At 46.9% G+C, this 71,211-nt stretch overlaps 1 protein-coding gene across 2 annotated transcripts; it reads right to left on the bottom strand.

The window, feature by feature from the left end:
* Window positions 1-41,251: 41,251 nt before the first annotated feature.
* Window positions 41,252-50,861, bottom strand: Pkdcc (protein kinase domain containing, cytoplasmic). Of its 2 annotated transcripts, XM_027934582.2 has the most exons (7): window positions 50,200-50,861; window positions 46,123-46,245; window positions 45,336-45,607; window positions 44,604-44,683; window positions 44,256-44,363; window positions 42,579-42,752; window positions 41,252-42,155 (listed from the first exon to the last, which is right to left on the bottom strand). In XM_027934582.2, the coding sequence occupies exons 1-7, from the start codon at window positions 50,821-50,823 to the stop codon at window positions 42,070-42,072; spliced, it is 1,467 nt and encodes a 488-aa protein (XP_027790383.1). In that variant the 5' UTR covers window positions 50,824-50,861; the 3' UTR covers window positions 41,252-42,069. The 2 variants fall into 2 exon arrangements, with proteins under 2 accessions (XP_027790383.1, XP_071457332.1); XM_071601231.1 differs by lacking the exon at window positions 44,256-44,363.
* Between the last annotated feature and the right edge of the window lie 20,350 nt (window positions 50,862-71,211).

Below are 71,211 nucleotides of genomic sequence, written 5' to 3'. Positions count from 1 at the left end.
CTCAGACAGGCCTGGTGGATGCCATGGAACTGGGAAGGGTCAGGGTAGGATGTGTCATTTCCAGGGTGGCCCTTAGACACTCACCCATGAGGAGCAGGCCCTGTTGGCCTTGACAGACCTTTCATACTGATGTAGCCAGCCTGAAGTAACAGTAGTGATTCTGGGAATTTTGAATGTCAAAACTTCTACATTTTTTTTCATGAGAAAAAGGAACAGATTTTGGCATCTTTGCTCCAGAAACAGGAACTGACCAAGACAGTGACCTCCAATAATCACTCCCTCACCCAGTGTTCATAAGGGGGAAGTTTCCCTCAGCCTTTTTATATTTTTTCCCCAGGGATCTGTGGGCAGGAGCCAAGGTTTATGGGATGACAGGGGAAAGAAAGGAAGGAAAAGGGAGAAAGGGAGGAAAAGATGAGAGAGATTTTCTGAGTGGTCAGTCCTTAAGGACTGAGGAGGCCAGGAAACTGAGGAGGTAGATTTGAGGCCAAGAGGCATCTGGCACCTAAGCGGGTCTCAGTGTTTTCATCTTGTAATAGAAAGAGCATCAGTCTTTTGTACTCCTCAGGGATCACAGTTCTTTGTACCCGTGTCTCATAGCATTGAAGGACAGCCACACATACAGCAAACTTTGATATACTCCCTCCTCTGCATTTTTTGAGCATCTGCTACATATCAAACAGGTTGCTGGATACTAGATGAATAAGAAACAGATTTTTTTCCCTTGCAGGGCTTAGAGTTGAGTAGAAGGGATTGATGTTCAGATAATAAAGCATTAAGATAGTAAGCTAAGGATAACAATGCCAAGAGAGGACAGCGAGGCCACGTCAGATCGGGGTGGAGCACCAAAGGCCTTAGGAAAAGATGGGAATTAAAGTGGGCCTTGAAAAGCAGATGGTCATTTGCCAGGTGGAAATGGGGAGAGAGAACATTCCAGGGAGGAGTGGCCTTAGCTAAGTGCAGGAGGAGGGAAGTTGAGTACATCCAGGGAGCTGAGAGTGGGGGTCTAAGTGGGTAAGGAGGAGTGATGGGAGAAACAGCTGGAGCAGAGTCTGCTTTGCAGAGGGCCCTGAGTGCCCAGCTGAGGTATGTGGAATTCCTCAGAGGGCCCTGAGGGGGCCTTGACCAGCGAGGCATAATAGATCCCAGCTCTGCATGCTGCTGGCAGCTCAAAGGAATAAGGAGATGGGGAGGACGGGGGGACAAGGGGAAGCAGCCAGACCCATCCATTGTGACAACTGGACTGGATCATGAATGTGTCTTCTATTTCCAGTTCCTCCTAGCGTGCAGACGACCTGAGGCTGGTCCCTTTTATTAGGTTTTTGTTGGTCCAAGTTTTTTGCTGCAAAACTAACTGAGATTCAGTTTCCCCATGGGAGCAAAGGGAGTATTGAAGGTGACATCTATGTTCTTGTGAGCAGTAGTCACTGTGGGCAATCAGAGGCCTACTTCTTCTTGGAGAGGCTAATGAAGAGTCTTGCATTGGGGTGAGGAAGGTGGAGGGGAGGGATCCCAGGCTTGGACTCTGAATATCTGGAGACATTGGGGTAGATCAGCAGGGCTGATGGCAGAGAGAGACCTAAGTTGACCAGGGTAAGAGGGGTTGGGAAAGAAGTGCCAGAAGTCAGAGGTCCTCTGGGTCAGAAGGTCTTTGGGCAGACCCAGCTGGAATTTCCTCTGGCTCTGAGTCCAGGGGCACTTAAATACTGAACCACATCCCCAGCTCATTTTATTTTATTTTTTTATTTTGAGATGGTCTTGCTAAGTTGCTTAGGGCCTCTCTAAGTTGCTGAGTCTAGCTTTGAACTTGCGGGTCCTCCTGCCTCAGCCTCCTGAGTTGCTGGGATTATAGGTGTGCACCACCATGCCTGGATATCCAGATTTGTTCTTGCTGCAGCACTTAGTCTGAGGGGTAAGAAGGGGCACCCTCAGCCATGGGCAGAGAGCTGTCTCAGCTGTCATTTTAAAATAAGTTTTATTTCTCTACACAGGTTGTAAGCACCCAAACTGAAGAGATAGCATTTTCTGTAGGCCCTAGTACTGTCTAGGCACTAACTAAAGTTCAGTTGAAGAAAAGGGTCAGGGTCAGAGGCCCCCTATACAAGAGGGAAACCTTAGGGGTGACAGCAAAGACCAAGTTTATTGTTTTATCTCACCTTCCTCTTGACCCCTCTGTGACTTCTATGAGTGTGACTATGAAATCCACTTCCTGTGGGGTCTTTGCTGATGGGCAGCCTTCTCTACGCTTCTTTCTTCCTTTGGCTCTCTCTAGCTCCATTTCTCTCACTGGACCTTTTAGCATTTCATCAAATCTTCAATTTGTTAGATATTTTACTGAACATGGGAAGACAATGGTGAATAAGGCTTATGATTGAAGTAGATAAACACCCCCTACAAGGGCCTGGTTATCTAAGGCCTAATAGGATTTGAGATGCTACTTGACTGGAAGAAGGTAGAATTTTCCTTGCTAGTTATGATTTTGTGGTGCCATCTGCTGGCCACATGTAAATTATACATGTGGAATTTTGCATGAATGTATAAAAAGGCCAATTATTAAAACACAGGGAGATAACAGCTAAGTACACATAGTGAAACATATACATGTTCAGAAACAGACACACATATAAGAAACACGAACACACAATCACATGTAGATGTTCAGGATCTTGCCCTTTGTAATAGTACAATAAATATTTCCTAGTCTATCAAATAAAATCCAATTATTATTATTATTATTATTGGGTAATGGGAATTGAACCCAGGGGCATTTGACCACTGAACCACATCTCCAGCCCTACTTTGTATTTTATTTAGAGACAGGGTTTCACTGAGTTGCTTAGTGTCTTGCTTTTGCTGAGGCTGGCTTTGAACTCGGGATCCTCTTGCCTCAGCCTCCCCAGCTTCTGAGATTACAGGTTTGTGCCACTGCACCTGGCCTATTGATTCTTTAAAACCAAGCTCAAATGCCACCTTTTCCAGAAAGCTACCCCTCTATCTCTCTGGATAAGGTAAAACTTCCTCTGAACTTTCATGACTTGATGACACTTATTTTACTAATTTGCAATTTCAGGATGTGGGGACAGGTGTTTCCTCCCTCTTGGGTCTGTATGTTCCTTGAGGGTATGATCTGTGCTGGACTCAAGTTTGCATTATCCTGTAGGGCATGGCACGTCCTTGCACAAAGTGGGGGCTCAGTAAGTGTTTGTTGAGTTAGTGAATGGAGGCTGTAGTCAAGGACACAGAGGAGAAAGAAAACATGACATGCAAGCTACTTATGTATACGTCTCTGTCTTTGCAAAACAAATGATATATATTGACAAGAAAAAGCACAGAAACACATCTCTTCACCTGTAGCTGTGAGTAGACATGTCCCTTAAATTAAGTCCTTTATTATTTCTTCAGTCTTCATTTCAATTCAGTTTTCCTTTCACCGGCTGCAGCAGTATCCTTTTTACTGATCTCCATTTTTAGTTTTACTTTTTCCATTGACTCCAGGTTACACCTTCCTAAGACACCTTTTTGAGGATGTTATTCCCTAGTTCAAGAACTATAGCACTTCTTGCTGTCTTGCATGATGAAGTCTGGCTAAAGCTAAGCCCTTTCTTTTCTACTTTTTCTTTAGGGCAAGTAGTTACAGTTATAGCCAGTAAAAAGTAAGTGGCAGTAGTTTCTGCTGGTGTTTATCATTGCCTGACAAAAGATGCAATCGTGGCTGGTATCACCAGTTCTCCTTCTTTACTGCCTTGAGTATGATTGCAAAAGGAGCTCAGCAACCATTTTGCAATTATGAGGGAATGACCAAGATATTGCTCCTGATCTCACTGAGCAGCTTAACAAATGATATTACTTCTAGATTCCTTGTTTAAGTGAGAAAAATAAACCTCTTTGTTTAAGCCCCTACAAGTTACGTTTTTGTTACATGCATCTAACTGTTCTCCTAACTCATAATCTCAAATACTCCTCTGCTTGCTCTCTCTCTCTTTCTCTCTCTGTCTCTCTCTCTCTTTGGTGCTAGGGATCATACCCAGGGCCTTGTGCATGTAAGGCATTCACTCTACCAACTGAACTATAGCCGCAGCCCTGCCCCTCTGTTCTCAGTACTCAAAGGATAAAGTCAAATTTCCTTAACCTGGTGTTTGTATATCTGGCCCCACTCTACTCATCCAATTTTGTTTTCCAGTGTTCTCTTCTCACAGTCACGCCCTAGTCCATGCCTCCACTGTCTCTTGCCTACATAATCTTAGTAATTTCCCAACTCATTTCCTTGTTCCCAACACTGACCTTTAATCTATGCTTTTCACTGCAGCCAGAGAGGTCCTTTTAAAAATAAGCCATACTTAAATCTCTTTTGTGACTCTTTATTACCCTTTAACTCAAATCTAAACTCCTCAATGAAATCCACACTCTTACAAGGATCTACAAGGTCCATCTACAAGTGGTTCTCAATTTTGGCTGCACATTAGAGTCATCCAGAAATATTTTTAAAAAAATGATCAGAGGTTGAGCTTCACCCTAAGCATTCTGATTTAATTGGTCTGGGATGGGTCTGGGCACTGATAATTTAAACAAGTTCCTGGAGTAGATTCTAAAAGAGCCAGATTTGAGAAGCTTTGATTCACACCTTGCCTATTATTCCATTCTCACCAAGCACTAACCTGCCTATGACTCACTGCTTCAACAATGCTGATCTTCTTTCAGTTCTTCAAATGTGCCAATCTCTCTGCTGCCTCAGTACCTTTGAAGATGCTGTTCCTATTACTTGGAAGGTGCTTCCTTTTTCTGGTGCCTCATTTTTCAGGTTCAGTTTAAATGTGTCCTGTTCACACAGGCTTCCCTTAACCTTTCAATTTATAATTACCCCCTTGTCATTCTCTAATTCTTGTATTTTTTCTTGATATTGTTGACATTAAAATTGTGTTTGTCTTTTAAAATCTTTGTTTCTCATGCCAGACTGTAGACTTCAGAAGGACATGATGTGTGTGTGTGTACACACACACATACATATATGTAGGGTGTGTGTGTTGGGGAGTTCAAATCTTATGACCAGAGCCTAGAACATAATAGATTGCCAATCTTGAAGGAGTCTGTGAGTTTACCCTACTTGCAAGCTAACAAATCAGCTTGCTACTATTTCATGGATGTTGGCAGAAGACAAAAGATTCCTAGCTCAGAGACAAAGACTTTATTACACACAGCAATAGCAGTGGCCAGAGTATAAGCGTCTGTACTCATTACTTAATTTCCATTTCCCACTGGGGGAATGTGAAAAGGTCCAAATGACATGTGGACATGGAGTGAGCTGCATTATGGACAAGGAACCATGAACTTAGAGAATGAGAATTATTCACCATGGGCAGTTAGCCCATTTGACCTTCATCCTGGAAGCATTATCTTTAGAACTCTGGACAGTACACAAACCTGCCCTTTGTTCCACTGGGAGACACTATCTCTATCTTTCAAGGCTGTTTGTTATGTAAACGTCCTTGAAAAGATAGTCAGGAACAAACCAGTGCCTTGGCCTCTATGAGACTTGCAGAAATGGGAGCGATTCATGGAGAACCCTTTGCTCACCTGGGCTTTCTGCCTGGAGTCGCCTTACGGAACAATCAAAGGGAAGCAGGAACCCAGCACACTTGGAATCCTCACGTAGTGGAAGTGTTAGAGTTTGGAGGTGGCTGCAATTTGTGCACAGAACACTGGAGAAAAGGAAGTGAGGCAGAAAAGGAGCTCTTAGAAGCTTTCATGGGGTTCCCTTGATTTTGGCCAAATAGTGAAATGTGCATGTGTTGGGTAAGACTCCACTAAGGAGAAGGACAACTACTGGAAAAACAATTACCAGGAAACCGGAAGCCAGACAGCTTCCAGAGCTCACATTAATTTGAAGGATGTTCAAGTTCCAACGGGCCAGAGAGGAATGGAGAGACACAGTTGAATATGTAGAAATCTTAGTATTAGGATACCTTGGTCAGGGCAGGTGGCTACAACAAAGTATCAGGACTGGGTGGCTTATAAACAATCAAAATTCACTTGTCATGGTTCTAGAGGCTGAAGGTCTGAGATCAGGGTGCCAGCATGGCTGTGGTCTGTTAGGACCTTCTTCTGGGTTGCAACCTGCATTCTTCTTGTATAGTCACTGGGCAGAAAGAGGGCTGGAGAACTCTCCAGGGTCTATTTATAAGGGCACTGATCCCACTCACAAGGGCCCTACCCTCATGACCTTGTTACTTTCCAAATTCCCCACATTCTAGTACCATTGCATTGGGAGGTAGGATTTCAACACATGAATATTTTTGGGTCACAAACATTCAGTTCACTGCACTGGGTAAAACTGGTCTTACGAAAAGGTCCTCTACATCAGGGTTTCTCCACCTTGACACTGTTAGTATTAGTGTGGTGCGCATGTGTAGGTATTTGATGTGGAGGGCTGTTCTGGGCATTGAAGCAGCAACCTTGAACTCACCCATTAGATGCTAGTAGCACCTTCCTGGCTTGACAAACCAAAAATATCTCCAAACATTGCCAATATCCTTAGGGTGGGGGGAATGGGGCCAAAATCACTCCTGACTTAGAACCACTGCTCTAGATCCACCCTAAAAAGCATGGAAACAGCCTTGGAAGAAGCATTTAGCTTCTCTGAAGTAACTCAACTATCTGACCCTCTACCCTCAATATCAGCATTCTTCAAGAAAGACAAAATTCAGACATGTAATGATTTAACACTCCACCTGTATTTGGTGAGAAATTACTAAGCATGTTAAGAAGCAGGAAAACAACCTGTACCAGTAGAATATCAATTACAACAACCAGGTCTATAAATGTCTACTCCTGAATTAGTATAAACCTTTTTTAAAGAGCTATTATAAAGATGTTCAGGACTTAAGGGAGAACACAAACATAATGAGAAATATAGAATCTAAAAAAGAAAGTGTTATATTTTTTCTAGAACTAAAGTATACAATATCCAAAGTGAAATATTTATCAAATGGGCTCAATAGTACATTGATTGATGTTGCAGAAGAAAATATCTATAAACATGCACGCAAAAGATCCTATCCAAACTGAAACTCCCAACTCACTGACCTGTGGGATAATATTAGCAGTCTAACAAATGTGTAGAGTTCCAGAAAGAAACGAGAGTGAATGTGGCAGAAACATATCAGAAAAAAAAATCTTAAAAAATTTCAAATTTGACAGAAGCTATAAACTCAAATATCCAAGAAATCCCAAGCTATATAAACACAAAAAATACCACACCAAGGCATTATATAAAATTGCTAAAACCTAATGAAAAAGAGAAAAATAGTAAGAACAGGCAGAAAAAACAACTCCATTACTTATATAAAAAACAAAAACAAAGATAAAACACTAATGCTGGGCATAGTGGTACATGCTTGTAATCCCAGCAACTTGGGAGGCTGAGGCAGGGGAATTGAAAGTTCAAGGCCAGCCTCAACAATTTAGCAAGATTCTATCTCAAAATAAAAAATAAAAATGGCTGGCGATGTGGTTCAGTGGTAATGCACCCCTGGGTACAAAAAAAAAATTACATTTAAGACCTCCTATAAAGGAAGTCCAGGTCTTCCTAGTAAAATTTATCAATTTATCACACATCTAAAGAAGAAACAGTGCCAATGTGTCACAACCTTTTGCTGGACATAGAGGAAGAAACACTTCTAACTCTCATTTTATAAGGTTAAGGTTGGGTTGGCTGGGGCTGGGGTTGTGGCTCAGTGGTAGAGCGCTTGCCTAGCATTTGTGAGGCACTGGGTTCGATTCTCAGCATCACATATAAATAAATAAAGGTCCATCAACAACTAATAAAATATTTAAAAAAAAAAAGCTGGGTTGACAAATATTTCAGGCTTAAGCTGCTCCTTCTTCACCTTTATAAGCCTCACAATTGCAAATGCTCTTTTGGCTTGCAGGCCAAACACAAAGTGACCAAGGGCCAAATTTGTCCATGGTCATAGTTTGCCAGTCCCTGGAATAAAGCATTAGTAAGGTATATATGGATTTTGCTAAGGATCTTTGTAAGATAGCAGAGAAGGGGGTTATATCTCATATAGCAACAATGATCTAATAAATATTCCCATAAGTCATTTAATTTGCAAATATTTGGGGGATTGTCCAGGTATCTTTTTTGTTATCAATTTCTAGTTTAACTCCATTTTGGTAAGAACAAACTTCATATACTTTCAATTCTTTTCAGAGTGTTGAGGCTTGTTTCACATCTCAAAATGCAGTCCATCTTGGTGGATGCTTCATATGCACACATTCGATGGAATGTTCTATAAATTCAGTTAGGTCTGTCAGCGTGGTGGCTCATGCCTGTAAGCCCAGCAATTTGGGAGTTTGAAGCAGGAGGATCCCAAGTTCCAGGCCAGCCTCTGGGTTCAATCCTCAGTAACACACCCACACCCACACACATTGAACCCCCACACAAATTCAATTAGTTCAAGTTCATTGATAGTGATGTTAAGTCTTTTACATTCTTACTGTTTTTTTTCTATTTATTTTATAACTTAATTATAGTCTCCAACTATACTTGGGGATTTGTTTATTTTTCCTTTTAGTTCCATCAGTTGTTGTCTCACGTATAAGGAAGTTCTGTTATTAAGTGCTACAAATTTAGGATTTTTGTGTCTGCTTGGTGAATGGACCCTTTCTCACTAAGTAACATCCTTCTTTAACTTTAGTAATATTTCTTGTATTGAAGTCGGCTGTGCCTGATACTAAGCCACCATGCCAGGCTTATAGTTTATGTGATTAGTGTTTTCATGGTATGTTTTTTCCATCTTTTACTTTTAACCTATATATGTATATATTTATAGTTTTAAGTGAGTTTCTTTCTTTCTTTCTTTTTTTTTTTTTTTTTTTGGTACTGGGGGTTGAACTCAGGGGCACTTTGCCACTGAACTTCATCCTCAGTCTTTTTTTTAAATTTTATTTTAAAAATTTGAGGCAGGATCTTGTGAAGTTACCTAGACTGGCCTTGAACTTGCAATCCTCCTACCTCGGCCTCCCAAATTGCTGGGATTACAAGCATGCATTACTGTGTCTGGCTTAAAGTGGGTTTCTTGTAGACAGCATTGAATCCTTTGCTATTTTATTCAATGTGACAATCTCTCTTTCTTTTGAACTGATTGTTTAAACTGTTTAGATGGATCTAAATTTAAAGTCTTGCTAGTTGTGTTCTGTTCTACAGGTACTTGGTCATTTTCCCACTTTTTCTGCCTGCTTTTGGATTAATTGAGAATTTATTTATTTTTTGTCTTCACGTCTAGATTATTATTTAGGCCTTAAATTTGAGGGGAGTGGGGTGGACTCCAGGATGGAACCCAGGGGTGTTTAACCACTGAGCCCCAGCCCTTGTTACTTTTTGTTTTGAGACAAGTTCTCACTAAATTGCTTAGGGTCTCACTAAGTTGCTGAGGCTGGCTTTGAACTTGTGATCCTCCTGCCTCAGCTTCCTGAGCTGCTAGGATTACAGGCATGACCAATATTCCCCAAATTTTTTTATGTTACTCTAGGGTTTAACTCCTACATATTTAACTAACCACAACTTATTTCCAAATAATACCATTTTAGCCATGGCGTAAGCCCCTTATAACACTATAATGCCAATTTCTCCATTCTGACTTTTAGACTCTTGTCGTTCATTTTGCTGCCATAAACCTTACACTTTGCTACTATATCTGCTTTAGATAGTCAATGATCTTTGAGAATGACTGAAAATAAGAAAATAATCTTGTATTTTGGACTTTACTTTTTTTCTGGAAATTTAGATTTCTCTGTGTACATACCAATTTCTTCTGCTATCATAGTCCTTCTGTCTGGAGATTTCCCTTTAACATTTCATATCAGAGAAATCTACTGATATTTACTCTCTCCATTTTGTTTTTATAAAACATTTAAATATTTTTCCTTAATTTTTTAAAAAATATGCCACTATGTATAGAGTTCTGGGATGACCGTCTCCTTCCCATTTTCTTTCTTTTTTTTAATATTTATTTTTTACTTTTAGGTGGACACAATATCTTTATTTTATTTTTATGTGGTGCTGAGAATCGAACCCAGTGCCTCATGCATGCTAAGCGAGTGCGCTACCATTTGAGCCACATCCCCAGCCCCTCCTTCCCATTTTCTTCTTCTTTTTTTTGTGGTGCTGGAGATTGAATCCAAGGCCTTGTGCATACGAGGCAAGCACTCTCGCAAGAGAGCTATATCCCGAACCCTTTTCTTCCCAATATTAATTCATTCTCTTCTGGCTGAAGCTGTCTCTGATGAGACTGTAATCTGTTGTAGTTCTTATTTTTATTCCTTTGTATACAAAGCTATCTTCAAGATGTTCTCTTTATCTTTAGTTTCTAGAGGTTTGAACGGAAGCCCATCACAATTGGTGTGGACTAGGTCTATTCTTTTTTATGTTTCCTGGGATTCTCTGATATTCCTGGATCTATGATTTGATAAGTGCCCCTTCTCTGCCTGGAGGTGCCTGATTTCTATTGCACTATAACCTCAGGTCCCTGACAAATACAAGAAAAGTTAGGGATTTTTAAGTTGTTCATTTTTTTCTCTTGTTATTCATGTTGGAACGATGTTCTTTCCAGTATTGGGCAGGAGAGCCAATTCTCACAAAATTCTCAGCCATTACCTCTTCAAATATTACTTATTTCTTGTTCTTTCTCTCTTTTGGACAAGTATATTGAACTATTTGATATTGTCCCACAGCTCTTGGATGCTATATGTTCTTTTAAACCGTTCAGCCTGTTTTTCTTTGTGTTTCCATTTGGGTAGTTTCTATTAACCTATCTTCAAGTTCACTGGTTCTTCCCTTGGCCATGGCAAGTCTACTGACAGGCCTATTGTATACATTCTTCTCTTTCTTACTTCCAGCATTTGCATTTGGCTCTTTCTTATAGTTTCCATTTCTCTGCTGAAATTTTCCATGTGTTCATGCATATCACCCATCTTTTCCACTAGAGCATTTAACATAGTAATCATAGATTTTTAAATTTCTTGTCTGATAATTCCAACATCTGGGTCATCTCTGAATCTGTTGATTACTATCTCTTGAGATTAGGTCAGTTATTTCCTGTTTTGTTCTTGACTGTAATGTATATAATATACAATAACATATATTAAAAAATATATAATTAAAAATATAGCTATATATTTTTTAATTGAATGACAGTCATCCTATTGTAGAACAGTAGAGACTGAGGTAAATCATTCCTATGCCTTTAGTGGGCATATCTTTTCCACTGCTGTGTTTAGGGTGGGTACTGGGTATTTGAGAGGTTTTCCTCAATGTACCTGCTCCACCCTCAGCTTTCAGCCTTCCCTTTTGGCCTGGCCTTGGAGTGGGTCTATCCCCACCCCCCCTTCTCCACTGGTGGTAAACTTCCATTGTTCCTTCTGCTCCGTTGTCCTGGTCTAACCCAGTCTCAGGCAGGCCTGTGTCCCTGTGTCCCCACAGCTTGGGGATCCTGCCCCTCTCCCTGCTGCCAAAGACCTCTGGTGACCTGGTTGGTTTTCTGCCTTTATTCTAAGGTAGACAATTTTGTTTTGTTCTCTTTTCTTCTCTTCCCTAGTATAATGTTCTTATACCTGTGTCCTAGAAATGACAGGATCTGCTGTCTTTCCCCAGTGGCTCAAGGCTTTTGGCAATATGTTAAGCACTTTAATTGAATTCTTACCTGCTTGAGTGGTTGGTGCTTCACATTTTTTCCTTTCCCACTCTGTTGCAGGTGAGCCTGTACTTAGTGACCCTTCTCTGCCTGGAGGTGCCTGATTTCTATTGCACTATGACCTCAGGTCCCTGACAAATACAAGAAAAGTTAGGGATTTTGTAAGTTGTCCATTTTTTTTTCTCTTGTTATTCATGTTGGAACGATGCTCTTTCCAGTATTGGGCAGGAGAGCCAATTCTCACTAGACAGTTATACTCTCCTTTAAAATCTCTTTGCCTAATCAACACTATACTGAGATTTCATCTCACTTCAGTCAGAATGACAGCCTTCAAGAATAGGAACAATAATAAATGCTGGAGAGGATGTGGAGGAAAAGCAATACTTCTACACTGTTGGTGGGATTGTACATTAGTGCAACCACTATAGAAATCAATAAGAAGTTTCCTCAAAAGGCTGGAAATGAGCTCCCAACGGCTTGGGAGGCTGGGGCAGTAGGATCGAGGGTTCAAAGCCAGCTTCAGCAAGAGTAAGGTGAGAAGCAACTCAGTGAGACCCTGTCTCTAAATAAAATACAAAATAGGGCTGGGGATGTGGCTCAGTGGTCGAGAGTCCCTGAGTCCAATCCCCAGTGTTAAAAAAAAAAGGTAGGAATGGAACCACCACACGACCCAGCAATACCACTCCTTGGTATTTATCCTAAAGAATTAAAGCCAGTACACTGTAGTGATATATGCATGCCCATGTTTATAGCAGCACAATTCACAATAGCCAAACTATGGAACCAGCCAAGATGTCCCTAACAGATTAATGGATAAAAAAAAATTATGGTTATGTATACACAATGGAGTTTTATTCAGCCATAAAGAAGAATGAAATTATGTTAGTTGCAGGAAATAATATGTTAAGTGAGATAAGCCAAACTCAGAAAGGGTTATGTTTTCTCTTATATGTAGAAGCCAGAGATGAAAAAGGAAAATAAAGATGGGGGTGGGGAAAAGAAAAAAAAGGGATGGGGGTGGGTGGGAAGATCTCATGAAATTTAAAGGGAGATCAGTGGAATAGAGGAAAGGGACTGGGGGAGGGAGGAGGAGAGGGAAAGGGGAAATATTGGTGAATGGTATTTGCCAAATTATACTGTTAAATTATGTGTATGTATAAATATGGAAGAGGAAATCCTACCATTATGTACAAGTATAATGCATCAAAAAAAAAAATATGGAGCCAGGTATGGTGGTGCACTCCTGTAATCCCAGTGACTCAGGAGGCTGAGGCAGAATGGTTACAAAGTTCGAGGCCAGCCTCAGCAACTTAGTGAGGCCCTAAGCAATTAAGTGAGATCCTATCTCTAAATAGAAAAAAATAAAAATAAAAAGGACTGGGGATGTGACTCAGTGGTTAAGTGTACTTGGGTTCAATTTCCAGTACTCCCCCCCCCAAAAAAAAATACACACATGTATGCATGCATAGACAAAAAACACATATGGAAAAAACCAAAAACAAAACAAAACAAAACAAAACCCTTACTTGACAGACCTTGGCCTTTCTTCTTTTCTCCTGTGCTCCCACTATGGCTGCTCCTCCCCGTCCTTCCACCTTTTAGTCTCTGTCTCCCTTTCAATATCCTGAGCAATTGCACTTTGGCCTCCGATGTGCACATCCCCCCAATTAAACAAAAGTCTGTCTCTTCTCAATGTAGTCGGTTCCCTGTCTTTGTCACTTGAGCATCTGCTGTTATCCTCAGTGGTGTGACCCCCACCTCCCACTCCTCCACCCAAGCAGCTTCTCAGAGTGTCCTTCCAACTGTGTGCTCTCCCTGGCGTCACGGAGAGACACAATGTTTTCTCTGTGACACACAAGTGATGGAGTCCCTGCCGGGGGCCTGACCCCAGGGTGGGATCTGAAGCTTCCTTGCCTACAGTGCTCCAGCCAGGAATGTTTGATGGCTTTTCACTTTCTATTTCAGTCTTTAAAGTGCGTTCTCTGTCAACAGTGCTACTTTGTTCACTTAGAACAACATGTAAGATATAATCACTTACCTTTCTAGTTGTCTTATTAGAGAAGGACTGTGGAAATATGGGTATATTTCAACATGGCAGAGTTATTTCATTCATCTACCAGTTTTTCTTTCCTTTCTTCCTTTCTTTTTTTTCTGGTGCTGGTGATTGAACCCAGGGACTTGTGCGTAATAGACAAGAGCTCTACCATGCTGAACTCCATCCTCAGAGTCAGTTTTTCTTTCCTGTGGTCTATATTGCTTTATTTACTAGTATTGATAACTTAATTTTGGATTGTATATAGCTTATCTATTGGCAGTAAGGATCCCTTGGGGAAGCGGATTCTGTCCTCACAATTGTGGGTTCAAGGATGGACTGCGAGACTTCTGGGAGGAATAGTGAAGAAAAATCTGAGCAGATGGGAGGGCTGTGGGATGCCTCTCCTGGTGTTAACTGTTCCTTTTTGGGGAGCTCTTACCCAAGGGTAGGGAAGGGTCAGGTGCTGGGGCACTAGTCCAGGGATGCTCCAAAAGGACACTTTTTTTTTTTTTTTTTGGTAATAGGGATTGAACTCAGGGGCACTGGACCACCGAGCCACAACCCCAGCCCTATTTTGTATTTTATTTCAAGACAGGATCTCACTGAGTTGCTTAGTGACTCACTTTTGCTGAGACTGGCTTTGAATTTGTGATCCTCCTATCTCAGCCTCCCAAGCTGCCGGAATTACAGGCATGTGTCACCATGCCTGGCCAGAGGGACACTTTTAAGGTGGCATTACTGAATACTATTCTGTCCTTCAACTTTGCCCTGGGAGAATATTTTTCTTTAAATCATTGAAAAGAAGGGACTCTAGTAAAAATGAAATACTCAGGCTACCCTTAGGAAAATGAATGAGTAGCACTAAAAATGCTGGGGAGTGCCTCTTCCCACCTCAGTGAGAACTGCTGCAGCGTTGGCAGTAGTGCCAACCTGGGCCATACTGGTTGCCAGAGGATAGTGGTGTTCAGGGAACAGAAGGAAATCTTTAATTACTTGTGAGCTGCCTAGGACCCTGGCTGTCCACTGGAGGAGCAGAATTCTAATGAGGGACACTTAGAGAAGCTCCATTGTCCTTGGGGAACCGTACCTGGCTATGACAGCCTCAGCATGCTCATATATAATGGGTTAGGGACTTGACAGGGGGGCGACAAAGCAACTGCCATTCATTGGGATTTGCTTAGAGAAGATACTGTTTAACTCAGTTGACATGCTCCTATGAGATGGCTTTGGGGCATTGCCACTGTCCCTCATCCAATTTCAGTAGTGAAAATGGAAATATAAAGATATACCAAGCAAATACAAATCTTGTTAACTCAGTTTACAGAGCAGCTGTGTTTGGGTGAACCAGTCTTTCAAGGATATGCACATTGCTCTGTGAGGTGGCAAGGTGGATGCTGATGTCACTTAAGTTGACAGTAGATGACACAAGATGAGGAGCTCCAGGGTAAAAGTTGTACAAAGGGTCCATGCTGAAAGATGCTCCACTAGAAGGCAGGTTCCGCTAGACAGAGCTCTTGCCAAATTTGCTCACTGATGATTTTCCTGCTTGGCACACAGTAGGAGTACAAATATGTGTTGAATCAGTGAAGCTGGAATGACTCAAATTATAAAGAAACCGCTCCTTTTCTACCACAGGCAGAATTCAGTTTTCTCTGCTTTGTAACCTTGGTTTGAACATAGGACTTTTAAAAAGTCTGGGCCCATGCAAGGTACAGTGGCTCATACTGGTGATCTTAGCCACTCAGGAGGTGGAGGCAGGAGGATAATGAGTTCGAAAACATGCTGGGCAATTTAGCAAGACCCTGTCTCAAAATGCAAAATAAAAAGGGCTGGGGATGTAGCTCAGTGGTAGAGTGTCCCTGGGTTCACTCCCTAGTGTCAAAATAACAAGAACAACAAAAACACCTCCCCCCAAAAAAGAAAACAAACCTCTGGGCGCGGTGGTGATTTTGAACCAAGGGAAAGACAGAGGAGAGAGGAGAGGAAGAGGAGGCAGTTGGTACCTGCTGAGGAAGGTGCTCCTCTATCAGTGAGAGGGTCTTGAATTCAAAACATCCCTTCAGAGTCCTTCTCTGTGCAGTCAATCCAACTTCACAAAATATAGTGGAATCTTGGCTGTACATAATGGCCAGAGAGTCCTGATGACCCCCCCTCCCCTGAACTGTCATCCTATTTCTTAACATGTTTTGGTCAACCTCAAGTAAAAGTTCACATGATGAGCAATTTCTCATATGAAAACTTCGTTTGTGTACCTCTCTCCCTCAACTTGATTTGTTGCTTTCTGGGATGAAGGATTGGTTGGGTTCAAAGACGGGGAGAAGAGGGGCTGAGCCCAGATTGCAGCAGACAGGGTGAGTGCCCATGATGACCAGAGACCTGAGAGCTGATGGAGGGATCCAGGAAGGGGCAGTCCAGCCCAGAGCTGAGTAATTTCCATATTCTGGCCTCTTCTTGCTCCATTCCTGAGGCAGTGGAAAAGCTGGGGCTGATCTCTGTGTGGGTGAGGGTTGGGCTGCTTGCTGAAGGGTGGCTGATGCCCACTGGTCCCTTAGTGAAGGCTGCTAGAATGCAGCAGGATGGGCTCCCCTGCAGTATATATATATATATTTTTTCATTTGGCCAGCAGATGGCAATACCTCCCTTCAAACAGAATCAAAGTCACTGATCTGGGTAATACAAAATTGTGGCTTACTTATGTTGAGGACTTGGAGCTGCCCTATAGGATTTGGTTCTGGAATTGGGGACAGTTTGGTCACCTTGACTATCACGGAGTTAACCTGATTATAGATTCCATCTTCATTCATTTGTTCAATCAACAATCATCGAGAGCTTACTATGTCCAGCCTAGTCCTGGGCTGTGTTGGGGCAGGGATGTGATACAGCAATTAACAAGATCCCGCAAAAGTATTCCCAGCATGGTCTTACAACCTGGAAGGGAAACAGACATTAAGCAAAGAGTTTCAAAGCAATGGGTTCATTTCAATTGTGGTAAGATCTACAGATGATCAATATAAAGTGCTATGAGACCATATTAACAGGAAGAATTTGATCTTCTCTGGGGGATCAGGAAAGCTTGTCAATACATATCCTAACAACACCCATCCCTTCACATCCCCTGCTAAACCTGCCATCACACATGCCATTATATTTTTATTTTAACATTTGTGTGTGTGTGTGTGTGTGTGTGTGTGTGTTACTGGGATTAAACCTGGAAACACTTAACCACTGAGATAATCCCCAATGTGTTAATTTTTTTATTTGAGGCAGGATCTTGATTAATTGCTGAGGCTGGCCTTGAACTTGCAATCCTCCTGCCTCAGCCTCCCGAGTTGCTGGGATTACAGGCATGTGCCACTGAGCCCAGCCTATGTTTCTATTTATAGCTGATGGACTCTCCCTAAACATTCCATCATACTTCCCCTAAAGAATCCCATCACAGACTCTACTGCAGACCTTGATTATAGACCCCATTTCACTGCCCACTCCTCCCTCCCTTAACCATTAACAAATCCTTCAACCGTTCTTTCCCATCTCCTCCACGATGCTTGTGCAAATCCTACTGCTCACCTCTTCAGGGTATCTCATCAAACTCTCAAACAATGCTATTCTTACTCATCTTGTCATTCCTAATGCCTCCCGCTGACAGCTACCTGACAGCTCATATATTCTTGAAAATATTTGGCAAACCAATGACCAGATTATTCAATAGAGCCAGGGTCACAGTTCCCAGACTGAAAAGGTTACCTTTCTTCCTTCAGCAAACAGCCAAGATGGAAGTGGCTTACCTTTGGATGCTCCCTTGCCCCCACCCAGCCCCATCATCCCAGACAGCTCCTCAGAAGGTAGGCGGTGCTTGAGCACAGGTCCTAGTCCTGGGGTTTGACTTGCTCTAAGTCATACCCATTCTGGGATCTGTGGTCACCCTTCTACCTCCTCCTTGGAATGTACCAGGCTCTTGATCATAGTCCTGCCAACCAGGCTCTTAGTCAAGTCATCAGTTTCCCCTTTTCTCCTCTGAAGGGCCAGGCATACCAGAAGAGAATGCCCTAGTGCTGGAAGAAATAGACCTAAGGGAATCATCTAGTTTGACATCCTCTGATTCTTCCTTTCCCTCTTGGTTCCCTACCCACTTCTATTCATCTAGCTTTTGTTTTGGGAATATATATGCACAGCCATCTTACTTAATAGGCAAGAGCTGGAAGGAAACATAAGACCCAGTCTAATTCCCTCATGTATTGAGTAGAGAAACTGAGGTCCAGAGAGCATATGTCATCTGCCCATGTGACACAACAGGTCAGAACAGAGATGGAGCTCCTAAGAGCACTCCATGTAGTGTTCCTCTAGAGGCCACCCTTTATGCAGTCTCTTTGTTCACATTAGCCAAGAAATGCTACTTCCATTAGGAAGGCACGTCCAATGCGAACCACTCCTGAGATTGCATTTCAAAGATTGATAGACATGGCTTTTGCATTATCTGCTGTTTCGGATTAGCTATGCTGCGGCTTCATTCTTTAGGGCTGATATTGGGGGTGAGAGGGATGGGGAGTGGGGGTTGGAGAGACAATTTTGAGTCCCTCTCCGAGGCCCCGAGCTCCAGCCTGTGAGATGGGGCTAGAGAAAGACAGGGCGATCCAGCCTATATTTTCCGTCCGTCAGGAGATTTCATTGTTTAAACAAACATTTCAGCGAAGCCATCCAGCTGGGCAGTGATTTATGGCTCTGGCTACAGTTTTTCCCCAACAAAGATAAACAATCCTGCAACTCTTGGGACTGGGACTCCTGGTTCTAATAACTTGGAGTTGGCGGGACCACGCCAGCCATCGCCTGGTCTGGGGTTTGGTTAGGATCTGTTCACACTGGTCCTGTGGCTGAGCCGCAAACCTTGGGGGACCATGTTGTGTTTGGAAGATGGAACTGTTGCCTCTGGGGCAGGGGAGAGTGGCTGGAAGGAGAGGAATAGCTCAGGGTTGGGGCTTCAAACCCACCTTCTCTTCTGGAAGGGCAGCGATATTTGGCATTCCTCCTGGCAGATATTGGGTATTTTTGGTTCTTCTGTTTTTTCTTTCTTTTGGTAACAGTACATCAGTTTCCTTCTCTGGAGCTGTGCCAGCTTGTCCACTGTGCCTGGTGTGATTGTAGACTCTCCTCTACCCTTGGCTCCCCTCATGGATGTGAGCTCAGGCCTACAGTAATACATTCTTGTGGTCATTGAATTTGACCAAGGTGTTTGGGGGCAACTAACCCAATGCAAAACAGCTAAGGGCAGCAAGACCTTTGCAGGGGCTGCTGAGAGAAAGGCTCATTCTCTTTCCCTTGGGACTTGAATAGGGAATGATGTGAGAGAATAATTGACCACTAGAGCTGTTACTGCCATCTTGCTTCCAAGGGAGAGAACTAATATACAGGAAGTGAGGCTGAGGACTAGAGAGAAAAACAAGCTCTTGGTGAAAACACTGGCATACCTGAATCTACCCCAGTACTCTTTTTATTTAAAGATTGGGTCTTTCTTTCTTTCTTTCTTTCTTTCTTTCTAAGAGAGAGAGAGAGAGAGAGAGAGAGAGAGAGAGAGAGAGAGAGAGAGAATTTTAATATTTTATTTTTTAGTTATTGGGTGACACAGCATCTTTGTTTGTATGTGGTGCTGAGGATCAAACCTGGGCCACACGCATGCCAGGCAAGTGTGCTACCGCTTGAGCCACATCCCAGCCCCAAGATTGGGTATTCTTTCACTTGTGACTGAGAAAGGGTAAACCCATAGCTGCTATCTGACACTGTGGGAGAGATCAACTAGGGCAGGCAGCTCCAGCCCCCATCTAGATTCCATGATTTAGCAAGAGAACAGCAACCGCCTCCTAGTCTCCAGCTGGCCAAATGAATCCATGTCATCTAGGCATAACTGTTGGTCTTAACTGTCATTGCTCTTGAGGGACTTCGGATGGAAGCAGGCATAGGTTGAATGTGGAGAGACCATTGAGGTGGTCTTGGGAGATACCTTGGACTCACTCACAGGACAGGCGGTGAGAACAGGCTTCTATTCATTCATACCTCAAGAAATGTGAGGTTTCTGAAGCATAGTTTAAAATTCAAGTGTCATAAAAGGAAAAGGCTGATATGTAAAAATAAAACATAAAATGCCTTAAATAAAGTGAAAAGACAAGGACAAGCGGGGGAAACATTTGCTGTACAAATGACAAAGGGTTGGTTTCCTAAATATATGAAGAGCTATAGTGAAGAAAGAAAAAAAGGACATCTGATTGAAAAATGGGCAAAGTGTGTGAGTAGACATTTCATAGGAAAAAAAATTACAAATGTAATTAAACATATGAAAAGATAATAATGATAATTAACATTTATGTGGAGCTTTATCTTTATTTTCATATTTAATTTTTATAATAACTCTGTGAGGAATGTTATCATTATGATGTCATTTTACAGATGAGAAATTAAATAAATTGGCCAAAGTCACTCAGCTAATAAGTGTTCGGGTTAGGATATGGACCTAGACAATCGGGGACCAGTTTGACTTCTCATCCACTTCTGTTTAACCTTACCTACATTACCTACTTTCGTTATTTTTATTTTTGAAGTACTGGGGAGTGAACCCAGGGGTGCTCCACCTTGGAGCCACATCCACAGTTCTTTATAGTTTTTATTTTGAGACAAAGTCTCACTAAGTTGCCCGGGTTGGCCTTGATTTTGCGGTTCTCCTACCTCAGCCTCCTGAATAGCTGGAATTATAGGCCTGGGCAACTGTGGTTGGCCTTGACCTACTTTAAAAGAAATTCAAATTAAAACTGCACCAACACATCATCCTTTATAAGTTAGATTAACAAAGATCCAAATGTTTGGTGGAAGGTTGGTAAAACTCTGGAGGAAAACAGTCCTCTCACATATTGCTGGTGGAAGTGTGAATTGGAACACTATTTTGGAGGACAATTTGACAATGTCATAAAAAATTTAAATACACATTTGCCTTGATCTAGAAATTCCATTTCTAGCATTTTTCTAAAAAATATAGTGGGAAGTAAACAGAGATTTTTTTTTTACAGTTTGTAACATCAAAAGTCTGGAAACCAGCACCGTATCCATCTATAGGGGCCTTGGTGTGTGGATTTAGGAGGACATTGCTGATGAGAAGAATGAGGCTGTTTGTATGTGTGTCCAGGAATAAGCTCTAAGATATGTCATTAAAAGGAAAAGGCAAGGAGTAGAATAGGGTATAGAGCATGTTCTACATGTGCATGTCCATCCATGCTGGCAAGGAGACAGTACCTGACTCTGGGGAAGAGAGCAGGATGCCAGGGGTAGGGGTGAGAGGAAGCAGGGTTTTCATTGCATATGCTTTGGTATTGTTGAAAAGTATTTAAAAAATATTTTCAAGTATCTCCTTTAAATTTTTTTTCAAAAATGTACAATAATGCAGTGCTAATTATGCTAATAATTATAGTGGAACAACCACCACAAAGTAATATGTGATTGTCATTATTCATCCAAGGTCCATCTTGTCATTCCATTTGTCCCACCCTGGGAAAGAGAAGCCAGTTGTGTTGTAGGGTGGTTCACAGTACTGAGGGGTTGAGGACCTGGGGCCTGGGGCTTCAGTCGGCTTTACGAGGGAAGAAGAATCCTACCAGTTGATCATTATTTATAATAGAAACACCCAGCCTCTTTTGCCTCTTCTAGAAAAAGGGAGGCGAAAGAGAAACTGAAAGGCCAGAGTGGCAGAAGCCCAGAAACCAAAGACAGTTCCTTCTGTTTTTGTGGTGGGAATCAAACCCAAGGTCTTGAGCATATAAACATGCCCCTTACTACTGAGCTATACCCCAGTCCCATTGTTATTATTATTATTGGTACTGAGGATTAAACCCATGAGTGTTTTACCACTGGGCTTCATCCCCAGGCCTTTTTATTTTTAATTTTGAGATAGGGGCTCACTAAGTTGCTTAAGGTCTTGCTAACCTGCTGAGGCTGGCCTTGAACTTGTGATGTTCCTGCCTCAGCCTCTCTAGTCACTGGGATTACAGGTGTGTGACACTATACCTGGCCCCAATGTTATTTTTAAAAGATGTTTTATATATTAGCATTTTCTTCCACCCTTTAATCAAGTATTTATTTATTTTTTATTATTATTTTAGTGCTAGGATTGAACCCAAGCCTCATAGATACAAAGTACACACTGTACACCAATCCCCTTTCTTTCCCTTAAAAACAACAACAACAACAACAACAAAAAAAAACAAACCCTAAAGTTCCTTTTGAAGCATTCTAATCTGTTTCAGGCAAACACAGGAAAAAAGATGGTGTCCATGCCGGGCTAGAGTGGTGTGGCCTGCTAGGGGAAGGAGTCGGGGAGCCCAGCAAGAGCTACTCTTTGTCACTCCTCAGGGATCTTGCTCTTGGTACTCTTCACCAGGTGTTGTTCTCTCTGAGGATCTCCAGGTGATGTGTGGAGGCTCTGAACGAACTCAAAGAAATTGGAACAGGATGGGAGACAGAGGGGAAGAGACTTTAGAATAGAACTTGGAAACTTAGGGTACACTAGAAAAAGGGAGACAAAAGAGAAACTGAAAGGCCAGAATGGCAGAATCCCAGAAACCAAAGATAGGATAAAAACAAGGTAGGAGAATTTGTTTTATAAATAACACGGCAAAGAATACCTTTGTGGATTTCTTGGTGCACTTGTCCAATTCTCTAGAAAAAGATTTTTGAAGTTGAATGGTTAGGTCAAGGTTATCCATATCTTATTTTTTTGAGACAGGGTCTTGCTATGTTGTATGGGCTTGCCTTGAACTCCAGGGCTCTAGGGATCTTCCTGCCTCACCCTCCTGAGTAGTGGAGACTCCAGATGTGCACCCAAACACATCATCAGCTTGCACTCCATTGAGATTTTATCAATCTCACCTGGCAGTGCAAGAGGTTCCCTCTTCTCCTACACGTTTGCTGGTTATTTTAGAAAGATTTTGAGGCAGAGGGATGGAAATTCGTGGGATCTAATATCTCACATTCTTATTCTTATTAAGAGGTGAGATTCTGCCAAAGTTCACATCAAGGGGCTACTTGGTAAGAATGAGCTCAAGGACAGTTGAGAAAATCAAAGTGACAGGGCTTGGGGCCACTACTGTAGGAACAGATGAGATCTGATGATGATTGGTCAAATTGTGATATCTTAGGTGTGGGTGGCACATGCTTGTAATGCCAGTGACTTGGGAGGCTGAGATAGGATTGCAAGTTTGAGGCTAGCCTGGGCAACTTAGTGAGACCCTGCCTCAAAATAAAAAATAAAAGGGTGGGGGTATAGCTTATGGGTAGAGCACCCCAGGTTCAATCCCCAGTACCACACACACACACACACACACACACACACACACAATTGCAGTGTTGTTAATTGCTTTGGTCTGTAGGACCACCTCCTTTTCTCTGCAGCACTTTTGGGGAGGGTGTGTGTTGGGGACTGAACTCAGGGGCACTTGGCCAGTGAGCCACATCCATACCTATTTTGTATTTTATTTAGAGACAGAGTCACTGAATTACTTAGGGCCTCGCTTTTGCTTAGGCTGGCTTTGAACTTGCAATCCTCCTGCCTCATCCTTCTGAGCCACTGGGATTACAGGCGTGCACCATCCTGGCTGCTCTGAGGCTTTTTAAATGAGGAATTCCACTTTTAGTTGAAGAAAAGAGAATGGGGTGGACGGTTCAATTTAACTCTAGGAACATTAATTTTCGTGCCTGTTATATGCCAATTACAAGGCATGTAAACATGGGTAAGAGCCTGTTCCTAAGGGGCTTCTGTCCAACAACAGGTATAGACCCACTAGTGATAATCATAGACCTACTAGTACTAATCACAGTACATAGAAGAGAGAGAAGAGGTTATAGATGTGATCTGAGGAAAGAGGAAGCACCAAAAGGCTAAGTCCAAGGCCAGGTCTTAAGGGTGGGTGGGAAGAACTTGTATGCCTATTTGCTCACCAAGTGAGGTAGGATATGAGAAGCCGTAAGTGGATGCCTGCCTGCCATCCAGCGAGGCTGTCTGTATTGGAACTAGGTCTATTTAACACTCATTCAGCTTCAGGGGGACCACTGGGGTTTGAGCTGCTTCACAGTAGATGTGTATGGGCTGATGATGGTGCTGGGGGCTGAAGGCCCAGTTTCTTTTTGTTGATGATTCAGGTGACCTGGACATTGTGGGACTGGGTAGGGGTAACTTGGATAGGATAAGGCAAAGTCCAGTCCCATGTTGCTGCTGTCAAAGGAGGAGCCACACGGGTGGGTCCACCAGGAAAGTCAGCCACTGCTGTCTTGGCTGGTGCCTGGAGTCTGGGTGCCAGTTGGGTCCCTCACCAAGGACCCTGGCTGCATATTTTCATCCCATCTCCATGAGCTCTTCATTTCAGGGCTGAGGCCTGAACCTACCGGTTTCTCTGCTCCTATCATTTTCCTTCCCTCTTGCCTCCCCTCATCATTTAAGTGGACTCCTCACTGTTTATTTTTAGGGATATGGAAGAAGGGTGGAAAGAAACCCTACTCTCTCTCAAGATGTTTCTTCTAAATATTTCAATCTTTTCCAGACATCAAAGCTCGTCTTTCCCTTTTTCTCCCTATCCCATCCCTCCCTGGAGGCAGAGAGCATCCAACAGTCTGGCGGCTGGAGAGGAGTTGGGGGTGGGGTGGGAAGACAGAAGGGAGGGAAGAAATGGGTCATTATCTCAAAAATGTTTTCTCTTGCATTTTAGTTGTTGGCTTTGAGATCACTGCCCACTTGGTAGCTGAGCATGTAACTTGCATGCAACATGGTAAATGAGAATTGCTTGGGGTCCTGTCTTGCAACTAGGATATCGAGTGTCATGCAGGTTAGGATCAGTCTCTGCAGATCAGCATGGCATGGATTCCTCTAAATCCTTCAGTTTCCCCAAGGAACAGGGGGCAGTTGGCAGCAGACTCAGGCTCAGAACTCCCTGCCCTATGGTTACACAGACCGACTTAGCACCTTGAGCCTCTGGTCGCTTGGTTTTCCCTGCACTGTCTGCCCACTTTGGGGGAGGGATGAATCTTGGGGGAGTTTGTGTTATAAAGAGTGGGACTAGGTGTTCAGGAGGATTGCAGGAATGGGATGTAATGTGAGCCTCTTTTTCAGGCTCCTCTTTGTTCAGGTGACATCTTGGGGTGTTCAATTTTGTTGGCTTTTGCAGTGCACCAACTTAGGTTCCTTCTCTTGGGGCTGCCCATGGCATGGGCTACACAGGTGGGCTGTAGGCAGGAGACAAGAGTGTGAGCAGCAACTGGGAGAGGAGTTCACAGGACACAAGAGGACCTCTGAGGCAAGGGGTGAGGAGTGAAAACAGAGTTGCCCAAATCTGCCAAGCAGAGAGGAGGCCCGATGAAAGTCACAGAGTCTGATAATCTTCCACCTTCAGAACTTTTCATTTGAAGCATGAAATTGAATCAGGTGTTTAAAGATCCTGGAGAAACAAACGAACAAATAGAAGAGCAGAGAAGGGAATCTGTGGGCAGGTGTGGCATCTGTATTGTTATTACAGTGAAGACAGATATTGAAACTGGCTTGAGATAGGGTTTGGAATTCTGCTATGTTGCCATGGGTAAACAGGCCCTGGGGGGAAAAATTGCTTTTCATTTCCTGAGATAGGAAGGGTAGGAACAGGGTGGGGGAGGAGGTGGTCATGAATCTCTGAAGACAGCAGTATCTGCATCCTCCTTAGCCAGGGAGATGTCAGGTTGTAACTAGATGGCAAATATTTCACCACAAAGAGAATCTGTCAGAGAGAGGGCACATCCTGGGTCAGGGGCCCCACGTGTCTGGTGCCGATGCTGTCAGGTCAGCCACCTGGCTTTCTTGAGTTCCTACTGTGTGCTCAGCTGGTACTATCCTGTCATAAATTCCAGGACATTCCCTTGTATTCTACATGAATACATCCTTGGAAAATGACCCAGTTATCTATTATACAGCTAACCACCACAAAACTTCATGACTTACCAATTAATTATCATTTTTTATGGTTTTGAGGGTTGATTGGGCTATGCCAGGTGGTTCTCACTAGGGATCTCTCCTCTGGTTGCACTCAGATGTCAGGTGGTCTGCAGTCATTTGCAGGCTTTGTTATAATTTAGATCTGAAATGTCCCTCAAGTGCTCATGTGTTGAAAGATTGGTCCCTAATGCAGCAACATTCAGAGGCTGGGCTTTTGGGAAGTGATAGGATCATCCTTGGATTAATACCTTGATGGATTCATGATTTAAATGGACTCTTGGGATGTAATGGAAGCTATAGGAGCTGGGCCCTACTTGGGGGGAGTGGGTCCTTGAGGGCATGCCTTTGGGGACCATATCTTGTCCCTAGTCCTTTCCTTTCTCTCTCTCTCTCTCTCTCTCTCTCTCTCTCTCTCTCTCTCTCTCTCTCTCTCTCTCTCTCTCTTTTTCTCTCTCTCTGCTTTCTGGCTTCCATGAGGTGAGTAGCTCTGCTCCAACACCCACTCCGCCATTGTTACCACTGTTGACTGGTGACGAGTCCTTGCTTCCCCAGTGTTGAAGAATAACACCAGGGAAGCACGCCGAGGCAAGGTCAGAGTGGAAAATTAGAAGTTTATTAAAGGACAGCAGAAAAGACTTCTCCCGGAGGAAGCAGGGGACCCAAGAGGTGGAATCCGTGGATGCAGTTGTTTCCCCTTTTTATAGTTCTTTCAGTGATGGAATGTAGGTGGGAAGGCCTGAGGGGTGGGACACAGGTGGGCCAAAGAAGTAAACTGGGTAGGAAGGACTTCATTAACATTTCTCTGGGATGGACTTTGGGCCTAGGGCTTTTCTGGGGACTTCATTAACATTCTGTGAGTTGTCCCTCGTTTCCCGGAATTCATTCTCAGCATGGCCTCCATTTTAGATCTTACTCGATATTAGACCTGATTTACCTAACTACACTGACTACCTAATTTTAAATCTGGCTTCATTCCCCCCTCTAATTTTGGGAACTCCTTACTGCTATAAGGAAAGGGGGTGAAGATCCTTCTGGCTTCTTCAGGCTGAAAAGGGACGATGTGGGGCAAGCAGTTTGGAGTCCCCTTTAAAAATCGGGTCTATCAAGTGATCCATGATAGAAGTCCAATTGAGAAGTAATAGGCTGGAGGGCCATTTGAGTGATGGGTGGTCTATAAGAGAAACAAGAATTCATTAGTATTGGAACCAGATTGATGCAGCAATAAATGCCACAGCACAGGAATATGCCAATGAGTATGATGACAAAGACAAAGACTAACAATGTTTTCCACCAGGAAGTACCAGAGAACCAGGAGCTAAGATATTGTTTCCATGACAAAGTTGGTGAGGACATGGCTTTTATCTGAGCATGTAAATCTTTAAGGATATTTGTCACATTGTCAGAATTGTCAGGGATGTAAACACAACATTTAACTTTAATTTTAAAACTTTATCTTAAACATCCAGCAAATCAATTTCAACAGCCTTATATTAAGAGTACTGGGCTTTAATGTCTATCTCTCTATCCTGTAGGTGATAACTCATTATCTTAAATTAACCCAGGTTGTGAGTTCTTAAAGCAGTACCTCTGCAAAACATTAACAGGCAATCTTTAGACCATTTATAAGAAAACTACAAATTAAAATTAACAAGAGTAAAAACATATTTAGTTCATGTAATAGCTACCTTGAATTTTGGCAGAGTTATACATTATAATCCCCTGTTTGAGATCCTAGTAATCGTGACAAAAACCAACTTTTGGACACAACTTTAAATGTACTGAAATCTGGCCTACTTCTTTCATAGTCACTTTCACATGTAGTGAGATGGGACATAGAGCCTTATCTCAGGTAAGGCGGGGTTCTTCATAAGTCTTAAGTACTATAGTTCTGAAGCTGATCTTTGCTTTTTAGACATCATTTTATAAAGTCTACATAGATTGTTGTTCAAGTTCACATGAATATTAGCTAACACAATATAATATCACACCTAAAACATGAATTAAAGAAAAGCTGAAAGCTTTTAACCTTTTGTAGAAAAGTAGCAAAGTACTTTTGTGTTTTGCAATAAAACCTTTACACAGGTTAGGCTCTCATTAACTTAAAAATACATTTAAATTGTATCTTAGTGTAAAAAGTAACATAGAACTACATATCTTATTGATAACAAGTTCAGTTATAGAACACAAATGATATAAATAAATCTCCAACATGTTTTTCTTTTAAGCCTAAAATTACCATACAACTTTAGAACACCAGCTTGATATAATGCTCTTTCTAAAGCTTCCACCTTACAGACTTGTATACCTGGAAGATATGAACACATTAATAGCATCACAATTACATTGATGTTTTTATATTAACCAAGTTTAGCTTTTTAAAGAAATAACATAGCACAATTCTCTAAAACAACAGTACTTGTTTAACCAGCTGTTTAAATGTGGTCTGAATTTGGGGAGGGGTGGAGAGATGGGGGAGGCAGCTCCATAGTCTTCTCTGGACAATTCCTCCCTCCTAGTCCATAGCCAGACTCCTGGCCTGTCCTCAAGGCACAGGGCATGCCTTCTTCCAGGGTAGGAAATGACCCAGCCCAGTCTCTAACTGGGGCACAAAGAAGCACCACCTGTTTATAGACAATGCCAGTTTCCTTCAGGGGTATCATTCTACTGTGATAAATATGCACATTAACTTTAATATTATTATTTTGGTACTGGGGTTTAGCCCAGAGGCACTCAACCACTGACCCACATTCCTATCTCCATATATATGTACATATTTTATTTTGAGACAGGGTCTCACTAAATTGTTTAGGGCCTTGCTAAGTTGCTGAGTTTGGCTTTGGACTCACAATCCTTCTGCCTCAGACTCCCAAGCAGCTGGGATTATAGGTGTGCCCCACCATGTCCAGTCACAACAGTCTTTTGATTGAACTCATTAACAGGACCTCTTTTCCATCAGAGGCAGCTAACCCATTTCCACCTTTGTGAGTCCAAGAGGACTCAGGAGGATGCTGCTTCCTGGGGAGCCAGTTTCAGTATTTCTCTAGAAAGAGACACTTGCAAATGGCCCATCTGAGGCCCAATGAGCCTTGGCTGGTGCTGGTCAGTTGTCTGCTTGCTTTTGGTTTGATTCCTTGATCTTCCAGTGTTGCCCTTCAAGGACTGTGTTCCCCAGGCTCCTTGACCTTTGGCTTCCAGGTGAGTTTAACCAGTGGGGGATGGGCAGGTACTGGTAGAGGACTAGACTAGAAGGTGGCAGGAGAGGGAAAGTCAGTGTATTCCTTTCTCTCGGCTTCCTATGGTATCTTTGGCAGAAGCTGGTTCTCTTCATGGCTCCAGCTCACATCACATGAGCCTTTCCGTGGTTGTGCTTTCCACTGGATGGTCCTGGCTTCTTGGCTTTCCCATCACTGTGTAACTTTTCTATTAAATTCCTTCTGTTGGTCCCACCCAAAATATATAAGAATTGTAGTTGCTCTGGAGCTGAGGATTGAACCCAGGGGTACTCAACCATTGAGCCACATCCCCAGTCCTTTTTTGTATTTTATTTAGAGACAGGGTCTTGCTAAGTTGTTTAGGGCTTTGCTAAGTTGCTGAGGCTGGCTTTAAATTTGTGATCCTCTTGTCTTCTGAGACACTGGGATTACAGGCGTGCTCCACCATGCCCAACTGCTTTGCGTTCGTGTCAGCACTTGGTATTGCTGATAATTTTTAGTTTATCCACTCTAATAGGTACATGTGATTTTAATTCACAAGTCTCTAATGCCCCAAGATATTGAACATCTTTTAAAATGTTTTTATTTGCTGTTCATATATCCTGTGTAAAAGTCCTGTAGAAAGATTTAAAAATATTTTCTCTCATTCTATTAACAGCATCTTTCACAGAGTAAAGGCCATTAATGTTAATGAAGGAAAATTAATAAATTCCCTCCTGTTGGAAAGGTCTAGACTGATGTTATGGGTCATTCTACCTTTTAGGTATCCAGGAAGCCCTGGAGATCAGGGGAGCTCTTGTGACACAGTTTTTCCAAGACTGGAGGCACAGTTCTAACCCAGAGTGGATTCCATAGTCTCAGCTACAGAGGAACCATGGGGTATTTATAGCAGCAATCATATCCTAGAGCATAGAGCAGACTGCAAAGGCAGCCTGGCCTGTTCCCACCAGGCCCATGTCACTAGCTCCTCAGACCAACTTACTAGGGAGGAAGAAGAGTTCAGGGGTGGAGGGTGGTGTGGCTGGTGTGCCCACAGGGTGGGGTGAGGGTGCACTAGTGACTGTTTAATCTTTTTTTTTTTTTAGCTGTAGATGGATACAATATCTTAATTTTATTTATTTATTTTTATGTGGTGCTGAGGCTCGAACCCAGGGCCTCACATGTGCTAGGCAAGCGCTCTGCCACTGAGCCACAACCCTGGCCCCCGACTATTTACTCTTACGGGGCCCTTTCATGTGGTGTCTACTTTCACTGCTCACACCCCAGTCAAAGGCTGTGATTAAGAGTGGGTGTGTGGTTTAGGGAATAGTATAAATGTGTGTGTGTGAGGCTTAGGGGCTAATAAGGATGTAGAAGATGTGGGGCTTATCAGCCTACACACATGAATATGGGTTAGTTTCCTCTGTGAGGATGTGGGTCTTGTGTGGATGAACTTATGCCAGGCCCCCAAGATTACTTGGTCTCCCAGACAAAATCTTCTGGAGTCAAGGGCATGACATGGGTCCAGAATGGAGTGGGTGTTAGCTGAGCCTAAGAATAGGACACGTAGGAGATGAATCCAGGACGGGGCTGTGGGGACCCTCACCCTCCTTCATTGGATGCCCACCTACCTCCACCTATGTTAACTACTATAGGCTGCTCCTTCCATTGGGGCACAGAGCAGAAGCTGGTGATATGTCACTTACCATGTGACCATCAGGGGGGCTTTTCAGGCTCTGCCAGACTGTACTCTTCATTTTGGAAAAGTTGATCCTTTAGTTCTTCTTCAGCAGCAAGTAGAAGGTGGAACAAAGAAAGAAGGCAAAGGGTAAGAATCAGGAACACTCGACAGAACTCTGTGTCTGTGTGTGTGTGTGTGTGTGTGTGTGAGAGAGAGAGAGAGAGAGAGAGAGAGAGAGAAGAAAGAGAGAGAGAGAGAGAGAGAGAGAGAGAGAGAGAGAGAGAGACTCACTCCATGTGATGGCCTCCTGCCAGAGAGAGAGAGCTATTGCTCACCCTCCTGCCCTCCTACCTCCTCCCAGGTCCCTCTCTGTTTGGGAGCACAGCCTGGTTTTGAGCTTTTGCTTTTTTGTCTCACCTTCCGGTCACCAAGAAGGAAAATGAAAAAGAGCAGATAAGTTTACCCTCCAGCTTCTCTCTCCTGCAGGCTCACTGTGGGGACAGTATAGTCTCACTGGCCCTGGTGACTGGGGCTGGGGTTAAGGCTGGGCCACATACTCAGTTCTCCTCTCCTCCCAGCTGGGTGCCTGTGTTCTGGTAATACCTCTGCTTCCATGAGCCCCCACCTCTGTCCTGGTCCTGGTAACCTTTCTAGTCTTTCTAGGTTTGAGGTTCTGCTTTGCTCTCTCTGATCACTGCCTGATGCCCAGATCCCCAGATCTAGCCTTCAGTTGCATTCTGGGATCTGAAGATAGATGTTCCTGCGGCTGCATGCCTGCTTGGATGTCAGAAAACCCCTCTGGAATTGCCCATTGCTGGGATCCACCTGCTGGCCAGAGATGCCCTGTTACCAAATGCTAGATGATCTGCTCCGCCCCTCCCCAGTGCTGACCGTCGCTGAGCTGCCACCTGTTGTCCGTTTCCACACCCTTGTACACTGCACTGTGCCTGTCACCCTGGATGGCTGCCCGGCAGCTGCAGAGGAGGCCGTCCTGCCAGCACCTTCCCCGGCTTGATGGGTGGTCTTGTCTGGCTCCTGGCCCTCCCAGCCTGCCTCATCTGTTGCACTTCCTGGGCCACATATGGTTGAATACAGAGCGGGGGTTACCCTGGAGGGGTTCATGGCACTCACCCCTAGAGAGATGGTCATATTCCCTCAGGACTATGAGGGAGGGCTAGGACCGGAATTCAATCATAAACTACCATAAAGCTAATGTTTACTAAGGACTTATGATGTGGCATGCTCAATGATTTACCAATATTACTTTATTTGTACTTCATAATTCCTCTCTAAGGTAAGTAGTATGATGTCTCCTTTTCACAGATGCAGAAACCAAGGATATCTAAGTGAATCTGTGTAGGTCCCCCTGCACCCAAGTTATGGAGCTAGGATTCAGATCTGGGGTGCTTGACTTCAGAGCTCAAACTCATAACCACTTGACCAAAGTAACTCCTCAGTGACCTCTGTTAAGGGGCCTGACAGCATTCTCTATTGTCTCCAATGCCTTCTTCCTGGTCTGAGAGAATCTGACTTTAGGAGAAGGCCATGGTCAAGGCTTTGGATAGTTCCTGCTTGCTTTAGAGAAGGCTGAAATAACTCACTTCAGGTCACATTCATGAGGGTTTCCCAGAGCCACACATCTCCTTGTCCTCCCCAGATGTACCCAGGCTCTTCTTCCCTTCTGTTCATTTCCTTGGGGTCCTTAAAAGTTTTCAGAGATAGTCCCCCAGTTAAACAGAGTGCGAAATGGGGCTTGTGTGTATGTATGACCGAATCATTCATTGATGAGTCTATCTTCTTGGGAGGCTCAGAGACTGTATGAATGGAAAAGAGAAAGGAAAAGGTACCTTGGGGGTGGCAGTAATCATGGAGGGGATGATGGAGGTTTTCTAGGAGTAAGCCATGGTGCAGATCACCTTGGCATGGCTCTTTCCCAGAGAAGCCCTGGGAGAAGAAGGGGAAGAGTGAGAGCTGGGTTGGGGGGCACTTCAGTTTCCAACGGAATGATTTTATACTATGGATCCATGATGATGGGAGAGAAATGGTTGGGATGGTGGTTGGATGGGGCTGGAGGCTGGCAAGACTGAGCCAGTTCACTGTTTCATATTGAATCTGTGCTTTGAGATTTCTGCATCTTGCTTATTATTGGAAAAACAAGTTCTTGAGAAAGGTATCAAGGAGAATCTTCTTTTCTCCTACCAGCTCTCAATCATTGTTGAGTTTGGGATAAATGGCTCAGAAATGAGAGGGACATGTATTTTAAAATTCTAAAAGAAATCCAGCATGTGGGCTGTACCCAACTTAGTCAGACTCATCTTAAGTCCGTAGTCGATACATGTAGCTCTGCCCCTGGGCCTCTCTCCTCTGCAAGGTTCCTCCTGGCTGGCCTCCGTAGGGCTGGGCTGGGTAGGGAGCTGTTGCTCATCCCTCTTCTTCCCATGTCCATTTTTGTTTGGGAGCATGGACTAGATAAGAGCTTCTTGTTTTCAGTCCTGCTTCTTGGGCATCAAGAAGGACAAGGAAAAAAGAGAAGATATTTTTAACCTTCAGGATATTAAAACCCAAGAGAGCAGAAGGGAGTAGGACAAGAGATGGAGGGACATCCTTGTCCAGCAGTGGAGACAGTGGTGGCATAAGGCAATGTGTGACCAAGTACTTTTCTTCATAAGATATGGATTGGAGATAATTGCCTACTGTGTCTTTGGATGGCTTTGGACCAGGGTGGAAGAACTGTGTTCACACTGGGCTCAGCCATATGCCTCGACCCTCCCTTGGCAGCAAAAATCTATTAGAGTTTGCAAGCTGTGAGTTGATCAGGAAACAGGGATATTGCTGTGAGTGGGTCAGGCTTTGTGGGGTTCCAAGGTTAGTCTTGGGGTCCTATCATGGATCCAAGTGCCCAAAGTGTCATTTTCTGATAGTTAAAGAATTTGAAGGGAGAATCTGCCTTTGGTCTTGTCAAGGAGGAAAGTCTTTCAAAGACCAAGGTGAGAAAGAGACTGTGTAGTGAGAGTCCCTATCCCAGTGCCATGAGGGCTGGTGGAGCCCAGGCATGACCTCAGTTACACACATGCACCCCACATGGTGGACCATGTGTGCTGCTGCCTGGGCTCTGCAGGATTGGAGGGCCTCCCTCCATGCGTGGAATAGTGTGGATCTGCTGACTTGGCAATACAGGATGGGGGCTGGGCCACATCTGGAGGGGAGGGGGAAGGAGCCCCCAGTGGCTGGGCTGTGGAGGAGCTTGCCAGCCCCGCAGCCCTGCAGCCCTGAGCTCCCCCTTTCCTCCCTCCCAACCACAAGAGCAGTGTAATTCTCCTCACGTTAAAAGTAAACATCTGGCAGCATCTGCAAGTGCCCAAAATAAACTAAGAACTAATAGGAGGCATTTGTGACCACAGTGGGTCCTGCATGAAGAAAGAAAGGGTGGTTCACTGTGTAGGAGCCAAAGGGGCTACTTGGCTCAATTCATTCGTTTATTGATTGATGATTAGTTAATTGACCAATGTACAAGCTCCTAGAATACCCTGCTGATGCAATTTGCCATGGCCCCAGGGCAGCAGGGACATTACATTGACTTTGTGGGGCCAGATAGTGTACCAGGAACTGAGAATGATGGTCCTTCCTGGGGTGTCAACGAGGATCAAATATCCAAGGACCCAAGAACAATGGGAAATCTGTGTGGCAAAGCCACCAGGATCACTGCGAGGAGAAGTGTTGTTTTATAGAAATGAAGGTTGTCTGGACTTCCTCATGAGAGATCAGAAGCAGATGCCAGCGTGGGAGCAGGTAGGATTCCTCAGTGGTCGTTGTGCAAAAGGTACTCCCAGGGACAAGAAGGGAGGGAGACCGAGAGAGCCGAGGCAGCAGAAGAGGGGGCCACTTCTTTTGTGTATGTGTGGGCTGGTGCTGGGATCAAACCCAGGGCCTTGAGTGTGCCAGACAAGCACTCTACCACTGAGCTACACTCCCAGCCTAAGGCAGTCACATCTACACATCAGTCTTCTGAAGCTGGTCACTGGGGCTGAGCAGGGCGACAGTGTTGGAAGACATGGTGATGAACACATTGAATGCTGAGGTCTGATTGACAACAATCTGGAAGCAGAGCCTGGGACTAGCTGGCACCATCTGACAACTGTAAAGGGGCTTAAGGATGAAATTGGGCATATTTGAACAGCATCAAATCCATTCCTCACAGCCACACTAAATGTAAGCGACAGACAGAGAAACAAATTAATACCAAAAATGTTGCCAGCTTTCATGTTCTGGCAGGACAAATGCTTCCAACTAAGGACAGATTCACAAGCCTTCACAATTCTGAGGGCTACCATGCTTCATCACTCTCATCAGGCAGGCTGCAGTGGTGCAGGGCTCGCTGCAAAGGAGGGAGCAGAGGAATACGGGCAAGGTTTTACTGCCTGGGTGCCGGGAAATCAGGCAGCCGGCTAGGACTTTAGAAATGGCCTTTGCCCTAGAGCCACAAACTGGCCGCCAGCTTGGTGAATTCAACTTGTAGGCATGTTCTGTTTGGTCCACAAATGTCCTTATTATTATTTTTTTTAATTTTGAATTTTTATTAGTAGCCCCAAATCTACAATGAGGAGAATCAGAAAAAGCTCCAATTCCCCTTCACTGAGCTCATGCTTGGGTTCCCCAGGTGGCCCCCGGAACTACTGATTCCTTCTGCTGCCCCATGAACTGAGGTCATGCCAGGTATCCACCAGCCCTCTTGGCACTGGGATAGGGACTCTTAATACAGAGTCCCTTTCTCACTTTGCTGTTTTTTATTTATTTATTTATTTATTTTAATGTTTTAGAGAATTAGCGGGAATAATTTTCTGGAAATCCAACTGAAATGAAGGTTATATAACAAAGTAAAGTTTGGTCCCACTTTAGGTAAAAAGATGGAATCACTCCTTTAATACATTGAAACTATGCTCTAAGTAAAACCATTTTTATTAACCAAACATCACAACGTGCATGAACATTTTTGAAAAATGAAGAAAAAATATGAATTAGTTTGTCATCCTTGCAGAAGTATCTGTTCTGCGTATTTCCGTCCAGTCTTTTCCACTTTCATTTTTACATGCTGTGATTTGCATCCTGCTTTTTGCATTTAACCCCACAATTCTACATTTTCTCATATTGTATGATCCTCATGTTTTGTGATTCTAAATAATGTTGCAAGGGACATCTATGCGTATTTTAATCTCTCCACATCTTGAATTATTTGCCCAGAATGTGTTTTCAGAAGCAGTGTGAGGGCTACGGAAAGACTTGAGCTTGAAAGAGTTAATCTGCAAGTTCCTAACCCAAAAGTGCCCTGTAGAAATCTCTTCATCTCAGCAAATTGTTGGAGAGGCTATAGGAAAAAAAAAAAAAAAAAAAAAAAAAGGCCATTTCAACATATGTGATAGGATTGTGGGTAATTAAAAAAAATCTTCAGCATGTGAAGTCCATTCCGGGAATAGCACTATCTTGAGACCCAAGTCAAATAGTACTAAATATGCTAAGCAGAGATCTATGTTTGAAGAAGAAACGTACTTGCTCTTAACAGCAAAATGCTGCATAGCTCTACAGTGGAGTCAGAAGACTCTACATAGCATCAAAGACCTGTTAAAAAAATACAGGAGGCCACTATACAAGACAAACTGTCTTCCTCAATTACAACAGCTCTGCGCCTTAAGTATAGTCGTCATTTCTTAGAATAATGGCTGCCTTTAAATTTTTTATTGATGGCAGAAAAAAATGACTAAACAAGACCAGAGCATTTAAAGGTAATTTATATCCTATATACAGCTTGGAGAGTGGTGTAAACAAGGTGGATGTCATAAAATGAAATCTGATACAGATAACCTCACTACTACCTTCTGCATAAGTTCAGATGAATTCAGGGCCTTAAATCTCCAAGCAGTGGAAAGCAAAGCCTACTGTCTATTTTATTTTTATTTTGCCTCCTGTCTCCTCACCAATCTCTTAGGGCCAATAAAGAAGATCAATATCATGGACGGGCAATACAAAACGAGGGCCTTTTCTGGAGATCTGTACCTTGGTACCTGGCGCCAAGCAACAGAAGGCACCAGGGGTCTCTGGGAATCTGGGAAATGGCCCACCATTTTTTTTTTTTTTTTTTTTCCTGTGCCGCCAGGCAAGCCGACAGAACCTCTAAGGGCAGGATTATGAAGCACTTGAGCCAACTCCGCCTCCGGTGGAAGGCAAGCAGCCTGTCTTGCTAAGAAGAAATCATGCCTCCCTAATCTACTAGAGCTCTTTGAAGGGTCAAATAAGTGTATGGATAAGGGGGTAACAGTAGACACAATCTATTTACACTCTCAAGAATCCTCGGAAAGCTCCACACCAAAGCCTGTTAAGGAGGCTGAGTCACCATGGGAATGGGGAGAATGTCTGGTGACAAATAGGGAACTGGCTTAGAGATAAGAAGCAAAGAGTGAGGATAAACAAGTCTTTCCCTGGAGGAAAAAATGTTCACAGCAGGGCTTCTGCTGCAGGCGTTGATGCTTCTGGACCACCAGGCTCACTGATCCTTACTGATTGGAGATATGACTGTCAAACCCTTTTGCCTTCATAAGTCATGGGTGGAAATCAGCCTCATGGCCATTTAGTCATAGCTTATATATTGCCTTGTTGAATTTGTCTATCTTTGTAACAACTCTAGTGACATTGTGAGCTCCTGATGGGCAGGGGGCACATCTGATATTTTAGAATTTCTTATACCAACTAGTATCCAAGATTTCTTAGAATAATGGCTGCCTTTAAATTTTTTTATTGATGGCAGGAAAAAAAAATGACTGAACAAGACCAGAGCATTTAAAGGTAATTTATATCCTATATATAGCCTGGAGAGTGGTGTCCTCTTACAGGTCTCCATCAGTGTTCTCATTCTAGGGCCTGGTAATGGCTGCCACCTCTTTCCTTGGTTAGAGACGGTGAGCCCCAGGGGGCAGCACTGTTCCACACGTTCCCCTTTGTGTGCAACATTTGTCACTACTCATTGTGCTGCTGGAACCCTGGATAAGAGAGAGTGTGGGGGTGTCTTGTCACTGCATTTCAGGAGAGACATTCAGGAGCTGGGATGAAGGCAGAGGTGGGCAGGTGAGTGGATACAGGTGCATGGGGCAGGAGAACAAGGGACCATGATCCAGAAGAAAGGTGGATAAAAGGGCTTTGAATGGAATAGGGTGGGAGAATGAATCCCCCCTCCCCAGCCCCAACACAGCTGCCAGGGAGTCTCTGGTGCGAGAGAGGTAATTTTAGGAAGGATGGTCCCCGTCCTTCACGTAGTTGCCCTGATATTACGCTCTCTCCATTTGGGTAGCAGGTAACAGTAGCAGTAGCTGTGTCACAGAGAGGTGAACAAGAAAAATAAAAGTCCTGCACAGTGGACCTCAAAGTGGTCTTTCAGGGTCAGGTTCTTTGGGGACACTCTCACGCTTAGGGAATAACCGCAAGCAAGGTGAATCTGGTCTCCTTCAATTGCCTGTGTGGCTTCTCATCAAAGGCAGGGTATGCGCCTTGGAATCCCTCCCGGGGCAGCGGGGCAGCGGGGCAGCGGCAGGTGTGAGTGATATCACTGATAGTGCACTGACACTGATCTTCAGGGGTGTTGGGTGGAGGGGAGGGAACACAGGCTTCTGGATGCAGTTGCCTAGGCTTGGATCTTGGCTCTTTGCCTCTCTGGACCACCACCCATCTCACAGTTGCCATGAGGACTGAATGAGAAAGTGTACATAGAGCAGCCAGGCCTGGCTGGTAGCCAGGAGCAGCAAAGCCCCCTTTTCTAGCAAATGGAGTGAGTCTCCTCCAAGTCTCCTTTCCTGGTAATAGGAGCAGAAGGCAACCAAGTCTTACAAGCTCCAGGCTCCAGAAGCCACGGAGTGAAAGCAAGAAGCCGTTGTCATGGATGGGGGACGGGTGGGCACATTATCCCGAGGTCTCCTAATCCCATTTTCTGCTTTCATGTTAATCCTCTTCCTCCTTCTGTCTGCTACACACTCAACTCCCAGGGCACTGACCCGGAGAACTGGGCCACACCTCCTCTTGTCAAAGGCAGTGCTCCCTATTGGTGGTGGGGAGTGGGGGTGGGGGACAGGCGGGGGTGGGGACAGTCGGGCTGTGCCTTGGTCCTCCCCAGCTGACTGGGCTGTTCTTCCAGGCCAGATCATGGATGAACATCGACCACTCAGCCCACTAATAATGACACAATGACACTGTCAGCCAGTATTGCTGAGAACTTACCAGTTGCTGACACTGGCTAAGACCTTTATGTACATAATTTCATCCAATTCCCATAATGCTCCTGTGAAGCAGATATGATCAATTAAGATTTGCAGATAAGGAAACAGAGGCTCAGGGAAGTTGTCACAGCCAGATAACACTGAGAAAAAAAGCAGAATTGTTCAGGATTCCTGCCCAGCTTGGCCGGGCTCCAGAGCCTCATGGGGAACCACTAGACAACACTGCCCCTCTGTGTCCCTTCCTCTTTCTCCAATTCTGGAAAGGACCTGTCTTTCCCACCAATGCCCCTGGCTTCTCTCCTTTGGCACGTGCCTCCTAAACCTTCCCTCAAGTGAATATGTTTCTCCCATTCATATACCTGGGCGTTACTGCATTTCAGTGGAGTTGAAACAGCATAGGCTTGTAGAGGAGGTGGAAGGGGTATGGTTCTGGCTTCCTCAGGAAAGGAAACAAGATGCATCTAGGAACTGGAAGGTCTTCTGGGATACAGGTGGCTGTGCATGTCAATGGTCATCTGTGGGGAGGAAAGATTTTCCCTCAGGCATGCACCCACTATCCTCTTTCTTTCTGGGAACTCCATCACTTCTCCACTTCCATTTGCAAATGTTGTTCTCTCAACTCTGCAGGACTGAGCCTGGCCATTTATGTCCTCAGAAAGAGGTTCTGAGGCAAGGCTCATTCTCAGGGAGAAGGTGTCCACCATGCCCAAGATTTATGGGCAAATCTTTTCTTTTTTCCTTTTTGTTTTTTTGTACTAGTACCAACCCAAGGATGCTTAACCACTAAGCCACATTGCTAGCCCTTTGTTAATTTTTATTTTGAGACAGAGTCTCACTAAGTTACTTAGGGCCTCTCTAAGTTGTTGAGGCTAGCTTTGAACTTGTGATCCTCCGGCCTCAGCTTCCCAAGCTGCTGGGATTACAGGAGTGCCCAGTGGGACAAATCTTTCTAAAAAGACTTTATGCGTTTTGGGCCTCCATTTTAGCTTGTCACATGTTCAAAGTAAAGAGAGGTCTCTCTAACTCAAGAGTCCTCTGACTGCAGTTTTGTCCTTTAGAGGTTTTGAATTAGGGCTGGGTTTATATGCTTACTAAATCATTCTGCACCTGTGATGTGGGATTCAGCTTTCTGGTCTGTGAAAATGGAATAATTGCACCTCCCTAAGGCCAGAGTGTGGCTCTCTGTGGGTGTTATTTCCCTCTGCCCCTCTCAGTGGGCCTGTGTACCTGTCATCTGGAAACCTCTCAATTTCTGGAAGCAGTGCTGGGCACATCTTTAACCTTTTCTTTTCCTACTGAATCATGTCGATCCTGGGCTCTATGGGTCTCCCTGCTGATCATGCCTAGGTCTTTGTGTTCCCCCTAGATTGAGATATCTCTCCTCAGGTTCTCATCAATTCCAGTACCTTCTCAGGCCCAGATCTGTGACGTGACCCCTCCTGCTCTCAGAGCCCCATAGGCTACGTGACAGTTGGAAAATAATGGAGGGTGATGCAAAATTCAATCCTGAATGACAGAGGGTGGGCCACCTGAGTTCAGCTGGGGATGGAAGTCTGGAGGCTGATGGAAGCCAAGGTCCTTCTCAGAGGCCTGAGGACTGAGGGTGGTGAGCTTGGGCAGGATTTGACTGGGGTAAGTCACGGTGTGAGATGCTGTGGCGACTCTGACTCTGCCCCTCTGCCCAGTTACAAGCCTGGACACCAGAAACTAGATACGGGGTTTGCGAACTGGGCATAGAGTTGGGGGGCACAGCAGTACCTGTGGTGAGGACTCCAGAGCTGATATTGGTTCCTCAATCACTTAGAACTAAAGGAACATGTTGTACCTGAGAAATAACACCCACCATCTCTGCTGAGGAGAAAGTGGGTTCTGAGTTAGAGTTTGGTTGTTTGTTTTAAAGCCCACAAAGGTTTGAATGACCCTCCAGGCTTGGCTGGAAGTCTAATTGTGCCAGAGCTGGTTGGTTCCTTCCTTCTTGAACTTGTGGTGGGGAGTGGTGATAATGGCAAGGTCCAACCCTGTGCAGAACAAAGTTGATTTGCCTGGAGGTTGTCACAAATTCTTTCCTGGGCTATTTATCCATCAGTTAACTGAGTTGGCTAACATCCCACCATGGGGACCTCACTCCTTTTGGGTAGGGCTCTGTGCATGAAAAATTGGGATGAGTTAAAATGAGAACCTCCGTGAGAGAAAGGGCATTCCCATGTATTTTGTCAGGACACTGAGGTGGAGGGCCACGGCAGGAGGTAGGTACCACGGAAGTAGGGTCTGGAGACATTTGGCATCTTTTGAGGAGATTTCACTCCTTAAAAGCCATCATGCCCCATGACACACACATACCCCACAACACACACACCAAAGACACAACGAAGGACCAGAAAATCACAGCCCAAGAAACTGTGCCTTAGAAGAATTTTTGCCACGAAACATCATTTTATTAACTGATATTTATATTTATATATATATTTATTTATTTTTACAAAAATAAACAATTTAATAAACAAGAAGTACAAAAGCTTCTGGATATGCAAACTCCAGGAGGGGGGAGCCCGGTGTGGCTGCTTGAGGCTTTCACTGAAAGCAAATGAGGCAGAAAGGTCCCAGTCCCACCCCCACCCCAGGTCCTGGCTCAAACTGCAACCTGCTCCTTCACCCTAGTCTTGGCTCATATTGATGTGTGCACCTCTGCCCCTGACCCCTGGGCTGGCCTGGGAGTGTGCCCTGTCGGTATAGGATCACCTACATCCTGGAGCATCCCCACCCACTGCCAAGTTTCCTCTCTGGAGCTAAGCTGAGAGAACACTCTGTGACCGATTGTCCCCACGCAGCCCCCGCCTGCCGTGGCATGTGCAGCAATGGTGGCAGTGGCGGCAGCAGCAGCTAGGGCTTTGGCTACATTCTCACACTAGGAACACAGTGATGGGGCTGCCCACGGAGCTGTTCCAGTTCAGACTGGCCTGAGCCTTGCTCACAGCCCTGAGCGCTGGAATAGCAGTCGCCCCCGCAACCATTGATTCCTGGTCTGGGAGCCAGCAGTCTCAGACTTAGCCTTGTCAACTCACATTTTAACATTTTGCATTATTGCACGTTTGTCCTGGTCACATCGGTCTGTCTGGGATGTCAGTCTTGTCTGCAGGGGTTACCAGGTGACATGCAGCCCTGCTAGTGCAAGTCACTTCCACCATAGGCAAGCCCAGCTGGAGAGGATCGTCAGTTGAGCCCTCAGACAGGTCAGCCAGGGGCCCTCACATATGTGGTCCTGTTGGGATCAGGGACCACTTGGTTCCATCCAGTCTTGAAAAAGACCAGCTTCCGACCTGGGGGGGTGAGATGTAAGAGGTCAGGCTGGTTCTTATCTTGGAGGCATGGCCACTCTCCTTGAAGTGCCTTGAAGACACTTATCTCTCCATTTTCTCAGCCTCCCCTCTGGTTTCTTATTCATTTATTTGCAGTGGGTATTAAGGGTATTAGGGCCTCACGCATGGTAGGCAAACACTCTACCACTGACCTACCTTCCCAGCACTCTTCATTTTTTAAAAAATTTTGATTTATAATTAATTTATAAATTAATTTTAATTTTTAGTCCTCCTGTCTCAGCCTCCCACATGGCTTTGAGTTCCCACATGTGCCAACATACCAGAACTGCCCATCAGATTTCTGAAGAGACCCCCTCACATGTGTCAACCTGCTCCAGAGAAGAACCACCACCTTCCTTGGAGTGTTCTCTCCCTCTTGCTCACCTGTCCAGGTGGTCTGGTTAGTGACCACAAAGGCATGGCACTGGGCATGGCTCTCACAGACATCCACAGCCTCTGCTAGGTTGAACACAGACAGGAGGCAGCTGCCGTGGTGGTAGGATGGCCAGCACCGGTAGTCCTCCTGGGGGATGGTGCTGTCTGGGATGCGCTGGTATTCTATGGGGTGGGGATGAAGCAAACATGAGACGTGGGCTGACCATTCAATGAAGACCAAGTGCAGGCTTGGTTTTGGAGAGATACACAGCTCTCAAATCTGAGGGCACAGAACTGGTTCAACAAGATAAGAGGACACAGATGTGGCCCAGACACACAGAGCTACTGGCTGTCCAACCTGGCTGCCGAGGCCAGGGCATTTTAGACATTTAGAGCAAAATTCTCAAACAGCAATAAGCATGTGAATCCCTGGGCAATCTTGTTAAAATGCAGCTTCTGATTCAGGAGGTGTGGGCAGGACCTAGAGTCTGCATTTCTAACCAGCTTCCTGTGTTGCTAGTGTGCAGGCCTCACTTGGCTGCAGAAGGTCAGAGCACCCCTCAGTTGAACTTTCTCCTGGCTTTGGGGACAGAGGTCAGGCAAACTCCTCAGACAGGCCTAGAGGAACAGTCAGGGAGTTCTGAGGTTAAGAGGCATGGGAATGGATGCAAACATGTCCATGGCTAGAGCAGGGAAGGGAGCTGAGATCTCCCCGGATGCAGAAAGAACTACAGAGGCTCTGAAAACACCTCCCAATCAGAAAGCAGCTCAGCCTCAGGTCTCTTGCTCACCCCATCTTTCCTGCTGCCCGGGAGCCCCAGTTCTGGACTGATCATCCAGAAGCTCTGGGCCTCTGGCCATCCCGCCCTCCGGCCTCCTTCTCCTGCCAGGGACTAGACCAAAGTCCAGGGCTGGCTGTGATTTATGGCCCCATAAACGGCGTCCTCAGGGACAGAGCCAGCCATTGTTCACCTCGTTAAACTTTATTTACAGGGCTAACGAGGGCTCCCCCACCCCTAAGACTGGCCAGAGCTCCTTGAATACAGAGGCTGCCCACCCCTTGCCCCCCTGCCAACCACAGCTAAACCCAAGGACTTCCGCAGGGGGACCACAGCCTGTAACCGGTGGCTAGAATTCTCCCAAGCCCTGGGAGAGAGCAAGCTTCTTGTCTGGTTTCAGTGTGGGGTCCCCCTCCACCTCCAGCTGTCCCCCTAGCCCTGGGAGTGCAGAGGAAGGAAAGAGAAGCAAACACATATTGTGTTCCAGCTGTGTAATAGGAACTGTGCTAATTACTTTTACACACCTCACCTGCCATCTAATCCCCATAAGAACTTTGTGAGGTGAGTAATACAGAACCCAATTCATAGATGAGGAAAGTGAAGGTCCAGGGCTAACGCACACAGTCAGTACCCAGGTGGGGGGCTTAAAGCTATTCAGAGGGCGGTGTTGGCACCCCTGCCCCTGCCCCAGTTCCAGGCAGAATGGCAGTATTCTTGCTCAGCATGAGACAGGACCTCAAAGTAAAGGCTCAACAGTCTGTCACTCCAACTGAGCCCTCAGGATGGCCTTGGAGACAAGGGTCCCCAGAGGAAGGGTGAGCCACTTAGCCCAATTGGGGGGTCACTTACCCTCCTACCTGCTCCTCACCTACCCACCCAGCACCCGGATCCCTGCTGGGCCACTCACCAGCACTACTGCTTGTGGTAGAGTTCTGCAGATACTGGCCACTCCGGTAGAGGTTCAGCACTGTCTCTAGCTGGGCCAGGGTCTCGTCCACTCCCCAGGTGAGCTCTCCTGCAGAATGCAGAGTGGCTATAACAGGGTGCCTGGGTTCCTACTTCTTTCCACAGTAGGCAGCCAGCCATGGCCCACCTCCCTCTAGGGCCTGGACCCTGTAGGTGGGCTTGGGAGGGTCTATGCCTCAGAATACTGCCCTAAGAGATAGTGAGTCCTGGATCCTATGCTGCCCTGTGTCATTCTTATTCCCCACTGGGGGAGGGGTGGGTGATAAGGCAGATGGGCCCTGAGTCTTACCTGTGGCATTGACAATGATGTCCAGCAGAGGCCGTAGTGAGGGCGGGGCACTGTGGGGCAGGAGGTATGTGAAGAAAAACCTGTGTAGAGAGAAACTAGGGGCTCAGGGCTCCAGCCTTTGGAGACACATCCTTCCTTTACCCCAAGCTGGGACAGAACCCAATGTGGCTGGGGAATCTGATCCCTTTGTGGCCTGGTGACTAGACATACCTTGAGTATATACCAGGGAGTCTACTCTTTGGGAAGAGGCCTGGGCACAGGTATGACCACATCTAACTTCAGACCCAAATGAGACCAGAGGTGTGTTTCCCCATTCTTCCCACCTTCCAGCCCACATCACCCCTGACTGAGCCCCAGCATCAGAGCAGTCCAGTCCAGGGGAGGCCAGGGTTGGGGCTTTAGCCATGAAGAACTCTGCAGAGGTCAGAAGCCATGGTAGGGGAAGGGGAAATGCCAGTTCTAGCCCCTGAGTCTGACATTATTTTTAGAAGCCTCCAGCTGCTACCCTCCAACCCAGATTCTCCTTGGACCTGTCTATTTTTAGTTCTTACCATCAGAAGCCTGAGCATTCCCTCTTGACTGGGCAGAGGCTTTCCCCGCCCCTGTGACTCCATTGGTCAGGGTGGAGCCTTCCTCCCTAGCTGGCCTTCTGGACCCCATGCTGGTTCTGGCTCTGGCTCCCTCCTTGACTTCCTTCCCTGGTGGGAACTCCTGAGTCGGGGTGGAGGGTACCTGTAGGCATTGTAGAGGTTCCGCTTCTCATTCATGCCATCACACCAGCCCTGGGCAGAGCAGGGCAGGGTGAAGTTCCTGGCTGGAAACTCCAATATGCAGTCAGCACTGCTTGCACATGGTGTCTCCTCCACACGGGCATCATCCAGGTCTGTCACCTTCAGCTCCCCGTCCACCAACACGAATTGCCGAGGGCGGAAGTCCAGCAGGGTGACTGAGCCCAGCGGAGAGTGGGCCAGGTGGTGGAGGAGGCGGCCAAGGCTGAGGCAGATCTGAAGGGCAGACACAGGCTGAATAGGGCCTGCTGGACCCTGGGCTCCTTCCTCTGAACTGAGCTTGGGGTTGGCCTTTCTCTTCTCTGGGCCCCAGGGACCTTCAAGGGGAGGCCAGTGATTTTATTAACCCTTGGCTAGCCTGACCCTGCAGGCAGGGGAGTCTAAGGATAAGGAATCTCTTCCCTAAAGCTGCATCTTGAGTATGTATGGGAGCAGAGGGAGGTCAGGATGACCTTAGTTGTTTATGGTACCAGGAAACTGGCCCTTTTATAGTGGCTATGTGTGTGTGCATACATGCGCCTGCACATGTCTGGAGGGATGAAGCAGTGAGAACTGACAATGTCGGAATCCTCTATGTCTTGCTTCTTAACCCTTTGGCCGATGGCTGAGTCAGCTTCCTTCCCTCTCTCTCCTTGGGCTGAGGAGGAGTCAAAGCTGCTCTGGAAGCCTGGCCTTCTAAGGGAGAATCATCCCAGCAAGAAACCCTGGGCAGAGCTCCACTCCCTGCTCACTCGGAATCGATCCTCCCAGGAAGTCTGCAGCAGCTGGATCATTTCCACAGGGGCGCCCAGCTCCGTGATGGTGGTCAGGGTATCTGGGATGTCCTCGCTGTCCTGGTAGCAGTAGCCATACAGCTGGGGAAAACCCAGGGCAGGTCATTAGGTCACAGGGTGGGGGAGGGACAGAGAAGGACTGGACTGTCAGATGCCCCCTCCCTCTGGCCTGAGGCCATCCCTAGGCCTTTGCTACAGCTCAGGCCAGAGGAGAATAGCAGCATTGCCTGGGAGGTCTGCCCCCTCTTCCTGCTGCTGGCAGTTCCTACTGACTGACTACACCAGCTTCTCACCTCTTGCCACTCAGGGTGATGGGCAGGTCTGGCCACCACATGTTAACCAGGTGCCAGGCACCATGCTAAATGCACTACATGCAGAATTCAATATATTATAAATAACCCTGAAGGGCACAGTGGGTACTGTTATTACTGTCTCCAATTTCAGGTGGGAAACCTACTCAGAGAGGTTAAGTTGCTTGCATAAGGTCACACTGCTAATAAACACAGGAGGTAGGATTCAATTATACCACTTGGATTCCACAAACTGCTTCTTTCCAAGAATACCATTTGCTAATACACAACCCAGCAAATGATTACCATCCTTTCTCCCCAACTCTAATCCTAGTCTGTTCCTTACCATTCCTACTTTCTTGCAGCTGCTTCTTCTTTTTTTTCTTTGTAGGGTTTTGTGGGAGAAAAAGCAAAGAGGCTCATCCCTGGGTGCTCTTGGCATACGCAGGTGGGTGACATGTGTCAAGGGGGTTGTAGTGAGGGATGGTTCTCAGGGAAGATCAATTTCTTGGGGGCATGGTTATAAGGAGCTGCCCACATCATATCATCTGGGGGAGAGGCTTGCTACCACCCAGCTGATCACGGGAAGCACAGCCTGACTTTGCCACTAACACCTACACCAGCGTCCACAGGGAGCCCTGCTTCTCTTAGCCTCTCCCAGCACACCCCACAGTAGTAGGGGCTCAGAATGGGCTCTCAACAACCAGCACCCTGTGGGGTACGGACACAAAAGCTGAGTTGTCCAGGCCAGACTAGGGAGAGGGGAGAGCTACGGTGGTAAGAGTCCGTGGCCTAATGTTCCTGCACATTGTCACTAGTCATGCCATCATTCACACCCTTCCCAGCCCCCTCTGTGCCCCCTTTCCTCCCCAGAGGTGCCCTTCCAGCTCCCCTTCCCCAGAGTCAGCTGCCCCAACTCTGCTGGAATCACAGAAGGTGCACCTCAGTGTTAGGCCATCAGATCACTTGGGTGGGGGGTGGGTTGGGATGGGGTATCAAGGGCAGTTCCAGGCATCCTCTTTTTCTCTCCCCTTTCACCCTCCCATCAGCCCAGGGAGGCTTCAGACCCTGGTGAGGTAGGGGGAAGGTAAGGGGAGCAGCTTTGGGGCCTGGTTCTCATTTTCTTGCCCAGAGTCTGAGCCTTTGTGGGAAACTTCTGAAGGTTATTAAACACCCGGAGGTCGTTAAATGCGCTGTTAACGAGGTATTAATCAACACCCCTCAGAAAAAAATAAAAAGACACCATTAACCCCCCCCAGGAAGCGTGAGGCTGAGCATTTCAGTCACATCTTTTGTTCTATTTGGGAGAAGAAATAATATACTCTAGCATGGCCAGAATCTGGGCCCAAGCAGGCTTAGGGTCCATCTGAAGCCTGAAGTTCCCAGGATGACAGAGTTGAGGGGGAGGTAGAGCCTTGTGCCCTCTGACCCTGGGCTGCAGAGGCATCTATCACATGAGGAAGCGTGTGTGAGAGATGGCGGGGGAGGGGGGCGAAGAGAGAGGAGAGAGGGCGTTTGTGTGTTGGGATGGGGAGGTGTCACACAGACAGAGAGAAAGATCCTGGAGTGCACATTGGGAGTTGCACAGCGGGCCCTTCTATTAGAGCTGACAGCACCAACTAAGGCTGCTGAGAGCTGCGGGCCTCGGGAGCCTGAGTGACTGGTTACGCTAGAAGCCTTCCCTCTGGTTTCTCCCCACTTCAGCAAACAAACGGGTTTGAAATTTTGAAATGATTGAAATGTATTAAAACAACACGGTTTCTGGTTCCTTCTGGTTCCCGGCACACCTCAACCAAAGCCCCTGGAGCAGGAAGACCCCCACCACAGACTTCCCTGGCTGCAGAGGTGGCATAGCTGAGGAAGCCAGAGGGACACTGGCCTGGGAGTTCAGGGGATAAGCAGGGCAGACCCAACCCAAAAACGCACTAGGGGACCCTACTTTTTACTTTTCCCTGGGGTCCTAGCTACCTTAGTAACTCTTGTGCCTAAGTTCAGCTGACTCCAGGCTCTGACCCTGTGAGAGTCACTCAGCCAACCCAGACAGGCCCAGCCTTGATGACGGAATGGGAGAAAACTGTCCAGTTGTAATTTGTTGTTGTTGTTGTTTTCCTCTGTGGCACCTTCAGCACCAGGGCCTGACATACACAGAGCGACCATTCTGTGGTTGGTGTTATGTGGGCCTAGCTGGAGGCTTGTCAGAAAGTTTGAAGAGGTCAGTGAGGGAGAAGTTCTCAGAGATGTAGGAAGACGGACCAAAAGCAAACCTGTCCTAAGAGAGGGGGGGTCTTAAGTCAATTAACTAACATTTAAAGTTCGGCTAAGTAATTCAAGACCTCTCCACCCTCTCAGAATCTGGCTGACACCCCAGGATTTCCAGAAAGTTCTCAAGAGCCCCCAGGAAGTGAAGAGAACAAGATCCTCCCAGTTAGAATGGCCACGTAACCAGTCACTCACTCCCTGGCGCTCTAGACAGAGTGTTAGCCAGGCAGCCAGGCATAACTGCACACAACTGTGGGCTCTGCCCGACATGTGACCAGTGCAGAGCCCAGGACCCCGTCACAGTGTCTGGTCAGGGTGGTGGTGTCCAGGGGGGAGACTGGGAGCTAGCAGGAATATAGGGAGCTTTCTTACCTATCCTATTTCAGGGCCGAGGGTCCCATTTCACAGGGAAAGAAGGGACTCTTGGTCTTTTGGTCAGTTCTACTGGGTGCAGAAAGGTGAATCTGAGTGGGTCAGGTGGTGGGAGTCATGGGTGACATTCACTGCTGTGGGGAGTGCATACATCCTATGTTCACTGGGCTAGAGCAGTTAGGGATTCCCCTCAGTCTGCTCAGACATGTGCAGCAGGAACAGTTTGTCTCATCCTAAGCACACTTAAGGACTGAGACCTGGGAGAGAGGAAGCAGGGTATGTTAGAGCATTGAGGGATTGTGCACTTACTTTAAGTTCTGCTTGAAGGAGATAAGGCGGGGGTCTCATCTCTCCTGCCTGTCCCCCAGTGAACAGAAGAGGCAGATTCTCACTGATTCTGAGCCTCTGGCCCTCAGTCTGTTCACTTGCCTAAGATCCTAAGGCTTCCCAGTGGTTCAAGTGGACCCACTTTAAGCCCCAGGGTTCAGGGTCACTTCTGGGAAAGGCTGTACATTTTCTGGTCAACTCCCTCACTCCCTTCCAGTGGTTTCTGGCTGAGTGTGTGGGACTCTATGGGAATCAAGCCTGCCACACAGTCTCTTTCCAGCCCTTCCCAACTCCATTGCAGTCCCACCCCATCTTTAAAGTCAGACAAATCACTGGGAGTTGAAAGAACTGGGGTTCATATTCCATCAATATGGGAGACTCTACCACGCATCTGGGAGCTGTCTCAGCCAGGGATGTTCGGTGTCTTGGCCTGGGATTATTTTGGCTTGAGGTGATATCCTGATGTTCAATACTCTAGCTCCAGCCAGACGCAGGGTCCTAAATTCGTAGCACTGCCCCATTCTTAGAGTTCCGGGGCTCTCTGTCCTGGCCCCTGTCGTTAAGGGATGTGTATAAGCTGAGAAACCCAGAAATCGCTGAGTAAAGAGAAGAGGCAGGGTGGTGCAATAGGAAGGGCCCGAGTGCTGGTTCTGTACCTAGCTTAACATGGGCACCATTGGTGCCCCATTTCTTTTTCTGTAAGACCAAGACGTTCTTTTCCAGCCTGAGTGACCAGGGCCTGGGCGCTCCAAGCCAGCCCCCTCACCCCCGCGCTCCACCCTCGTACCTGCAGCACGTTGGGGTGCCGCAGCCGCTCCAGCAGCACCATCTCCTTGAGCAGTTTGTGGGCCGCCAGCCGATAGCAGCCCCTCCGCGCCCCGAACTCGCGCACACAGCTGCCCAGATCGTGGCCGCTGAAGTCCACCGCTTTGAGCGCCACCGCGGCCCCGCCGGGCAGGCGGACGCGGTACACTGCCTTAGTGTAGCCTGAGCCCACGTACTGCGCGCCAGACACGTTGCGGAGCGCGGCGCAGCCCAGGCGCGGGCCCGGGCCGGGAGCCGGGGGCCAGCCCGGGGCGCCGTCGGGCACGGGCCGGGCCCGCGGGGGCCGGGGACGCTGCAGGCCCAGCCCGCCCGGAGCCAGGTCCATCAGGCGCCGCCTTTCGGGCCGGCCAGCCCCGGGCCCAGGACCCCCGCGGGAATAGCGCTGCACCTCCTCGTAGCGCGCCCGGATCTGCCGGGCCAGCTCTCCACGGCCCCCGCGACGTCCCGGGCCCGGGGCCGGCGAGGGCCCCGGGGACTGGCCTGGCCGCGGAGGCTCCGAGCCCGGTGCGAAGAGCACGTTGAGAACGGAGCCCAGCAGGAAGGAGGCGCAGAAACCCGCGGCCACGGCCGCCCGCCGGCGCCGCATCGCTCCCCTCCCCCCGGCCGGCCGGCCCCGCGCGGCTCCCCGGCCCCGGCCCCGGCCCCGGGCGGATCAGGCTCGCAGGCGGCTTCGCTCTGAGCCCCGGCGGCCCCCTGCCCAGCCCGCGCGCATGGCCCCGGCAGCCCCGACCCCGGCCCCTCGCAGGAGGCACATCGGCCTGACACTTGCCTCCCTCCCGCCCTGCCCCCGCCGCTTATAAGGCCCGGAGCCGCCCCCGCCCCCGCCCCTCCGCCTCCGCCTCCCGCTCCCGGCGCGAGCCCGTCTTCGGCACCGCCCCCTCCGGCCGCCCGGGCCGGCCTTCCCTGCTGACTGACAGCGGGACCTCCTCCCGCGGCCGTCCGGGCCTGGGAAGCGGCGCGGAGGCGGCTCCGGCCCTGCCCAGCCCGCGGCCCCCAGAGCTCAGGCCGGGAAGCGCGAGAGGGGGCGGTGGCGATCCCGCGGCTCGCTGGGGCTCCAGTCCAAAGCGAGGGAGGATAACGGGGCAGGGAGGCCGGATAACGGGACCGGGAGGCCGATGACGGAGCTGGCCCCGCAGAGTGGGTGGGGGAGGTAAAGGGGCGAGGCTGGCGAGTAACGGGTTCCAGAGGGGATGAGCAGCTGGGGCCCGGGAGCGGGGATCCCTGTGATCCCAGAGCTTCCTCCTCGGACCCGGTGATTCAGGGCGAGCTGGGCCAACCGAACGAGCTTGGGAACGCCTCTCGCGGGTGGGGCTGCCGGTGGGGGCTCCGTGTTCTGCCCTGGATTCTGGGTTAGGGTGAGGTGGAGGGCGGTTTGTGGAAGCAGGCATAGCCGGGTTGACACCTGCGCGCGCGCGTGGGAGGGAACTCTGGGCTCCGAGGAGTAATCCTGAGCTTTCTAAGATGCCCTGTTCTGCCAAGACTTTTTTGATTTCCTTGTCTCTGAATCCCCATACCTAGCCGGGGATGCATGGCTTATCCCTGAAATCCCAGGGGTCTGACGGGTCAGCAGCGGATCACGAACCACGTGCAAAAGAGTTCATTTGTGCCCACGTACGTCTGTGGGATGTATGCATCAATATGTCCGAAGGGGCCACTGTGTCCCAGGAAGGGAGTGTGTACCCTGTGTGAAGTTGGTGCTGACTCCACTAGAACTTCTGGTTCCTCCCCCTCCCTCCCTGATTGCATCATTAGTGCTAATTGAGGGGCTTTCACACGCCAGTGCATTAGCTGTTTGGAATAAGCTCCCTCCTCCGGGGAGAGATAAGCTGCTGCTTCCCCGCCCCCCCCCCCCCCCCCCAGTTCTCCATTTCCCCACCGCCCTGAAACTGTCCGCTTAGATCCTCTCACCTCCCTGGGCACCCTCCGGCCTCCCTCTGGGCAAGTTATTCTGCCCTCCCAGTAATGTCAGGGTTGGCTGGGAATGGATGGTTGGGGAGGAGAAAGATCCAAAGCCTCCTTTCTGAGGGGGTGTCCAAAAAGGGGAAATTTTCTCAGAAGAGATGGGCTTCCTATAGAAAGCAGGGTCTCTACTGAGAAAGGGAACACATATTTCTGTTCTTTTGAACATGGAAGGGCAGAGGAGAGGGTTCAGTTCTCTTGTCAGGCTATGATCCCACTAAGGTAGGCCATCCAACACTGATTCTTGGTTCTGTAAGATTTAGAGAGTGGGGGCCCCCCGGCTAACTTAGCCATCATGGAAAAGGCAGGGTGAGGGAAGCCATGATCCCTCTGAGAGCTTTGGTTTTGGTCTGGTCTGTTCCTGTTTAACTGCTCTGCCCTGTACTGGCCCATGGCTGCCTGGTGTTGGGGGAAGGCTCTGAGCAGATGCCCTCCCCAGCCCTCACACCAGATGTCCTTGGTCTAATTAACTGTGCTGGGAAAACCAACCTGGGTTTGTAAACAGAGCTACTGGCTAAAGTCAACAGGGAACAGCAGCAAACAGCAAACATTCCCCTCGCACTCTGTCTCAGTCCAATTCAGCCTCTGGGGGGAGAGGGGAAGCTGGGTGGATCAGAGGCCCACTGGCCCACAGCTGAGTCAGGGAAAGCTCATCTGCCTCTGTGGCCCCAATATGACTGTGATTTCCTTCTGGGTCTCCTCTATTGGGGAGGGGACTGGGAGGAGCAATTGCCATCCCAGGATAGACTCTGTCCCCCTTCTGGAAAATGCCCCGTGGATTTTTTACCCAGCCAAACATCTCAGTCCATGAGGTACCTTTGCCAGAGGAATATTCCTTGAAGAACTTTCTTTGGGGCCTGCTCTGCTTTCATGTCTTGGAGAAGCCTCTGAGGGTAGGGCTTGATATTGTGGGTCTACAGCTCCCTGTGGGTGACTATAACGTGAACATTGTTAAGTTCATTACACATCATGTAGGTATTATAATAACATGTTCTGAAATTAGATAATTATTCCTGAGATATTTCTGCCAAGCTTCAGTATTTTTGTTATGGTTTGAAAGTTCAGTGCATTCAGGGCTGGAGAAATGCACAAATGTACACGTAACACACACATACACACACACATACACCCACCCACACACAACACATACACAGAAGCCCACCAAATGGGAGCCTCATAGGAACAAAGGAATTTCAGTTGTCTCCCTCTCCCACTCTCACCCACTCTCAGACACACAGACATACAATCTGAGATGGTCAAAAGGCTTTTGGCTTTTGAAATAAAAGGATTGAAGTTTCTGAGCAGATTACAGTTTCTGAATTGATAGTTTTTAATCAAATTTTGCTTATTTGCTTATTATATATTGTGCCACCCAGGGAGAGGAATTATTTCAAGTTGAGACACCAAACACTATGTTATGCTACTATAGGCCCCTGATCTATGTCTACTTCTCTGTCTAACACCAAGTAGGACCCATAGCCTGGGCCTCACAGGCTACAGTCCTCAGGCCAATGTCCTGCTTAAAATCCCTTGTGCTATCTTCAGATGGGAGTCATTCCCCCTTGTCCCCAAGCAAAGTGCTCTCCACAGCCCTCAGAGCAGTGTTGGTACTAGCAGGAGAAGGCTCAGTGCTTTGGACACTATGTTATCTGGCTCTCCAGCTCCCTGCCCCCATCCAAAACACTAACTTGATTATCAATGCTTGGGAGGGAGGCAGATGGCCCAGGCTGCATTTCTTTGGACAAGTCTCTGGGGTACCTTCTTTCTGCATGCTGTTGTCAGGATTGTAATACCAGCCTTCCATTAGTGTTCTTTATTATTGACTCTTTTCTTTCCAGTCCAGGTTTTGAACACCTCTTTTGGAGTGTCACTCTCCTGCTCAAAAACCTGGAGGATAAACTGAACTGGCCTCAGGCCTCCAGGAGCTGACCCCAACTCTTCCTATAGAAAGCCAGACTCTAGGGCTGGTGTGGTGCTGGCTCCTGACTTGCTGCTATCATCTGCCTAGTGCCTATCCTCTAGGTCCCTTCCTCCCAGTATCTCCTTCCTGAAATACCTTCTGCTAGGCTTTCCACTCTGTCTTTGCTAGCTGGTTCTTCAAGTTCTCCCAAAAGTGAGTTATACACAATACTTCTGCAATTGGGGTAACTGAGTCCCTGAGGCTCTGGAGGGTATGTTCTTGGGAATTCTGTGGCTTTATGTTCTTTTAAAGGAACCGTACAGAATGCATTTTTCAGGTCTTGGAAGACTTGTGTAAAGAGATTAAGAAGTGGAATCAGACACTTAATCTCAGCTCTGAGTTTCCTTGGGCAAGTTAGTTACACTCTCTTTGTGTAAGTTTCCTAATTAGGAAAACGGGTTAATAATAGTACCTACAACATAAAGTTGTTGAGAGAACGAAATGCCAAAACAAAGTGTCTGGCATAAGACAAGCGCTCAGTATGTGTAATCTACTGCTAGTATTAATAATATTAAACAAACAAACATCTGCGACAGCATGTTAGACAATTTGGTTGGCTGTAACTCTGCCTAAAGGCAGAAATGACTTTAAACACTTTCTACCCTGCTTCCCACTAGTGAAATCTCTCAGCCTCCTGGGGTTTATCGAGACCTGTAATTTTAACTTTTTCCCAAATCAGCAAACCAGCAATTGATCAGAAGAATTCTCACTGGTGGCTGCCCCTCCCCAGAGCTCCCAACTGAGAGGGTAGACCATGAATCTGGGTCTGGGCTCAGCCACCTGATGGCCACAATGCCCCAGAGCAGGTACAGGGCCTCAGCTCTGTCCTTTCTGGGGCAAGGTTCTGGGGGAGGGACTGATTCTAAAATGAAGGGGGATGGAGGGGTGGAGTCAGGCAGCCTGCTCCTCAGCCCCTGCCTCCTCCAGGTAGGAAGTGAAGCTGATGTTTTAAAATATAAAAAACAGATGATGAAGGTCAGGTTACCTATACACTGGAGAGCGTGAGCCCCAAGGCAGAGTCCCCAAGAAATTATCTGAGACGGTGTGTGTGGGGGGGTGGGCGGCAGAGAGAGAGAGAGCAGAGACAGACAAAAAAAATCCCCGCTGAATCCTGCGAAAGGGAGACAAAGAGAAAGTTGTGGCTCGGGAGAGATCCTTCTACCATCTCTGGAAAAAAGCTTAGTTCCCCTCCATGGGTGGGAACATGAGCTGACGGGGCTCAGAGACCCCATCAGGGATTGAGGCCCTCCCTGAACCCAGAAACCAAAAGGCTCCGTGAGCTCTCAGAGTTCCCATAGCTTGGCCTGGACTCTTGTTCCTCTGAACTCTTGATCCAGTGAGTCCTGCTTAAAGCATCCCTTCTTATGCTTGGCACTTGTCCTGCATCCTCTCTCCTGTCAGCCTTACCCATCTGTGGCACAGAAATGCTCTTGGAAGGTTCTCCTTCACTTGCTCTCCTGGATTTATGAGATGCGTGTCTCTTCTCTGTTTGCTTTGATTGGAAGAGTGGGTGGGCAGGCGTGGTGGTGGTGGTGATGACCCCAGAGGGGCAGAAGCCTATGGTGGTGGGGGTAGGTGAAGGTTGGGGGAGAGGTAACTGTGTAGGGGTATCTCACCAGAGAAGGTGTGAGGGGCATCCTTGGGATTGGGACCCTGCCCTAAATGGAAACTCCATCCTGAAAACTTTGGGAGGCCCCAGAAGAGAAACTGAAAGAGTGGAACCCCAGGGCCTGTTCCTTTTCCCCCTTGGGGCAGGTAGAGGGATGGGAAGTTGGCCATTAGAACAATTGGTGACAGACAGACTTCTGGCAGGGGCTGATGGAGCAGAGGCTTAGGAGAAAACACATCACCCCTCTGTTATCTAAACCTTCTCTCAGTGGATGGGGCAACTTCTCTAGGCTATGTTCAAGTAGGAAAAAGCAGTTCCTTTGAGCAGCATCAGGACTGCTTTTTGGGAAGCAGAGAAGAAAGGGAAGCTAGAAGGGGCTGCTGAGTTGGTGCACCAGGCTCTGGACCTCTCCTTCTTCCCTGGTCCCCCCAGGAGGCCACCTGGATCTAGGATCAGGAGGAAGAGTGATCCTCACAGTCAAGAAGGCCTTGGCTAGCCTCTCCTCTAGGAGCTTACATTGCAATTGGGAAAAATCACCCCAAACCATTAGGGCCTAAAGTGAAAGAGAATGTGGAAGGTCACTGTTGAGAGCCACAGCCGAGTCGGGATGCCGCCTGGCATTTTTGCCAGAAGGAGTGGTTGATAGGTGACTGGCCATATGGGCCACCAAATGCAGCAGTCTGGCTGGGCACAAATAATCGAGCTGCCACGAGGCCCTTACAGGAACACCACACACCAACCGGAACTCCCTCCACCGGAACTTCACCAACCAAGGCGAACTTTCCAGGAATCCCCGTGAGAGCTCAACCGGATCTCAATGGGAACTCCAAGAGAACTCAAAAGTAGCGGGTGCCCTATTCTGGAGCCGCCCTATTGCCGGACAGCAGGGGTCTATATACAACTGAATACACAGCCTGTTTCAATCTAGCATCATCCAGTCACAGCAATTATACACAGCTTAACTTAATTATCATCATCTTAATGGCTCACTGGCATCACCTCTCTACCACTCCTTCTGGCAAAAATGCCAGGTGTCATCCCGACTCGGCTGTGGCTCTCAACATATCCCCCCTTCTGTTTAATTAAACAACAAGCATGTGGCTTAGAGACCGTGCCTGTCTTAGGTTGTCCAATACTACAGGTCACAGGGTTAGGGGAGGGGGAGTGTGTGTGTACAGTGTATGGGGGTGGATAGGCAGGACAGATCTGGCCCATACCTGGAACCCTGGTGGAGAACTGTCCTGCCCAAGAGCTTCCTGTGCACCAGGAAGTGTGACCCCTTGACACATGCTGTGAAGTCAGTATGATTATACCCATTTTATAGGTGAAAGAATTGAGGCTCGTGAGATTCTGGAATCTGTTGAATGCTGCAACAATCCTAAGTGGCAGAGTAGATGATCATGAAATCAAGAAACAATGACTCTTGGGATGGGGATACAGCTTAGTTGGTAGAGTGATTGCCTCACATGCACAAGGCCCTAGGTTCAATCCCCAGCACCATGAAAAAAAAAAAAAAAAAAAAAGCAATGACTTGGATGGGGCTCTTTTCTCAGCTCTTTCTTAGTTTAGCGGGAGGGGGAAAAATTCAAGGCTAAGAGGAAAATCAGCACCAAGATGGGAGCCAAGTTGGAAGTTCATTAAGGTCATTTTTGCCTCTGGGCAACAAAGTTTGGTCATAAAGATTTATTATTTTATTGTTCTTATTAATACTAATGATAGAGCATACTTATTAAATGCCTTCCATTATCATTTAATCCACTTAACAACTGTAGGAGATAAATGCTATTATTATCTCCAATTTTCATGATGAGAAAATTGACATAAGAGAGATTAGGTAAGGTGCCCAAAGACAGCTATGAGGAGGCAGAGCCTGAACTTGGGCGTAGCTGCCTCTGACTACAGAGTCTGTGCTCTTCCCTATTCTGTCCAGTATTTTAGTTCATGGGCTGGACTAATTTCAGCTACAAAAGTCTCAGGGGCGGTCATTCCAAGCCTGACATTTCAATCTTGGTTAACAGATAAGTGTGTGATGATGTTGGAGCCTTTAAGGCTTACAGGTGGGCCCTCCTGGGGTGGGTGGTGGGGAGGGGTTGGGGGAAGAAAGGAAGATAGGGACAAGATACACATTGACTAGACCCCTCCCCTCTTTTACCCAACTGGGAAAACCATCGACTCAGCAGGAGAACTGAACTCCTAGAGGTGTTTTTCAGGGATCCCAGAAGGTCCTGTAATCATATCATCCTCCCCCTCCTTTCCCAGGGGGGATAGACTGAAGGTTTACAAAGGGTTCATGAGACTCTGGGAGTCTGTGTGGAATTAAAATAATTATTTGAAAAATTCCCAAAAAAGCAGGAAAAAGGAAGTCAAAATTATACAAAATCCCTCCATTAAAAGAGATTATCTATAGTAAGATGTGAGAGCCACCTTGCCTGCCCCTCCGGCCCCATCCTTGGGGTAACCCTCATGACCTGTGCAAGAGCATAAAGAATCCCTCGGATGCCTGGGCTCCCATCATCCCTTGCTCTGCCAGTTTTCCCTGGGTTCTGTCATTTCCGCTGGGCTTCAAGGTTAGACACCCCAGAGCCTCTTTGATGTTTCCAAACTCAAATCCAAGTCCTGTGCTTTTTAAAAACACCTCTTGGACTTGTTCCTTTTTCCCCTCACCGCCTCAGTCTAGGTTCTTCCTCCCACATCTGCTCTGTTGATTGGGTCTCTTCGGTGTTCTCCCACCTCAAAGCATGTATGGGCTCCAGATCCATCTGCCAAGAACACAGCTTCCAACACATCATTTTCCTGTTCAAAAATCTTTGATGATTCCCCATCATTTGGAGGATAATTTAGCCTGGCATTTCAAGTCAGTCTCAACGTACCTCTTGTGTTCTTATACACACGAATACTTCCTGACTCCTCCGTGCAGCCTGGCTGGTTGCTTCAGAAATGTTGGAACAAGCTCTGTTCTACCCCTGCCTGATGACACCCTTTCTTACCTCTTCTAAAGCCAGCCTCCCATCCCTAGTCCTGCCTCCCCAGCTAGGTTAACAGATAACCTATTGTAGAGACTAGACTTTTTAGTTTGTTTTATTTTTTTCTGTTCTTTTTTTTTCTTTTCTTTTCTCAATACTGGGGATTAAACCCAGGGGTTCTTCACCACTGAACTCCATCCCCAACCCTTCTATTTTTATTTTGTGACTGGGTCTCCTTAAGTTGCCTGGGTTAACCTCCAACTTGGGATCCTCCTGTCTCAGCCTCCTGAATAAATGAGATTACAAGTGTGTGCCACTATGGTGACTCTCTTTCTGCTTTAGTTGCTTGTCAAATTAAAAAATAATCTGAGCTGGGCATGGTGGTGCATACCTGTAATCTCTGACATTCAGGAGTCTGAGGCAGGAGGATTGTTGAGACCAACCTCAAGTTTGTTGGGCAAACTAATCGAGACCCTGTCTCAGAAAAAAAAAAAAGTCTAAAGACGTAGCTCGGTAGTAATAAATAAATAACAATCTGATTCAATTAAGTCTCCTTGTGTGTTCATTTTCCCCATCCCTCTCATTTCCTTCCCCTGACTCAACACTATTTATTGATCATCTACTTTACCCGATACCAAGCAAATAACCAGGAACGCAAAGATGAATGATGGAGGTATTTCCTGTGGCATTTCTTGAAATATTCTTGATGAAAGAGGACTCTGAGGTCTCTTCTCTGATGGCTCAACAGTTTGATAATGTTCCTTTCACAAGGAGCCCCAGGATCTTTGCATTTGCTCTTCCCCCTCCTGTAGATAACATCCGAGGCCTCAGGCATTTCTGTGGCTGGCTGCCTCTTAAATATTCAGTTTCAAAACTCACTTCATCAGACAGGCCTTCTCTGGCCACTGTCTGTCACATCACTGTTTTATGTCCTCAGAACACTTTGTTTTCTGAAATTATCTTGTTATATCCGTCACATTTTTTTACTTTTCTGTCATCAGTCTCCCTGTATCAAGAGCAGGAGAATAGGGTTCTTGGTTCATTACTGTGCACTTCAAGCTCCAAGCAGCTACCACATATGGTAGGATTTCAGCAATGGAAACATAACATTATAGACATCTTTACCAGCTCATCCAAACCCTTCCCCTCCTATGATTTGGGCACTGAACATCTAGTAATGCGCTCATCTTCTGATATTTTTGAGCGGCAACAGTTGCATGTCAGAGGCTTAAATAACCAAGTGTTTCCTCACTAGCAAGGAAAAAAAAAATCCTGTCCTGTCTTAACCAAATGCAGTCTTTTTATCCTGAGTCTGGCTTATTGCTTCCCGTAACTGTGACCTGCCCTTCTCCAAATTTACCTGCCTTGTGTCTCATTCCCTGAGGGCTTTACTTGGTGACTTTTAAGGTGACAATCAGTTAATCCAATAACAGAATCCTGCTAATGTGCTAACGGGAAAGGGTGGAAAAAAACCCTGGCTCCCGGCTCCCTCTATTCCGACTCAGGTAACATCTGTGCTTTTAGCAGGGCCCTTCTGGAGACAATTAAATCAGTGCTTTATTGAAACAATAAAATTAATAGAGGTCTCATGGAACTCAATGAAAGGTTTTTAAAAATTAACTTCATTGTTTTTTAATCTTCAAAACAAGCTTTGCAAGGCAAGGGGGCTAGGCAGGGCCAAATTTTCATTAAAGCAGGTTCCTGTCCTAAGGGTTGCGTTTGGGGGAGGAGGGGTACTGTGAACCAGGGGCTTGAGCTGATCTGCAGAAGGGCCACTGCTGCTCTTCTGGGGGGCCTGGCTTCAGCGGGCTCCCGCAGTAACAGGTCTGGTTCTGTCTCTAGGACTCTGACCTCATAGATTTACTAATCCCAGTCTTCATGGGATTTAGGCACCCTGGATTAGGTGTCCCATGAAAAGAAATGTCATGATGACATTTATCATGTTAAGTGATGAACATGGGGGTCTCTCTTTCTACTAAGAAGCAGTTGTCTGGTCTTCATCTGTCTGAACTCAGGTCCATCTTCCCCACTGTGTTGACCCCCAGCCCACTCCCCTGCCTGCTGCCCATTGTTACTTAGTCTCCCTAGGAGCCATTTTTGGCCTCAAGAAAGTTCTATGAAGTTATTTTGTCAAATCATAACCTGAGGCCAGAGATTTTTGGCAAATCTGTGGGTGGTTCTGCTGGTGGAGGACCGGGGGCAGGTGTAAGGTGAGGCCAGGGAATTTCCTTATAAAGGATTTGCCTGGCTTGGAGGGTGTGGGACCCTGGACAGGAAAACCCTCCTGGAAGATGTGGTTTTTCTGTCCAGACGGACGGAGCTGGCAGAAGACTGTCTTCAGGACTCCTCATTATTCCTATCAAGGTAGCACTTTGATTCAAACCATCTGTGGGCTTGTGAGGTTTGATTAGACTTGGCGTTTCCAGCCCCGGGCTCCCGACTTACGCCCTATGTGAGTGTGAGGAGTAAGACTGAGGGTGTGGTTGAAGTCTGAGGTTGGACCCTTTCTCTGAGCCCCAGACTCCTGAGCCCCCAGTGACTCAGGGCACTTGCTGCCCGGGCCCCTCCTCTTCCCTGGACTGCCAACAGGCACTGGCAGGGGTTCTGAGCTGGAGGTTAGAAGGCTTCTGCTCCCATTTCTACCCTAAACTAGCTGTGGGACATTGAGCAAATTGTTTGGCCTTCTTGGGTCTCAGTTTTTTTTATCTACAAAATGGGATAATGACACCTGCTGTGGTTATTTTGAGGATCAAATGAGGCACAGGTGTGAATCACTTTGAAGTGCATGAAAGAAAGATTGTACAAAGGTTGCTTTCATGAATGGTATTCTGGGCCTTGGAGAATAGGACCTTCCTACCCCGGAGTTGCTCTACCCCCAATACTGGGTTCAGGGTCTCTTTTGACTCTGGAAAGGACAGTGAAGATTTTGGGGACTTTAATTAACTCCTCTGGTCCCCCCACTCCCCCTGGAGGGCAACTTCCACTCCTTTCCCATTCTGCCACCCTCGTTGTCTCCCAGACTAGAGATCTTGGAGGCGTTTTGACTCTTCCCGCTCCTTTATCCCCTCATAGCTATTCTGTCAACATGTCTCGCTTCCTCCTTTGAAATTTAGCCCAGACTCACCTTATGTTCCTGGTCTCAGTGCCATCACCTGTCACCTTCGTCTGAGCCGTCATTATCTTAGCTTCTGTGGGAGCTCCCTGAAGTCTCTTTGCCTCATGTCTTCTGCCCTGGGGCTGCCAGCTGACTCTCCCCAAGGGCCACCTCTTATTGGGTCAGTCCCTCATTCTATAAGGCCCAGTGGTTCCCTCGGGGGTCTCATCAAGACCCTTCTCCCTGGATGCCTTCAAAGCGTGCTGTGCTTCAGTTCTACCTGTTCTTTAAACTGGATTTTCTCTAGTTCCTCTCATCCACTCGGTTTCCTCCTCAAAATCAGGCCCATTTTCTAATTGTTTTCCAAAGAAGCTCAGCCCGTTCCTACTTCTGGCCATTTATCCAGTGTGGTGTGGAAACACCCTCCCCCCAATCTCTCTGCTAGTTCTTTCTGGAATGCACCATTCAGCTCAAGTCCCTAGCCACGGTCCCCAGAATTTTCTAGGAGGTTTTGCCTTGGGGGGCTGTCTTTCACTTTAACTTAAATTTTTTTCTTTTTTATGTTGGGGGAGGGTGGAACCTAGGGCCTTGCACATGCTAGGCAAGTACTCCACTACTGATCTTTCTCCCCAGCCCTTTTCATTTATTTTTAAAAATTTGAGACCATGTCTGCTATATTGTCCAGGCTGATTTCCAACTTTCATTTCTCCTGCCTCAGCCTCCCAAATAGCTGGGATTGTGTACCACCATGTCCAGTTTATCCTAAATTTTTACTGCTTATGTTGACATGACTAATTTTGTATCAATTCGTTTTTATTTCTCACCCCTCTGCCCTACCTCTCTTCCCCAGATGATAAACATTTTGCAGACTGGGAGTGTCTTCTCTCTTCCCTAGAATGCCTAATCAAAGGCTGGGTGCCCAGTGAAGTCTTTGTTGGTTGGATGAACAAAGAGGTTTGGTTTGGTGCATGGAGGAGTGTGAAGATTCTCTATTCTAAACAGAGATTTCTGGCCCCCACCTCACCTCCCCCCACTGCACCCCTGCTCTTCACAATCTCCCCCCTGCTACGTCTTCATCCATCAGTAATAAAGCAGGAACAATAAGGGGTTTCTTTCTAATTAAAGGGAGCAGTTAGTGTTTCCACTTCAAAGCCCTGAGAGAGAAGACTTTTGTTCCTCAGGCCTGGGAGCTCTGGGAGCCCTGGTTGGGTTGGGAAGTGGAACTCCAGGCCTAGCCAAGCATTAAGCTCGTGAACCTGAGATCCCCCCATTTGCAGGCAGAGAAGCTCAAATTTAAAACAACAACATAATTTGGTAACTTCGGCTCTGATAAAACAGTTGGGGGAATTTCTTCTCTCCCAGCGTCTGAAGCCAATGTTATTACAGGTGTGTGCTTGTCTCTCCCACACCCTACCCGGCCCCTGTTGCCCCAACACACAGCACACACATGTGCCACATTGTGCAGTCTCACGAAAGTAGGACTCAGCACACATGCTTCACGCTTGGTGGGTCCAGCTCCTTGCCCCCATTCCCAGGGTGCTCCAGCCTGCCCTGTCCCACACACCACCCGATTACGCTCATACACATCTTCTGTGCTTTTCCAAATGGCCAGAAGCAAGGGACTCCACTTGAGAGCTATGCTTATGCTATTCAGCAGCAAGTCAGCTTGTTGGAGATGTGTTCTCTTCCTGTGATTTCCACTGGCTGCAGACTGATCCTTTAACCTGGGCCCAGACTGATTCCCACAATGATTGTAAACTGGCTCCTGTTTCTGACCACATTCAGAAAATCCAAGGTGGCTATCAACTGAGACCGCCATATGGTCAAGCCCCAAAGAGGCCACAGACTAGTGTCATGATTAGTGAACCAACACAGAGCATAGAATGTGTCTTTGGTCTAACAAGTCAACTCACACATTTGACCTATTGGTTATAAGAAAGATGAGAAAAGAGTTTGTGTGGGGCCCAGTTCCATTGCTAAAACTCTGTAGAACCCACATCATCCTTGTATTTATCTGTTTACCTGTCCGTCTGTCCATCCATATATCCATCCTATGTTAAGCACCTAGTCTTTGCTATGGGGTGATAAGCAAGGCTAAATATGGACAGACCCTCTGGAATGTCCCTTAAAGTTTCATATGTTCAGAGGTGGGACTTTTGGTAAGCAAATGGATCATGGAGGACTGTGACCTCATCAGTGGATTAATCCATTTATGGCTGAGTGGACTACCAGGACATGGGGCTTAACTGGAGGAAGTAGGTCACTGGGGGGTGTGTTCTGGGCAGGTCACTGGGGCATAGCCTTTCACCATGATGCTCTGGGTCATCTAGTCCCAGGGCAAAGGAGTCAGTCTACCATGAACAGAGACCTCTGAAACTGTGAGCCAAAATAAATCTTTCCTCCTTCTAGTTGTTCTTGCCAGGTAATTTGGTAACAGTGATGAAAAGCTGACTGACACAAACCCTGTCCTTAAACTTTGTGTTAGATTAATAGCATGGGCTTTGGCATTTTACCATTCTGTGTTCGAGTGCCCCTTTAAGTAAATCAAGGAAGATTTACTAGCTGGGTCACTGTGGACCCAATCACTTAATCTATCTGAGTCTCAACTTCCTTCAGGGGAAGGTGGGGATAATAATGGCCTCTGGGGTGCTAACAGGATTAAATGAAGTCATCTATCAAATGCTAACACAGGGCCTGGCACATAGAACATGCTCAATAAATAATAATGATTATTCACTTAGTTCTTATTTATTCTGCTGGAGATACAGAAATACACACCTAAAATCACAAAACAGCAAGAGAGGAACTGAACTGGTTACACGTAGCAGAAGAGGGAGGAACTGAGAAAGAGATTCTGGGAGGCAGTCTTGGGCAGAAGCTTGACCTATTTGGTTGGAGAGGGGGAAATAGCATGCATACTCCACTGAGGTCAAGAATGATGTTCCCCTGCCCACAGAGGACAGACAGCATGTTCTGAAGACCACAGAGAGGCGCTATCCCTATGACATACTTAGTGCACACACTAACTGATGAAGGTGAATCACATTCGAAGAATCTTGGACAGTCTATGATGCTGCTGGACGGAGCTTGTGGTGAAGCAATAGCGTGGTTAAGAAGTGGACAGCTGAGGCCGGCTAGCTCTGACCTTATCCTTTCAGTGACTTTTCCTTGCAGGTCCCTCCAGCCTCCTTCCTTTTGTTGCCTCGGTCTCCGTAAAGAGTGAAGGGACACTTGTCCTGCTTGCTTGCTTTCCTCCTCCCTGCTGACCCTCTGGTCTGAGCTCTCCTCTGGCTTGCCGGAGGGGCCTACACACGTGATCCTGGCAGCCTGGGGCATGGCCGGCCTGCTGCGGCCTTGCTTGCTCCCCTGATTATTTCTCCTTAATTGAGCGTAAAGAATGTGAGGAATGTGGAGTAGACCACAGGAAGAGGGCTGCTGCAGCCCCCTCCGGGATCCAGATTCTGGGCTCTGGGATGGGAGAACTGCAGATGGCCGGTGGAACCCCACATGGTGTGCGCCCCGACCCCCTACCTCCTCCGCACGATGGTGGGCCCACTTCTCTTGCCTTGATCTGCTCTATTCTCTGCTCTGGGATTTCCTTTTCCCTTCTTTCTGCCCCAAAGAATTTCATGTCTTTGTAAAATTGTCTGTGATCTCCTTCTTCCTGGGAGTCTGCCTTGATTTAAATCTACTGGACATGAATAATCCCTATAAATCTGTAATTCTTTTTTTTTTTTTAAAGAAAGAGTGAGTGTGAGAGAGAGAGAGAGAAATTTTTAGTGTTTATTTTTTAGTTTTCGGCGGACACAACATCTTTGTTTGTATGTGGTGCTGAGGATCGAACCCCGGGCCGCACGCATGCCAGGTGAGCGCGCTACCGCTTGAGCCACATCCCCAGCCCAAAATCTGTAATTCTAAAAACAATTTATTTTCCTTTGACGGAGGATGGGGAGCAATGTTTCTGGCTGCTCCTCAGCCTTGCTTGGCTGCTGGGACCCCTGAGCCTGGGCTGTGGGAAGGTGAGTCCAGTTCTGAGCTCAGGTGCTTACTTGTCAGGAAGGTGAGACTGTGAGGACCTGATAGCAGTGATGCATGGGCTCCTCTGCCACCCAGTGACCCTCAAGGTCCAGCCCTCTTGCACACCTGTCCCTGGAGGAGAAGGCACAGGTTGCTGATTAGACTTGGGTTCAGTCATGGTGCTGTCATCTGGTAGCTGGGTGATCTCATGCCACAGTCTGGCTGGGCACAAAATCACGAGCCACTCAAGCAGGAACAAACTTTATTTTTTGAAACTGCCGCCAATGCCCTCTCTGAGGCTGTTTCCTCATGTTGCATATACTGGTGGCATTTCTGCATTTGTAGGGCTTCAAGGTGAAATTAGATGTAAGAGAGTATGTGAAGCGTAGAGCAGGTGCTCAAGAAATGTTTGGCTTTTGGGAGAAAACTAGGGTGGGGGAAGGGTGTTAATTTTCCTAAAATAGGTTTTTGTTTCCTGTGGTAAATGCAGTAAGCTGTCCTTAGAAATCCCATAAAAGGGACAGGTTGACATGGAGAGTCCTAGTATTTCCACCCAAAGGCTGGTTGATCCCAGAGATTTCTGCATATGAACATGTCTGTGGGGCAGGCAGAAGAGAACTGCAGGCTGGGGGCCTTGGCCATCCCATCACTGTGGCTCCTCAGTGGATGACAGTGACAGCTGTCTTTCTCTAGTCTCCTCTCCTTAGGTCCTTCCAAAGGATGTAGCTGGTTCTGCAATGGGAGGGGTTCAGGCTATATTTAAAGAACTTCCTGCCCAGGGCAGACGTTCTATGTTGAGATAGCTAACCCTCCTGGAATAGCAAAGTGTGGGCTGGCCTCTGTGTTTTCACAAACAGGCTGGGGACAGGCCAAGCTCACCTACGGGTGGGGGCTGGGCAAGGTCATCCTGTATGACTTCTTCCCACTCTAGGCTCTGCCAACCTTCAGTCTCCTCTGCTCCCTGGCAAGACACTCCCTGGGAGAGCTCTGTCTGAAAGTGGCAAGACCGAGAATGCACTGATTATATTCCACAACTTCTGGAAAGTTCCTGCTGTTAGCAATTTGCAAACTTCTCCCGAGATGAAAATTGAAAACAAAGTGGGAAGTGAATGTGCCTGATGAGTGACAGTGTAGGCAGCTTTATCATTGAGGGTGTTTATGTGCAGGGGCTCCTGAGCAGGGTCGTGGGCCCCTTCATCTTTGTGGTGCCTGGAATGCTGGGTATTAGTGAGGCTTAGGACAGAGGCTGACCGGCCAGGCTGAAACTGACATGTCCCTCCCATCCCAGAGACAGAGATAGCTGTTGCTGCTCTCACTTCAGGGAAGGAGGTGCCCAAGGAGAAAGATCCCTGTGAAGCTGAGGTCACGATGGGCAACAGGAGTTGGAGGAGAGTATAGAATGAAGTGAAGAGGTTTGGGGTGCGTGATGGTGGAATATGCATTTGTAGGGATCTATTTTCCCAAGGAAAGAGCAGGCTGAGCATTTTTTGGTGAAGTTAGACACTAGATCTCTTTCTTCCCCAGAGCTGTGCCCCTCTTGGAGACCAGAAGCAGCTCTGTCTCTTCCTATGGCCCCATCTGGGTGTGCATTCCTGTTCACAGCCACAGCAGCCCTAGCAGCGGCCAGGGCTGAGCCACATCTGGGGCTCTGATGGCCACATCTACATCCGCCCCTCTCCAAGCTGATTATTTCTATTCTTTTATCTGCATCTGTCGAAATCTGGAGGGGGTCTGTGGATGGTGGGTCTTCAGCTCCAGGAGCTGTCAGTTTCTAGGGGAGGGCTGGGAGGACCAGACCCCCAACTCTCTGCAGTCACGGGTTCTTGGCTTCCAAGTTCCAGACAGAGACATCTGGGGGCCCATCCCATCTGAGCCCTCACATCTTCCTCCCCAGGCACTCTCCCCTTCCTGGTCCTACTCTGCGAATGCCATTTGCCCCTCCTTCTCCAGGAGATAATTATACTTATTGTCATTACTGACTCCAGGTGAGGGCTCCCATGTGACAAGTGGGGACAGCGGTGGAAGAACACTGAGGTTAGATGTGAGAGGGAGATGAATGTGGGAGGTGGGAGGAGGAAGAATGAGATGGGACTGGACACAGGTGGCTTCAGGAAGTCACTCCTAGGCTATGTTGGGGGTCTCCAGATGGGTTTGGGAAAGGCTCAGGGTAATATCAATATGCACCACTGAGGCTGAGGGGTGCAAGGCCAGGGTGTTCAGTGCTTCCAGTGCTAGGAGTTTCCAGAGGGGACTTCTGCTGACTTTTAAGCCACAGCACCCTTAGGCCATAGGCTGGGTCTCCCGCTTGGCCTCTGACCAGGCTTCTTTGTGGCCAGGGATACCTGGCTAGGTCAATTTTTAAAGATTGATGGAGAGTCGTAGGAGTGGGGTTGTGCTGGGCATTTCTTGATGTGGTCCTTTTGTTGGACAGATCCCTGGCCATGAAGTCCCTAACACAAAGCCTGACCTAGGAAGAAATAGAGGACTTCAGGGAGTAGGTGACTTTCCTCTTGTTGGGCCCAGACATGCTAATGTCTATGCATCTTTGCAGGCCAGTGTCCCCCTAGGTGAGATCCTCTAGGATGAGGGATATAGACCTCCTATTGGCTTCCCTTTACATCCTGGAGATGAAGAAATAGGTAGAGAGAAGAAATAGGAGAAATCCTGACCGGAACACTGTGTGAGTGTATGAACAAGCCCCTCTGTAGATGTTTGTGGGTTAAACCACTGTGTTAAGATTCCTGTTGTGATGGAGGTAGCCTCTCACCATGTTCTAGAAGGTTCTGGGACCTTATCATTTAGAATGCCTTTTTGCATAATCCCTGGGATGGATCAGAATAATATCTGGGCCCAGTTTGGGTTGGCTGATCAGAAAAAATACCCCCAAAGTGGTGGGGTCAGGGCTGAAGTTGTGGGGTTCTCAGTAATTTTGTGGACCTGGGGGTTAATCAGGCTTGGGGTCATTTTCCTGGATCCGATCCTTCCCACCTATGCTGTAATTGTGTCTCTCTGCTATATATTTCCAGGCTCCAAGGCCTCAGGGCCAACTCTCACTTGATCATTGAGCAGAGGCCCCATCTGGATCTCATCTGACAGGGCTTGGTTTGGCTTCTAGAGCCCCACAATGTTCCCCATGTAGATAGAAGATGTCCAGCTGAGACCTGACCCTCACTCTGCAGATACTGCGGGCGGGAGTGCATGCTTCCATTAGTCCTATCCGAGGCTGGGGGCATCTTACCAGAGTATCCGACCTTCTTTTTGAAAACTTGGTTTACTCATCTCTGAAATGGTGATTATAGTCATGCCTAACTCGTAGGTTGGCATGATATAACTCTGACAGAATACCAGAAAAGCCTATTTTGGTGCCCAATGCCTCATAACTACTCAATACATGTTAACTCTTCTCCTTGTTCTTCTTCCCTCTTCTTCTTCATCTTCTTTGTTATTGTCTCCTTTTCTTCCTCCTCTTCCTCCTTCTGTTGCTGTTAAGGATTGAGCCCAGGGTCTCCCATCTATTAGGCACATGTTTTACCACTGAGCTATATCTCCAGCACCCCACATTTTTAAAAAAATTTTTTTAGTTGTTCATAGACATAATACCTTTATTTTATTTATTTATTTTTATGTGGTGCTGAAGATCAAATTCGGTGCCTCACACGTGCTCGGTAAATGCTCTACCACTGAGCTACAACCCCAGTCTCTCTCCAGCCCTTTTTATTGTTTATTTTGAAACTGGGTCTGGCTAAATTGCTGAGGCTGGCCTTGAACTTGAAATCCTCCTGCTTTAACCTCCCAAGGCACTAGGATTACAGGAGTGCAATATTGCACCCAGCTAACTCTTCCATTTTTGTGAAATTTCTTTCCTCAACGACACCTGTATGTAGATCAGTTTTCCACCTTAGGTTGGTGTAAGAATCTGGAGCTGGTGCAGTAGTAAAGTTCAGAATTTGTTGCAGATAAAGGCATGGGGTCAAATTCAGCAATTTTGAAGAGTTAGGGTTGAGACTGGTTTGGGATTCCTGTGAGAGATGAGTGTTGGGATTGAGTTCAGGGTTAGAATGACATTTGGGATGGAAGTCACTGGGAGAGAATTTGGCTTAGGAAGAGAGTTGCCCTTCAGAAAGTCCCTTCTCTTAGGAATAGAACAACTACATCTTGGTAAATTCAAGCCTAAACTCAGGAGACACGTTGGGTTGCTCAAGGTCCAACTTCCTGAAGGGAAACCCTTGTCTGTCTGCCTAAGCCTGGAGCTTTTCTCAGGGTAATCCCCTCCACGCCAGCCCCCAACCATCAGGTCTTATTCTGGTGGAGAAAATGGTGTACTCTCGAGCAGGAGAGCAAGGCTTCAGGGAAGGTAGGGACCTCACTGGAGTTGCCTAGAGTGTTTGAATTCTGCTTTTCAGCTAATTCCACTCCTTCCATGTCTAACACATCATTCCTCCCACCATTTACACTCCATGTTCTCACTAGACTGGCCTCTGATTCCAGGACTTTGTGTCCCCAGCTCCCTTTGGGAGCAGCAGGAAGAAACCTTGGCCTGGCCGGGGTGTCCCCTCCAGGCCCCCTATCCTCCTTAAGTCTCTATCTCCTGGCAGAGGGTAGGACACAAAAGCCGGATCTCTCCTCCCTCTAGCCTCTCTCCCTCTCTCCCAGTTCCCTCCAGGGCTGGAGGAGGCCAAAGAAAACAAAGTGCTTCCCCAGCTAGCTCACTCTTTCTCCCTTACTTCCTGCTCTGGGAAGATGGTTTACTCCCTCCCCCCCATCCTGGCCTGGACCTGGCCTTGGTGTCGAGTTTCTTTAGAGCTCTCAGACTCAGAGGCCCTGCTTGCAGCTCAAACTAGACCCCTTTTTCATGTCTTTTCTCCCTGAACCTAAGAACCTGTACCTCGTCCTCTCTCCCTGCAGTTAACATTTTCTTCTTCAGGTGGTGAAAAACCCAACGAAAGGAAGGTTTTTCTTGGGAATGTGGGAAATGTAGGAGGTGGGATGAAGGAAAGGGTCTCTGTGCAATGCATAAGAAATCCTGTGGACATACGGACCTTTCAGGTCTGGTGAGCCAGTAAAAGAAATCTCCTGCTTGCAACAAAGGAGGACTGGCACCCTTGGAGATATGCAACATGGTGGCCCTGGATGATAAGTGGACCTGAAAAACCCTACTATAGCAGCACCAGGGGGCTGAGCATCCCCAAGTCTGTTGGTGGCCAACTCAAAAGACATGTCTGTCTTAGAAACCTTCTGATTTTAGATCTCTCTTGGATCCAATTCCGAGTCCAGCTACCCTCCCAAAACTCCCTAAGAAGATTCTCTTGTTTCTTGTTTCTGTCCTTGTTTCCTTTGCTCTGAGTAGAGCTTTGTTGAAGATTCCCTGAGCT

The sequence above is a fragment of the Marmota flaviventris genome, chromosome 14 (assembly GCF_047511675.1).
Source record: "Marmota flaviventris isolate mMarFla1 chromosome 14, mMarFla1.hap1, whole genome shotgun sequence".
Lineage (NCBI taxonomy): Eukaryota > Metazoa > Chordata > Mammalia > Rodentia > Sciuridae > Marmota > Marmota flaviventris.
This window is presented reverse-complemented; position numbering and strand designations above follow the sequence as displayed.

Excerpts from the sequence above, each read along its gene's own strand:
- Pkdcc (XM_027934582.2), bottom strand. The coding sequence starts at position 50,823 with ATGCGGCGCCGGCGGGCGGCCGTGGCCGCGGGTTTCTGCGCCTCCTTC. Across the intron at positions 46,246-50,199 it reads GGCACCCCAACGTGCTGCAG|CTGTATGGCTACTGCTACCA; the intron begins GTACGAGGGTGG and ends GGTTTTCCCCAG. Across the intron at positions 42,156-42,578 it reads TAACCAGACCACCTGGACAG|GTCGGAAGCTGGTCTTTTTC; the intron begins GTGAGCAAGAGG and ends TCACCCCCCCAG.